The sequence below is a fragment of the Ovis aries genome, chromosome 1 (genome assembly GCF_016772045.2).
Source record: "Ovis aries strain OAR_USU_Benz2616 breed Rambouillet chromosome 1, ARS-UI_Ramb_v3.0, whole genome shotgun sequence".
Taxonomy (NCBI): Eukaryota; Metazoa; Chordata; class Mammalia; order Artiodactyla; family Bovidae; genus Ovis; species Ovis aries.
Window position 1 is genome coordinate 228,613,906 of NC_056054.1, and position 72,089 is coordinate 228,685,994.

Genomic DNA, 72,089 nt, shown 5'->3' on the forward strand with positions numbered 1-72,089 from the left:
AGCAGTGGCCTCAGGACTGGAAAATGTCAGTTTTCATTCTAGTCCCAAAGAAAGGCAATGGCAAAGAACGCTCAAACTACCACACAATTGCACTCATCTCACATGCTAGTAAAGTGATGCTCAAAATTCTCCAAGCCAGGCCTCAGCAATACATGAACCGTGAACTCCCTGATGTTCAAGCTGGTTTTAGAAAAGGCATAGGAACCAGAGATCAAATTGCCAACATCCTCTGGATCATGGAAAAAGCAAGAGAGTTCCAGAAAAACATCTATTTCTACTTTATTGACTATGCCAAAGCCTTTGACTGTGTGGATCACAATAAACTATGGAAGGGAATACCAGACCACCTGACCTGTCTCTTGAGAAACTGTATGCAGGTCAGGAAGCAACAGTTAGAACTGGACATGGAACAACAGACGGGTTTCAAAAAGGAAAAGGAGTACGTCAAGGCTGTATATTGTCACCCTGCTTATTTAACTTATATGCAGAGTACATCATGAGAAACACTGGACTGGAAGAAATACAAGCTGGAATCAAGATTGCTGGGAGAAATATCAATAACCTCAGATATGCAGATGACACCACTCTTGTGGCAGAAAGTGCAGAGGAACTAAAAAGCCTCTTGATGAAAGTGAACATGGAGAGTGAAAAAGTTGGCTTAAAGCTCAACACTCAGAAAACAAAGATCATGGCATCTGGTCCCATCACTTCATGGGAAATAGATGGGAAAACAGTGGAGACAGTCAGACTTTCTATTTTTGGGCTCCAAAATCACTGCAAATGATGATTGTAGCCATGCAATTAAAAGATGCTTACTCCTTGGAAGAAAAGTTATGACCAACCTAGATAGCATATTGAAAAGCAGAGACATTTCTTTGCCGACTAAGGTCCGTCTAGTCAAGATTATGGTTTTTCCTGTGGTCATGTATGGATGTGAGAGTTGGACTGTGAAGAAGGCTGTGCACCGAAGAACTGATGCTTTTGAAGTGTGGTGTTGGAGAAGGCTCTTGAGAGTCCCTTGGACTGCAAGGAGATCCAACCAGTCCATTCTGAAGATCAACCCTGGGATTTCTTTGGAAGGAATGATGCTAAAGCTGAAACTCCTGGCCACCTGTTGTGAAGAGTTGACTCATTGGAAAAGACTCTGATGCTGGGAGGGATTGGGGGCAGGAGGAGAAGGGGACGACAGAGGATGAGATGGCTGGATGGCATCACTGACTCGATGGACGAGAGTCTGAATGAACTCCGGGAGATGGTGATGGACAGGGAGGCCTGTTGTGCTGCGATTCATGGGGTCACAAAGAGTCGGACACGACTGAGCAATTGAACTGAACTAACCATAGTCAGGTGTAATAATATAACATTATTAACATCTAAACTAAAGAAAGGTGCAAAGTGGGGTGGATGAGTTGTGGAGAAATTCTAAAAACTTCAATAGTATAAGATTCTTTCTCTCAAGAAGTTTATGGCGGGTTAGCCTTTCCTGGTAGTTCAGCTGGTAAAGAATCTGCCTGCTGTGCAGGAGACCCGGGTTCAATCCCTGGGTCAGGAAGATCCCCTGGAGAAGGAAATGGCAAACAACTCCAGTATCCTTGCCTGGAAAATCCCATGGACAGAGGAGCCTGGTGGGTTTCATCCATGGGATCACAAAGAGTCAGACATGGCTGAGCGACTAACACTTTCACTTTCAGGAGTACATCCCATGGACAAAAAAGAGGTGCCTTCTCATGAGCAGGGCTATGCTGGCCCTTAGATGTGTGTGTGGGGGGGTATATACCCTGAAGATACACTCGCACATGCACTCACAGAGACACAAGCAGGCGGTACCTCCACAGGCTGCACACGGGAGTTAGGTGTGGTATGGTTGTCCACCAGGCTGATTGTCAACAGTGACTGCCTAATCATGGCTGACCAGCAGGGAACTGCATCTTGAGAAAATATAAAAAGCAACATAGCATGTTTGGAAAATTCTTTGAAATTATCTACTAAAGCTGAGCCCAGGTACTTACATGATCTGGCAATTCAACTGCTAGATATACTTAAAAGTTATTTTGTTCTCCACAACACATGTATAACAGCATTCATGTCAGTACTATTCATAGGAGCTCCAAACTGAAGTGAACCAAATGTCCATCAAACTTCAAAACTAGGAATCATTGTTCAATGAAATACTATAGAGCAACAAAAATGAACAAAGTACTGCCATATGGAACAACAAGAATTCATCTTAAAATTATAACGTTGGGTGAAAGAAGCAAGACATAAAAAGAGTACACATTGTACAGGGGAAAATAATCTGTGGTGATTATTTGAATTTCAGTTCAAAAGAGTGATTCCTCCTGGTGGGGGTGGGAGGGAAGTCAGGGGAATGGACCATGATGAGAGCTTCCGGCTTGCTGACAGTGCTTTGTTTCTTGACCTGAGTTTCACTTTGTGAAATTTTGTCCAGCTGTGCACTTAGGATTTATGTGCTTGTCTATTTGTGCATTATGTGTGTATTAGTTGCTCAGCCATGTCCGACTCTTTGCGTGTCTGACTCTTTGCAACTCCATGGACAGTAGCTGTCTAGGCTTCTCTGTCCAAGGAATTCTCCAGGTAAGAATATTGGAGTGGGTTACCATTTCCTTCTCCAGGGGATCTTCTCAACTCAGGGATTGAATCCGGGTCCCCCACACTGCAGGCATATTCTTCACCATCAGAGCCACCAGGAAAGCCCATTCATTATGCCTTAGTGAAGTCTTTACATCAAAAAAGCAACATATGGGCTAGTATATGTGAGTGCAGAGTACAGAAGTTTGTCAAAGTGAATATTGGAATGCGACTAATAGAGGAAGATTGGTTGGAGATGGTGAATTTTGAGATTCAGCTGCAGAATGTGGGTGGCTTAAAGGAGATAGGAATAAATGTTATCTATGAAGGAGGGGTAGAGATGCAGCAGACAGAAGGCAAAAATCCAATAGTGATCCATAAAGAGACATGTATATGATGAGATACAATGAAGAAGAAATTTAGATTTTGATATGCAATAAAGAAACACTTTTTCCTTTCACAACTTTTACATTTTTCAAAAATAAGTATATAGATAGAACATGCTATCAATATTTATTTATAAATATAATAAATATTTACATATAAATGTAGATATAATTGCATATAATCATATAGCTACATATGCTACCTACTTGTGGAGGTTGAAAAAAATAGAGAAATATAAAGAAAGAAATTAACTTATAACTCCATTCTCCTAATACAACATTTCCTAAGTTCCCATATTGAGAAATGTGGAGAGTTGATTCGAGGATTAATATCACTCATATAGAAGTTTAATATTAAAGGAATTTATGCAATAAACTGAAGACCTTTAAGCTTTGCACAGTCCCTGGTTCTAACTTGCCGCCAGAGAGCTGACATTATCTTAAGAATTGTATCTGTGTGATTCAGTATGATAGGATACAGAAAGAGGAACTCCCCAGGTCAGTAGGTGGCTAATAGGCTACTGGAGATCAGTGGAGAAACAACTCCAGAAAGAATGAAGGGATGGAGCCAAAGCAAAAACAATATCCAGTTGTGGATGTGACTGGTGATAGAAACAAGGTTCGATGCTGTAAAGAGCAATATTGCATAGGAACCTGGAATGTCAGGTCCATGAATCAAGGCAAACTGGAAATGGTCAAAGAGGAGATGGCAAGACTGAACATTGACAGTCTAGGAATCAGCACACTAAAATGGAGTGGAATGGGTGAATTTAACTTAGATGACCATTATATCTACTACTGTGGGCAGGAATCCCTCGGAAGAAATGGAGTAGCCATCATGGTCAACAAAAGAGTCTGAAATCCAGTACTTGGATGGAACCTCAAAAACGACAGAATGATCTCTGGTTTCCAAGGCAAACCATTCAATATCACAGTAATCCAAGTCTATGCCTCAACCAGTAATGCTGAAGAAGCTGAACTTGAATGGTTCTATGAAGACCTACAAGACTTTTTAGAACTAATACTCAAAAAAGATGTCCTTTTCATTATAGGGGACAGGAATGCAAAAGTAGGAAGTCAAGAAACACCTGGAGTGACAGGCAAATTTGGCCTTGGAATATGGAATGAAGCAGGGCAAAGGCTAATAGAGTTTTGCCAAGAGAACGCACTGGTCATAGCAAACACCCTCTTCCAACAACACAAGAGAAGACTCTACACATGGACACCACCAGATGGTCAACACCGAAATCAGATGGATTATATTCTTTGCAGCCAAAGTTGGAGAAGCTCTATACAGTCAACAAAAACAAGACCAGGAGCTGACTGTGGCTCAGATCATGAACTCCTTATTACCAAACTCAGACTTAAATTAAAGAAAGTAGGGAAAACCACTAGACCATTCAGGTATGACCTCAATCAAATCGCTTATGATTATACAGTGGAAGTGAGAAATAGATTTAAGGGACTAGATCTGATAGATAGAGTGCTTGATGAACTATGGAATGAGGTTCGTGACATTGTACAGGAGACAGGGATCAAGACCATCCCCATGGAAAAGAAATGCAAAAAAGCAAAATGGCTGTCTGGGGAGGCCTTACAAATAGCTGTGAAAAGAAGAGAGGCAAAAACCAAAGGAGAAAAGGAAAGATATAAGCATCTGAATGCAGAGTTCCAAAGAATAGCAAGAAGAGATAAGAAAGCTTTCCTCAGCAATCAATGCAAAGAAATGGAGGACAAGAACAGAATGGGAAAGACTAGAGATCTCTTCAAGAAAATTAGAGATACCAAGGGAACATTTCATGCAAAGATGGGCTCGATAAAGGACTGAAATGCTATGGGCCTAACAGAAGCAGAAGACATTAAGAAGAGGTGGCAAAAATACACAGAACTGTACAAAAAAGACCTTCATGACCAAGATAATCATGATGATGTGATCACTCATCTAGAGCCAGACATCCTGGAATGTGAAGTCAAGTGGGCCTTAGAAAGCATCACTACGAACAAAGTGAGTGGAGGTGATGGAATTCCAGTGGAGCTGTTTCAAATCCTGGAAGATGATGCTATGAATGTGCTGCACTCAATATGCCAGCAAATTTGGAAAACTCAGCAGTGGCCACAGGACTGGAAAAGGTCAGTTTTCATTCCAATCCCAAAGAAAGGCAATGCCAAAGAATGCTCAAACTACCACACAATTGCACTCATCTCACATGCTAGTAAAGTAATGCTCAAAATTCTCCAAGCCAGGCTTCAGTAGTACGTGAATCGTGAACTTCCAGATGTTCAAGCTGGTTTTAGAAAAGGCAGATGAACCAGAGATCAAATTGCCAACATCTGCTGGATCATGGAAAAAGCAAGAGAGTTCCAGAAAACATCTATTTCTACTTTATTGACTATGCCAACGCCTTTGACTGCATGGATCACAATAAACTGTAGAAAATTCTTCAAGAGATGGGAATACCAGACCACCTGACCTGCCTCTTGAGAAACCTGTATGCAGGTCAGGAAGCAACAGTTAGAACTGGACATGGAACAACAGACTGGTTCCAAATAGGAAAAGGAGTACATCAAGAAGAGTATATATGCAGAGTACATCATGAGAAATGCTGGGCTGGAAGAAGCACAAGCTGGAATAAAGATTGCCAGGAGAAATCTCAATAGACTCAAATAGGCAAATGACACCACTCATATGACAGAAAGTGAAGAGGAACTAAAAAGCCTCTTGATGAAAGTGAACATGGAGAGTGAAAAAGTTAGCTTAAACCTCAACATTCAGAAAACGAAGATCATGGCATCTGGTCCCATCACTACATGGCAAATAGTGGGGGAAGCAGTGTCAGACTTTATTTTTTGGGGCTCCAAAATCACTGCAGATGGTGATTGCAGCCATGAAATTAAAAGACGCTTACTCCTTGGGAGGAAAGTTATGACCAACCTAGACAGCATATTAAAAGGCAGAGACCTTACTTTGCCAACAAAGTTCCATCTAGTCAAGGCTATGATTATTCCAGTAGTCATGTATGGATGTGAGAGTTGGACTCTGAAGAAAGCTGAGCGCCGAAGTATTGATGCTTTTGAACTGTGGTGTTGAATACTCTTGCGAGTCCCTTGAGCTGCAAAGAGATCCAACTATTCCATCCTAAAGGAGATCAGTCCTGGGTGTTCTTTGGAAGGAATGATGCTAAAGCTGAAACTCTATAACTCTGGCCACCTCATGCGAAGAGTTGACTCATTGGAAAAGCCTCTGATGCTGGGAGGGATTGGGGGTAGGAGAAGGGGACGACAGAGGGTGAGATGGCTGGATGGCATCACTGACTCGATGGATGTGAGTCTGAGTGAACTCCGGGAGTTGGTGATGGACAGGGAGGCCTGGCATGCTGCGATTCATGCGGTCGCAAAGAGTCAGACACGACTGAGTGACCGAACTGCACTGAACTGATGCAGTACCTTCTCCTTTTCCTTCCAAACTACCTGAGTTATATCTTTTTATTTAAAAAAAAAAAACACACATCTAAGGTTTCTCACAGTCTGTAACCAGTTACAAACCACACTCCTCCCAATTAAAGGTATCCATGGAAAAGGTGAACAATGTGTTTTCCTATACATTTTATCAAGTCTAGAATTTCGAATTTTAGAGGTGTGGCTTGGGGAGCAAAAGATTTTGGCCATGGTCTAGCTATAATAGCAAAGGATAGGCTGAGGTCACAGAACAGGATAGGGTGAGAGACCTGCCAAGAAAAAAGGTAAAAAGTACAACATTTGTTGACCAAATTCATTAATTTTTTCTCTGTTTTGTATTATTTCCACATCTCTGCCTTTGTAATTGTGTTTGTAACGGGAGGAATTGGGAGCAAACTTGTGAAACTACTGAAAGTTGGGAATTTATAAAATCTTCATGGAAGTCATCTCTGACTGTGGACTAAGGTAGTATTTAACTCTCATGGCTTGGGAAACAATTCAATGTAGCCAACAGTATCTCCTAATAGCAGGACACTTGAGGTCTCTGTCTTGATCGATTTTCCCATAAGAATCAGCATAGCTCCAAAGGATCCCGGGAGCTGAGACACATTTACTCCTTCCTCAGCTGTTTCTATACACAATTGTGGATAATTGGGAAGTTCCTCCCTTTGCTAAGAACAGTGGCTTTAAAGTTCTTGAGGTTGGCTCCTTGGGAAGGACACTCACCTACATTGGAGATGAGATAACCCCTAACACAAAAGTTGCCTTACCCTACACTTTCCTCAGCAGTGAGCATTTCTCAGGAAGGATGGTGAATGTTTATTAGTATTTAGACAGAAAATTCTTCAATGAAAGTGAGATGTGGTATAAATTGGTGAAAACCAAAAGGGAATAAATAATCCAAAGGCATAGTGGTTGTTTGTCCACAAAATTAAAATGGGAGCAAAAGATTGAGGGAATTTAGAGTTGATTCCAAGGTCATAAATTTAAAAAGGCACAGCCTGCTTAAGGAGCATTCAGAGACTAGAGGTAACATTTTGAAGCTCGTTTCAGGAAATGCAGGGAAAGCACTTGTGTACCCTTGTATGCTTAGTTCAAGGGTATCTTATGCTCGTGTGGTTTGTTAGAAAAGAATTCCTTGTGCTTTTCACAAATATAAAACTCAAGTTTACTCTGAGGAAACAATTACTGGGAAAGGTAAAATCACCGTGGGAGAGGGGAAAGGACCTCCTGTTCTCATATCAACTCATATTAAGGATAATGGCAGAGTTCGATTGTTCCAGAGGGACTAATTTGTCCCTTTGTCTCACTGAACATTTGCTGGGGTCCCCTGGGTGGTAGAGAAAAGTGTGTCTCAGATCACCATCTACTTAAGTCCATTAAAATTGATGTGTCCTTCACTTTATGTAAACTCATACCTAAAGTTCTAAATTTACAAACAAAATATGGATTATTTGCATCATGGAAGAATTCTTTACACAAAAACAAACTACAGGGTTTCTTTAAAGAGCAAATTACCCTGGTGTGTTTTACAATATGATTTCAAGTGCAATAATTTGATCTACATACAATTTTTCTAGGAGCACACTTTCAGGGTCAAGAGCGGAATGCCTGTATATTCATGATGGCTGTGGATGTGGCTAAAAGTCTCAGCATACCACGTACTGGTATCTGATGAATTATTGTAGTAGCAACTTCCTGACCACTGCAGGGTATTTAAAAAAGATCCTAGCCTCGTAGAAAGTTTTATATTCTTATTACTGATCCCAGGGAGAAAATTCAGTGGAGAAAGAACATGGCAAATTTTGCATAAACCAAAAAAAAAATAAAAAGGTATTCTCCTGCTGAGCTTCTCTTTCAACTACAGGTAGCTGTCCTGATGCACTCCCTCACTAATACCTACACACATTTTTGACTTAAAGTGAGAACCATTGAAATAATGGCTAGGGATGCTATGAGATCAAATGGGCCAATGCACAAGATGGCATGTATTGATACAAAGAAGCATGCTTTAAAAAATGTCAGTAATCATTATGATTCCACTCCCCTAGCATTAATCACAAAAAAATATTTGATTTGGCTGTGTAAAGTGAATAACCACTGGATTTACTTCTGCTTTTTCTGTTGCTTTCTATTCCCAACAGAAAAATATTTTCTAAAATATGAAATTCCAACTTTACAAAAGGGAAATAAAAATAGGAAACATATAGATTCATTAACCAAAGAGCTGCGGGTATGTGATATGAATTGCACATCACGGTGGAGCTGCCCTGTGTGAGCATGATGAAATCCTAGTTCCATCTGCTCTGGAACACGAATGATGAGCAATGAGCCCAGTGAGCAGTCCTGTAAATGCTTCAGGCCTCTCGGTCTTTTGAGCACAGCTTATCAGCAGGAAAAAAAAAAAATCATTAAACAGCAAGAAAGAGAAAACAAAAAGCATAAGGAGTGAAGCGGGTAACTGGAGAGATAAGGAGAATGGGAGGGGTGGGGATTTACATGAAGAAGCAACAAGTTCAATGTTGGGTGTAAATCTTGCAATGATGTGAGGGAAAGCGACATGGGGGTAGGAGTGTGTGTGGAAGGACTTGGTAAAGAGAAACTAGAAAGTGATTCAATAGGATAAAGAGAAAGAAAGATAATTACTAACAGAAAAAAACCCAATAAACATCAGAGAAAACACCAGAGAAAAGAATAGGTGTAAAGATGCCACAGAGGTCAGAAACTTTCCATTTAATTTTCAAAACAATGAGCCAGAAAGCTACTTCCTATAGGCAGTTGCCATTTTAGGAGTACAATTCAGTTTCTTAAGCTCTTAGGGATCCATTACTGAGAACAGGATAACAGCAACTTCCTGCCCAGCCTGGAAGAAGAAAATGCTCCTTTCTTGGTTCTTACCTTCTATCCAGGAGGGGTGAACCCTTGGCAAGGTGTTGTTCTTGTAGTTACATTTTTTCCTACATAATATTATGTAGGGCACCAAATATTACTAAGAAGTGAGTATGAGAGACTAAACTGAAAAGAGCTCATGGGTAATATCAAAACCTGTTCTCTTTTGTCCTGTGTTCCGAGACCTGTAATCACATGGGGACCATGTTAAAAAACTGAAGACCTGCTTCCTTGACCCTTCATTATGAGACAAATGAGATCACTGATTTATCAAGCAGAGATGGTGGGTACTGTATTTTTTATCCAGGCTATTAGATATGAATGGGCAGGAGGTGAGGATGACTTAAGCAGCAGGATGATTTCCTTTCATTGTTTTACTCATTTATCTACAATAATTTGTCATTTAGAAATGTTAAGTTTCTCTTGTGTCAAAGCCAAATGTCCCTAAAGTTTAGCCACAAAGGTTCATCACTAAAACCAGATTTTGCGTGATTCTTTGGCAAGCGTGACAAATATTCTTACCTAAGAAAGATCCAAAATCACTGCAGATGGTAACTGCAGCCATGAAATTAAAAGATGCTTGCTCCTTGGAAGAAAAGCTCTGACCAATCTAGACAGAGTATTAAAAAGCAGAGACATTTCTTTGCCAACAAAGGTCTGTCCAGTCAAAGCTATGATTTTCCAAGTACTCTTGTATGGATGTGAGAGTTGGACTATAAAGAAAGCTGACTGCCGAAGAATTGGTGCTTTTGAACTGTGGTATTGGAGAACACTCTTGAGAGTCCCTTGGACTGCAAGGCGATCCAACCAGTCCATCCTAAAGGAAATCAGTCCTGAATATTCATTGGAAGGATTGATGTTGAAGCTGAAACTCCAATTCTTTGGCCACCTGATGTGAAGAATTGACTCACTGGAAAAGACCTTGATGCTGGGAAAGATTGAAGGCAGGAGGAGAAGGGGACAGCAGAGGATGAGATGGTTGGATGGCATCACTGACTCGATGGACATGAGTTTGAACAAGCTCCGGGAGTTGGTGATGGACAGGGAAGCCTGGCGTGCTGTGGTTCATGGGGTTGCAAAGAGTTGGACATGACTGAGGGACTGAACTGAACTGGAAAAAAAAAATCAAAGAGTTGATGACTGTGGGGGAGACTGGTGGGTAGGAGTTGATTGGCAAAGGCATGAGGGAACTATCTGGGATGATGGTAATGCTGGACAGAATTTAATATAATATGGAATACTATATCTTAATAGAAATTAGGATCACATACATAGAGACATTTATTAAAACTCAGCAGATTAAAAAATCAGATTTTTCTAAAATTTATACATCTTATCATGTGCAAATTTTACATTAAAATCTGTAAATAAACATTCCATTTTAGTTAATGATATACAGGCTGAAGTATTGGGGGAGGAAGTTTTGATGTTTGCATCTTGAAATGCATAAAGCAGTGGGTGTATTGATGGCTGGAAGGAAACATAGATAGACAGGTATGTGACAGAGAAAGCACAGTAAAATAATAATGGATAATCCAGATGGTGTGTAAATGAGTATTCACTTTACAATGTTTCTGTTTGAAAAATTTCATAATATTAATGTTGGGATAACAAAAGAAAAAAAGTCATCTCTTTGAAAATGACTCTGTATTGAAGACTAATTTGAAAAAATTTAAGCAGAGACTAGAGCCTTCAATGCAAATTAGAGATACAAGCAGGAATTCTCCATCTGAGCAAAAAGAAAAGTGAAAGTGTAGTTGCTCAGTTGTGTCCAACTCTTTGTGACCCCATGGACTGCAGCCCATCAGGCTCCTTTGTCCATGGAAATCTTCAGGCAAGAATATTGGAGTGGGTTGCCATTCCCTTCTCCAGGGGATCTTCCCCACCTAGGGATCAAACCAGGGTCTCCCATATTGCAGGCAGATTCTTTACCATCTGATCTACCAGGGAAGCCCCTATCTGAGTAAAGTGTGTCTCCAATTCTTGGGAAGTTACTTTCAGTGATGAGAGAGAAATTCTTTTTTAACATAATGTACCAAGCATTTGCTATTCCAAATCTTGCTCGAATTCCATTCCTTTGGGGACATTCTTTTGTCCATTACTTTTGGAAATGGTGTTGAGCTGTAAGGGTAGACGAGAAGTATCCTTTCTATATTTATGAAAAGTATGTGAGCACCACAGTTACTGAAAGCACAGAGTTGTAAAGGAAAAGAATGGGGCAGTTTCTGCTCTTAATGGGATTATAATGGGGCAGGGGAGGTAGATTAGAAAATAAAATTGAATGACCTAATAACCAAATTGCTAATAGAAAATATTTTCTCTATAGACTGTGTTGGCATTGTTGCGTTTGTGGAGTCAGGGACCACGGAAAGTGAGCTCTGAGGGGCTATTGATGAGACTCCTAAGTTCAACACCTGGGCTCTTTTCTTTGCCTTGTCTTCAGTCCGTAACTTTCTTCCTCAGCATGTGTGTGTGTCTGCATGCTAAGTTGCTTCAGCCGTGTCTGTCTCTTTGCCACCCTATGGACTGTAGCCCTCCAAGCTCTTCTGTCCATGGTATTCTCCAGGCAAGAATACTGGAGTGGGTTGCCAAGTCCTCCTCCAGGGGATCTTGCTGATCCAGGGATCAAACCCATGTCTCTTGTATCTCCTGCATTGGCAGGCAGGTTCTTTATGACTAGCACCACCTGGGAAACCCTCCCTTCTTAGCACCTTTCCTTAACTGCCAAAGTGAAAGTGAAAGATGGTCAGTCATGTCCTACTCTTTGCGACCCCATAGTCCATGGAATTCTCCAGGCCAGAATACTGGGGTGGGTAGCCTTTCCCTTCTCCAGGGGATCTTCCAACCCAGGGATCGAGTCCCAGTCTCCCGCATTACAGATGGATTCTTTACCAACTGAGCCATCAGGGAAGCCCAACTGCTGAGGATTTACCATATTTCTTTCCTCTTTTATCCTTAGAATTCTTTTACCCCCAAACTAGGATACCAAGTTAGATGCAATCTCCCCAAATTCTCTTTCCTATTGTCCTAGGAAAAAAGAAGCAGGATTTCCTTTCAAAGATTTATTATCAGAAGAACAGATTAATAGGGAACAGACCTGGAGAAATGACAATTTTAAGTCATACCACTTATCAGGGTCGAAGTTCCTGATGCATAGTTTCTATTTTTCTTTCTAGCTGGGACTGAGGAACCATAGAGAACCATCTTCAAGTTCTACTCCTGAAAGCGAGTTCCTCACACCTCCCTATGGCTTTTGATGCTTGCCTTCTTCTGACCTCTGGGATCTGGCTCTTTCTCACACAAATATCCCAGATGAAGCTGAACAGGGCACTTACAAGGCACATTCCATTTAGATTCACACTAAATGGGTGAATCCTAAATGGGTTATTACATCTTGGGGCTCCCCCTGGCCACTGACTCCTTTCTCAACAGCCTTCATGTCCTACCCAGGAACTGCCTCCTTCAATTTTAACTCGGCTGAAGAGCTTGTTTGCACAAAAGATGTAGATTGCATTTGCCTTATTTTTACTAGACTGATTTTAATCTAGTTTGAGGAAATGCTGGTTTATAACTAGGTAGGGGGGAAAGACTATATACTGTGATTTCTTCTTTTTAACTCTTGGGAGCTTATTAGTGCAGTTCAGACCAAGGAGGATATTTTATGGAATCCAACTCCAGCTTCCAGTTTCATTGCATTTGAATTTAGATTCTTAAATGCCTACTAACCCAGTGTTATGAGCAAAGAATTTTATTGTTTTCTGAATGAACCACTGACCATTCTATTCTTGCCTAATTCATCTACAGATTAAACAAGGCCAAGAAATAGAATCATTCCCTGGAGGAACAAGGAGAAGTTCCTTGTTGACTTGTTGAACACAGTGCAAGTCAAAGCAAATAGAAATTTGGATAAATAGAATACATTTGGATAAAATTTGGATAAATGTTTTATTTTGATTAATAAAATGTTTAACTTTTTGGTCGCTTTATATAAACTCTCCTCTGCACTCAACCTTATATGATAGTAATTATACTTTTAAAGTACCTTATTTCCTTAGAGTTCATAGTACCTTCTATATCCTAATTTGCCATTTGGAGTGAAAACTGGTTGTCCTAAAACCACAGAAGAGTGAGCCGTGGCTTTCTAGACTTATTTTTATTTATGAAATGTTATTCTTTTTAAAAATTATAAAATGTGCATAAAACATGATTGAATATTTATACTCATATAAATGATTATATAGGTAAGAGTTAACAACATTTTTAAAGGCAGTTCTTTACCATAACACATGTACTAGATCTTGGTTTGGGAAATACAGTCACCATAGAGATAGAAACATGGGGTCCAGATTACAACAAGTGCTTGGTTTTCTAATTTGAATCAAAATGCAAAATCAAAATAATGCTTATTTTGCATCATAATGATGGTTATGAATTTCAGGTCAATGTGTGTCCTTTAATAGAGAATGAAAGTCTAATTTAAAACACCAGACTTGACTCTCATTCTCGGCATATACATACATGTACACACACACACACACACACACACACACACACAGAAAGAACATCAAGAAAGAACAGCAAGATTGGTTATAAATTATGAGTATGATTTGAGCCAAATGACATTAAGATTTGTAGAGTGTCCAGTTCCCACATACTGTGACCATTAGAAAATCACTCAGTAGTTTTAAGAAGTAGATGTTTTCAGCTCTAAACCCTGTATAACAAAAGCCAAAAGTAAAAAGAAAATGCATCAAGTGCCAAACAGCAGTAAGCCTAATGACCACAAAGACCATTAGGAAATGGGCAAACAAAATTAACTCTCAGTGGGAATTTCAGGCTCTCCGAGCACATGTCCCCGGGCTTCATTAACCTCCTGCTACAACCAGGGCCCGTCACTATCGACGTTGGATCTTCCTTCTGTCTTGTGGTAGCCAGAGAGAGGAATTCACTTATGCATGGACTGAAGGACCTAGATGGATAAATGGCGATACTAGAACTATTCAGAATCCATCTATCTGAGCTTCTGAATTGAAAGAAAGCAGAGGTCAGGAAGGACCAGTTGTGCAGAGAAGATTAAGTGGCTATTTTTTTTTTTTCCCATTAATGTGGTGTGTGCATGTGTGTGTGTGTGTGTGTGTGTGTGTGTGTGTGTGGTGTTGGTTAAGTGTTAGTTTTACTTTTACTATCTTTTTCCTTAAAACTGGTATGTATCCATATCAAATTTGAGTCTCTTCCTTTTCCTCTCTCTCTGCTAGGTTTGCAAAGTCCTTTTGATTCAATAACGATAGTAAAGTTGGGAGCACATAGAGGGAAGCAGACTTAATATTTTTAACAGCAGCCTGGGAAATAAAAGGAGATGTCCTAGTATCAAAGGTGTTAGAGGAACTGAAAAAGCAAGCAGAGAAAGGTGAGGTGACCTAGAGGTGAGCAGCTTCAGGGTGTGGCCACTTCTCCTAGTGCTGGAGAGACAAAGCAAAGAGATGGGGTATCAAAGCCCAGAGCAAGGGCCACCCAGGAAGCTGGAATCACAGTGGATCCACCCACAGGAAGCAGGACCCAAGCAGCAGGAGCAGCTGCTGCTCCAGGAGCCACCACGGCATGGGAGAGGGGACGGCAGGCCCTGGCTTCTCGCTTTCTTTTGCATCCTGTCTCCTTCAGGTATCTCCCACTGCCTAAATCTAGCTGGAAGCCGTTTGCAAAGGAGCCTTCCTAACAATATTTCCCAGGTCAGTGCCCCTGCAACACAAGGCAAGGAAAGGTGGGAAACATATTCAAAGATGAAAAGACAAAGGGTGTGAAAACTCATCCCAAGTCCCCCTTCTCTTTCCATTGCCCTCCCTCCAAGTCCTCAGTTATTTTAAACCCCTTCCATGCAGACATATCTTAGGGGAAATGGGCACATATGAAAAGCCATGGCTCACTCTTTTCTGTGGTTTTATGACAATCAGTTTTCACTTCGAATGGCAAATTAGGATATAGAAGGTACTATGAATTCTAAGGAAGTAAGGTGCTTTAAAAGTATAACTACTATCATATAAGGTTGAGCGCAGAGGAGAGTTTATATAAAGCGACCAAAAAGTTAAACATTTTATTAATCAAAATAAAACATTTATCCAAATGTATTCTATTTATCGAAATTTCTATTTGCTTTTTCTAGGAAGAGGAACTTAATATTGACCATACTTTCAAAATATCCATAAAGGTCATATATTGGACATCTAGACAATCACTGGTTCTTGCCAAGAAGAAACAAGAGTTATCTCATTGCTGAATCTGTGCTCCAACCTTAGTATGGAAGGCTGAATTCAGAAAATCCTTGCCTCTCATCCCTTATAAAATAAAAGGGCGAATTCTCATTTTCTTCACATTTTTTTTTAACCTTCTCCATTTGAGAACTCTCTCATAAATATCAGTTTTTCTCGCATTTATCTAGTTATGCTTTCCAAATTTGGCTAAAGCACATATCCAGGTTCTGTGTGTCTAAAAAGAATTTGTAATTAGAAATGTTGGTTATGAGCAAGGAAAATTATTTTTCTTGTCTACACATAATAGGTATTGTCAGCCACGCACTCTTTCAGTTTTCTAATTTGTAATGTGATATGATGGCACTTTTTGACAGTAACTAAAATGATCTATGGCCATAAAGATATAGTCTCATGGTTATAAGAAAGATTTATGATTCTGGTTATGAAAGATATTTTACTCCTCAGCAACATTACAGGCATGGCTGAAAGCCCAACAAAATCGAAATAAATGTACAGAATGAACAAGCTTGTCAGGTAATAAAGGAAGTTCTTCAAATCAATGGTAAGGTTACATAAGGGGCTGAGACTTGATTATAGGTATAATTTTAATGCTATTTTATAATTTTATCTTAAATATTTCCAGAGTGTATCTGTTTATATTTATGAAAGTAATTTTCCTTTAAAAAATAATTGAAAGGCAAGATGGATGGATTAAGTGCTTTTCAAAATACCAATCACATAATCCTATGCTTTGCCATTCGTTTTCAGGGACATGTTGACTGTATGTAAAGAATGTTTTCAGAAATTGCCTCTATTCAGCCTGAGCTATTCTGCAGAATGGTCTTTTAAAACTGAATGGATTGCAATTAAACATGGAAGTAATGTCACATTTGGATTCAGGCTTGGAAACGAAAACTACTCCCTTTTGTTGATTTGTTCATTATCAGGAAGTGATGATTAAGAAACTCAAGGTTGGCAGAGTTATTCCACAGCCATTGTCCAAAAATGAAGGATTCTAATTAAAATGCAGTGTGGCAGCTTAAAGGAATATCTGTTCAAGTGAAATTACTACACCAGAAGCAACTACAATTAGGTAATTTCACATTTCTCCTTTCATAAGTATCATAAAATGTCTAGCCAACAGCTAATTTTGTAAATAATTTAATGCCATATTATAGTGGTATCAACTGGGGATAACTGTCCTCTAATCTGAATTTTGGTATCCATAATGTGGCTTCATGTACCAACAGAATGCAAATTAATTTGACCTCATAATTACTTTTTCACCAGTTTTACTCAAATTGGTTATTTTTTTTTTAATGGAAAAGAATTGGAAAACTACAAACAACATTTTAATAGCAGGGAGTGTAATGATAAAATCTCAATGGTGGTAAAATTTAACAGATGCCATATTTGAAGAAAACATGAACTTTAAACACTTCTATTGAGTAGACTATAGGCTTTAAAATAAAACTATTCTAGATGGCCAAAAAACACACGAAAAAATATTCAAACATCACTAATTATTAGAGAAATGCAAATCAAAACTACAATGAGGTATCACTCACATCAGTCAGAATGGCTATCAACACAACATCTACAAATAATAAATACTGGAGATGGTGTACATTGTACATTCCCACTGTTGGTGGGAAGGTTAATTGGTACAGTCACTATGGAGAATAGTATGGAGATTCTTTAAAAAGCTAAAAATAGAACTACTATGTGACCCAGAATCCCACCCAGGGAAAATCATAATTCAAAAGGACACATGTACCCCAACATTCACTGCAGTACTATGTACAATGGCCAGAGGGTGGAAATAACCTAAATGTCCATCAACAGAGGAATGCCTAAAGAAGATGTGGAACATTTATACAATGGAATATTACTCAGCCATAAAAGGGAGCAAAATTGGCTCATTTGTAGAGTCATGAGTGGATCTAGAGACTGTCATACTGAGTGAAGTAAGTCAGAAAGAGAAAAACAAAGATCATATATTAACACATATATACAGAATATCAAAATATTGGTATAGATGATCTTATTTACAAAGCAGAAATAGGGACCCAGATATAGAGAATGTATGGATACTAAAGGGCAAAGAAGGGGATGGGATGAATTGGGAGATTGATATTGATATATATATATATATGTGTACACAGTGTATATATATATATACACTGATACTGTGTATAAAACAGGTAACTATTGAGAACCTACTGTATAGCTCAGGGAATTCTATTCAGTGTTCTGTGATGACCTAAATGGGAAGGAAGCCCCCAAAAGAGGGGATATATATACATGTATAGCTGCTTTACTTTGCTGTACAATAGAAACTAACATAGCATTGTAAAGCAACTATACTCCAATAAAAATTAAAAATAAAACTATAGTTCATTATTATTTTAAAAATTAACAGTGGAGAACAATTTTTAAAAGTTGTATATTAGAACTTTTTAAAATTTATGTATAGTTGATGTACAATGTTGTGTTAGTTTCTGGTGTACAGCACCATGATTTAGTTATACATATATGTACACATTCTTTTTCATATTCTTTTCCATTTATGGTTATTATAAGATACTGAATATACTTTGTGCTACACAAAAGAACACTATTGTTTATTTATTTTATATATAGTAGCTTGTATCTGCTAATCTTGTAATTTATCTCTTCTCCATCCCCTTCCCCCTTTGGTAACAGTAAGCTTGTTTTCTATGTCTATGTGAGCCTGATTCTGTTTCATAAAATAAGTTAATTTGTGTCATATTTTAGATTTCACATGTAAGTGACACTTTATGGTATTTGTCTTTATCTTTCTCACTTAGTTCACTTATTATGATAATCTTTAGGTCTATCCATGTTACTGCAAATGGCATTATTTCATTCTGTTTTATGGCTCTTCCAGTATGTATGTATACTGCGTCTTCTTTATCCATTTATCTATCAGTAGACATTTAGGTTACTTTCATGTCTTGGCTATTGCAAATAGTGCAGCTATAAACACTGGGGTGCATGTGTTTTTTTGAATAATAGTTTCCCCAGGTATATGCCCAGGATTTCTGGATAATATGGCAACTCTGCTTTTTAAGGAACCTCCATGCTGTTTTTCATAGAAGCTGCACCAATTTACATTCCCACCAATAGTGTAGGAGGGGTTCCCTTTTCTCCACATCTTCTCCATCCTTTTTAATGATGGCCATTCTGACCAGTGTGAGGTGATATCTCATAGTCATTTTAACTTGCATTTCTCAAATATTTGGCAATGTTGAGATCTTTGCATATGCCTGTTGGTCACCTGTATGTCTTCTTTGGAGAAATGTCTATTTAGGTCTTCTGCTTATTTTTCAGTTGGGTTGTTTGGGTTTTTTAAATTGAGTTGTATGAGATGTTTGTATATTTTGGAAATTAAGCCCTAGTCATTCACATCATTTGCAAATTTTTCTCCCCGTCCATAAGTTGTTTTTTTGTTTTGTTTATGGTTTCCTTTGCTCTGAAAAAGTTTGTAAGTTTAATTAGGTCCCATTTATTTATTTTTGCTTTTATTTCTATTGCCTTGGGAGACTGGCCTAATAGTAATTGGTATGATTTATGTCAGAGAATGTTTTGCCCATGTTCTCTTCTAGGATTTTTAGGGTGTCATGTCTTATATTTAAGTCTTTAAGCCATTTTGATTTTATTTTTGTGTGCAGTGTGAGGGTGTGTTCTAACTTCATTGATTTACACATGGCTGTCCAGCTTTCCCAGCACATCTGCTGAAGAGATTGTCTCTTCTCTATTGTGTATTTTTGCTTGCTTCGTCAAAGGTTAATTGACCATAGGTGTGTGGGTTTATTTCTGAGCTCTCTATTCTGTTCCATTGATCCATATATCTGTCTTTAAGATAATAACACATGGTTTTGATTATTGTACCTTTGTATTATTGTGTGAAAACTGGGAGGATTATGTCTCCAGCTTTGTTCTTTTCCCCTCAGGATTGCTTTGGCAATTCTGGGTTGTTTATGATTCTATACAAATTTTAGGATTATTTATTCTAGTTCTGTGAAAAATCTCATGGGTAATTTGACAGAGATCACATTAAATCTGTAGATTGCTTTGGGTAGTATGACCATTTTACAATATTAATTCAGTGAAAGAACAATTTTTATAGATAACAATTCTACTGGAAGAAGTCTTAATTTTCCTTTATAATAACAGTATCCCAATCTTGATTTTTTTTTTTTCAGTAAACCAAAGTTGTTGATATAAGACAGGAAAAAAACCCAAGTTTATTAAAACAAAACAAAAACAAAAAACTGCTACAATAGCAGGCTATTTGAGGTGGCTTGATTGAAATAATAGTTCCAATGAGGTTTAGTATGGTGTATGTTATCATATTCCATGGTAAAGCTCGGTGCAATCTCTTAAATGTAAACCTTGTGAATGCAGGGTTCTGTAAAGAAATTACTTTCCCTGTTTCACTCACTGTGGGCATCTCAATTCACATGCTGATGGAATAATAGTGGTCCTTAAATTTTGGGGGATTATGGACTCTTCCAAGAAACACGTAAAATCTTTAAACCTTCTCCCTAGGAAAATACTTAATCACATATCTACACAAAATTTAATATAAGATTTTAACTTGCCATGGCTATTAAGTGAAAGTCACTCAGTTGTGTCTGACTCTTTGCAACCCGATGGACTATACAGCCCATGGAGTTCTCCAGGCCAGAATACTGGGATGGGTATTTCCCTTCTCTAGGGGATCTTCCCAACCCAGGGATTGAACATTGCAGGCAGATTCTTTACCATCTGAGACACAAGGGAACCCCATAGCTATTAAAGGGGGTCTGCAGATTTCAAGTTAACAACTGCTGGTGTGTTAGTTAATAATAATGTGTTGGAGTGGTTCTTTAACTTGAGACTTTATGAACAGAATAAAAAGATGTCATTGAGAATAAAAAATAATTTATGGAAGAAAAAAATACAAAGTTAACTCCCAACACAATAATTATTTACAACAAGTAAATATAAGTAGAATTATTTACATAAGTAAATTATTTATGACAACTGGGTCTTGTTCTGATGGGTGGTGCCCAGTAAATCTTTAATCCAATTTTCTGTTGATGGGCAGAGCTGTGTTCCCTCCCTGTTGTTTGACCTGAGGCCAAACTGTGGTGGAGGAAATGAAGATAATGGCAACCTCCTTCAAAAGGGCACTCAGTGTCCTTGACCCTGCAGCAGGCCACCATCAACCCACTACCTCTGCCGGGGACTCCTGGACAGTTACGTGCAAGTCTGGGTCAGTCTCTTGTAGGGTCACTGCTCCTTTCTCCTGAGTCCTGGTGTGCAGAAGGTTTTGTTTGTGCCCTCCAAGAGTCTGTTTCCACAGTCCTGTATAAGCCCTGGTGGCTCTATGGTAGGGTTAATGGCTACCTCCTTCATGAGGGCTTATGCCATACCCAGGTCTACTGCACCCAGAGCCTCTGCCCCTGCAGCAGGCCGCTGCTGACCCGTACCTCCACAGGAGACACTCAAGCACTCAAAGGCAGGTCTGGCTCAGTCTCTGTGGGATTTCCTGTTGTGCACAAGGTTTTGTTTGAGCCCTCTGAGTGTCTCTGGCATGTATGGGTTTTGATTCTAAATGAGATTTTGCCCCTCCTACCATCTAGCTGGGGCTTCTCCTTTGTCCTTGGACATGCAGTATCTTTTTTTGGTGGAATCCAATGTTCTGCTGTCCATGGTTGTTCTGCAGTGAGTTGTAATTTTGGAGTTCTTGCAGGAGATGAATGCATGCCCTTCTACTCTGCCACCTTCTTTAATGTTTCATAACCACAATGGTGTGATCACAACCCTAGAGCCAGATATCCTAGAATGCAAAGTCAAGTGGGCCTTAGGAACTATCACTATGAATAAAGCCAGTGGAGGTGATGGAATTCCAGATGACCTATTTGAAATTCTAAAAGATGATGCTGTGAAAGTGTTGCACTCAATATGCCAGCAAATTTGGAAAACTCAGCAGTGGCCACAGGACTGGAAAAGGTCAATTTTCATTCCAATCTCAAAGAAAGCCAATGCCAAAGAATGTTTAAACTACCACACAATTGCATTCAAAAGGCAATGGCACCCCACACCAGTACTCTTGCCTGGAAAATCCCATGGGTGGAGGAGCCTGGTAGGCTGCAGTCCATGGGGTCGCTAAGAGTCAGACATGACCGAGTGACCTCACTTTCACTTTTCACTTCCATGCATTGGAGAAGGAAATGGAAACCCACTCCAGTGTTCTTGCCTGGAGAATCCCAGGGACGGGGGAGCCTGGTGGGCTGCCATCTATGGGGTTGCACAGAGTCGGACACAACTGAAGCGACTTAGCTGCAGCAGCAGCAGTAGCACATGCTAACAAAGAAATGCATAAAATTCTTTAAGCCAGGCTTCAGCAGTATGTGAACTGTGAACTTCCAGAAGTTCAAACTGGATTTAGAAAAGGCAGAGGAACCAGAGATCAAATTGCCAACATCTGTTGGATCATAGAAAAAGCAAGAGAGTTCCAGAAAAAATCTACTTCTGCTTTATTGACTATGCCAAAGCCTTTGTGTGGATCACAACAAACTGTGGAAAATTCTTAGAGATAGGAATATCAGACCACCTGACATGCTTCCTGAGAAATCTGTATGCAGGTCAGGAAGCAACAGTTAGAACTGGACATGGTTCCAGACTGGTTCCAAATTGGGAATGGAGTGCATCAAGGCTGTATATTGTCACTCTGCTTATTTAACTTATATACAGAGTACATCATGTGAAATGCTGGACTGGATGAAGTGCAAGCTGGAATCAAGATTGCCAGGAGAAATATCAATAACCTCAGATATGCAGATGACACCACCCTTATGGCAGAAAGTGAAGAGAAACTAAAGAGCCTCTTAATGAAAGTGAAACAGGAGACTGAAAACATTGACTTAAAGCTCAACATTCAGAAAATTAAGATCATGGCATCTTGTCCCATCACTTCATGGAAAATAGATGGGGAAATAATGGAAACAGTGAGAGACTTTATTTTTTTAGGCTCCCAAATCACTGCAGATGGTGACTGTAGCCATGAAATTAAAGAACGCTTGTTCCTTGGAAGAAAAGCTATGACAAATCTAGGGAGCATATTAAAAAGTAGAGACATTACCTTGCCAACAAAGTTCTGTCTAGCATGGATGTGAGAGCTGGACTGTAAAGAAAGCTTAGAACTGAATAATTGATGCTTTTGAACTGTGGTGTTGAAGAAAACTCTTGAGAGTCCCTTGGACTGCAAGGAGATCAAACCAGTCCATCCTAAAGGAAATCAGTCCTGTATATTCACTGGAAGGACTGATGCTGAAGCTGAAACATTAATACTTTGGTCACGTGATGCAAAGAACTGACTAATTTGAAAAGATCCTGATGCTGGGAAAGACTGAAGGTGGGAGGAGAAGGGGATGACAGAGGATGAGATGGTTGGATGGCATCACCGACTCAATGGGCATGAGTTTGAGTAAGCTCTGGATGTTGGTGATGGACAGAGAAGCCTGGCATGGCATGCTGCAGTCCATGGGTCGCAAAGAGTTGGACATTAGTGAGCGACCGAACTGAACTGATTTACGCAAATATAATTGTATTGAGCTTTCCTTGTGAATATTTCACACCATAATTGTATGGTGTGAAAGTGAAAGTGTTTGTTGCTCAGTTTTGTTCAAGTCTTTGCAGCTCCATGGACTGCAGCCCCCTAGGCTCCTCTGTCCATGGACTTCTCCAGGCAAGAATACTGGAGTGGGTAATCATGCCCTCCTCCAGGGCATCTTCTTGCCCCAGGGTTCAAACCTGGGTCCCCTGCCTTGCGGGCAGATTTTTTACTGTCTGAGCCATTCTCCAGGGGATCTTCCCGACCCAGGAATTGAACCCGGGTCTCCTGCATTGCAGGCAGATGCTTTACCGTCTGAGCCACCAGGGAAGCCCTGAGCCAACAGGGAAGCCCCCAGTTGTATGGTGGGGGTGATGTTAATTTCTAATGGTTTCCTGGTCTGGCCCAGATTTCTTTAGCTGCTGTATTAAGTTTTGGCTTAACCTTTAATGTGGGGCACATACTAGTCTTTTTGCATGTTGTCTGTCAGGGCATCATTTCCTCTTGATGTAGTTCTTCTTATAATAATAAGCCTGCTTCTATGGGTTTAATTATTTAAAGTTCACCTAAGTATAGAATTAGGTTCAATTGATTTTGTTAAATTTTTCTGCTTGATAATATGGTCAACAGAATGTTCTATTTTTTTTTTTTCCATCTCTCCCCACCCCCCCTACCCCGCCCCTTCTAATCAAGTCAGAGTTTTTCACTGCAAATGGGATAATCACCTTTCTGCTTTGGGCCTGTATGTGACCCATTTAGGCACCTCCACACTATGCCTATTCTGAAAAGATGACAGGGTGATTTTACAGTTACTAGTAGTTGGTTCGAAGCTGAGACTGACTGCACAATGAAGGAAAGATGGATTCCATTATATTTCCCTCCTTGTAACAGCCATTTCTGGAGAAGGCAATGGCACCCCACTCCAGTAATCTTGCCTGGAAAATCCCATGGATGGAGGAGCCTGGTGGGCTGCAGTCCATGGGGTTGCTAAGAATCGAACACGGCTGAGTGACTTCACTTTCACTTTTCACTTCCATGCATTGGAGAAGGAAATGGCAACCCATTCCAGTGCTCTTGCGTGGAGAATCCCAGGGACGGGGGAGTCTGGTGGGCTGCTGTCTGTGGGGTCGCACAGAGTTGGGCAGGACTGAAGCGACTTAGCAGCAGCAGCAGCAGCAGCAACAGCCATTTCTCTGCTAAAACCATATGGACTTTTCAGCTCACCAGCGTTAGAAAATCTTAAGCTATGTGAGAGATGGAACCCTCTTGTGCACTACTGAAGCCACAATTCCTGGAGGAATATTTGTCACATGTTAATAACCAAAATACATCTGCTGAAGTTATTAAAAAAATAAAGGTCATTGCTTTAACTTTTTACTGGTTGTATTTACACAAATTTTGTCAAAATTCAGAGAAAGATTAGCATTTAATTCTTTAATACAAATCAAAGTATAATTTTTAGTTTTTGATTTGGTTAAGCCTGATAAAATCTTAAGGTTTAAAACACATTTTTTAATTAAACTATGTTGGAAACTTCTGGTAGACTGACTTGCAAAAGTTGAGCCCTACCAGTGTGATAAAGTAGAAAATTGAAGGAAAAATAAAGATTGAAAAATTGATTTGAAAAAAAGAATTTGAGAGGCTGTGATCCAAGAGAGAAAGAAAGATTAGAGAGATGAGTGTGATGTTTGGCAAACCATTTGGCAATTTTAATGTGCCAGCCGATAGGTGGAGAAGGCAAGCAGAATTTTGGAAGGCTAATGAGACTGAGGGCACAGAAATTTGCAGTTCAGGGCTAACCAAGAATGAGGAACCCCGCCAAACACTCCAGACATCCAGCTGGACGCTTGAAGGGGCTATCCCCCATGATTAAGGGTGAAATGGAAATTGATCAAAGGATGGAGCTCAGTTTTAAATAGGCTCAGTCCTTGTTTGAAAAGTAAATGACTCCTCTGCAAATAACTCCCAAAAGAAAAGTAAATCCTTATTGAAGGACAATAAATTATCACTAAAATTTTTCATACACAACACTCTGTAATTAATCATATACAGACATTTAGAGAGGTACTACCTAGCAGTATATAAAACATAATCTTGTCAGCATACAATATTGGGCACATTGAATATCTATATGAGAAAAATGTCTCTGTCATCTACAAATATCAATTCCAGATGGATTACTAGTTTGAATATGAAAGTAAAATGTTAAAGCTTTATATAACATATAAATATATTATCAAGCATTTATAATATAAACATATTGTCAAGCAGGATAATAACACAGGAGGATATCTTTATGATCTTGAGGAGGCAAAGATTTCTTGAAAAGGACACCAAAAACACTATATGTGAAAAAATGACCTTGTTAAAATGAATAATATTTTTTCATCAGAAACACATTTAAAAAGTAAAATAGCAACCTACATAATAAGAAAAGGTATTTGTAGTACATATAAATAAGGACACACATGTAGACTATATTTAGTATAATGAATTCCCATATGTCAGTAAGAAAAAGACAATGCAATTTTTAAAGCTGGTCAGAAAATTAAAGAGGGATTACATAAGAGAGAATATTCAAATTGCTGGTAAACACAAAAAATGATACTCAACTGCATCAATCATCAGTAGATTAAGTCAATGAGCAGTGTTACACACCTACCTATCAGAATAGCTAAAACTTAAGCAAATGGATCATACAATGATGTTGAGTAACAGGTATTCATATACTGATGGTGGAACTGTGCACTGCTGCACACATGGGAAAATGGTATAGTGTTATCTACTAAAGCTGAGCGTGTGCATATTCCGTCACTGAGCCCTTCTACTCCTAGCAATTCCAGTATATGTAAGAGTGCTCTTGAAGCATTGTTCATAGTACCTTAATACTAAGGCCAGCCCAAATATCCTTAAACATTAGAATAGATAGATTATAATATATTCATTTGATGGGAACTTTACAGCAACGAAAATAAAAGCTATTACCTGGAGGAATCTCTTGAACATAACACGGAATCAAGGAGTTCAGATACACGTACATACAAAATACAATGCATGATGGTAGTAATATAAAACTCAAAACCAAAACTAATCTATTGTGATATAAGTCAGAGTAATGGATACCTTTAGTGTTCTCTTTCTAGATCTAATTCGTGGTTTCTTGGATGTGTTCAGTTTATTCATCAATTTGTTCACTTATGCTTCTTCTGTATGTATGTGAGCTATATATATTCCTACAGAGGAATACACACACACACACACACACACACACATAATACTCAGGATTCATTTTTATTCAAGGCAATTCTTTTAGCATTCTAGTTCCTAGTGCTCAGAATAATAGTCTTTCAACTTCATTCAGACCAACAGAATTTGGAAATGATCCAAACACCTGGGTCAGTTGCTTTTATTAATTTTGTTACAGAAACAGCTATACTTGTAATCTAACTATTTGTATTCATTTCTTTATTTTCACCTCGGCACTGAAAGACTCAACAGATCACTCAGTGGGAAGCAGAGCTTCATTTTCTCAATTACAGGAATCATAGCTCAAAGGGATGGCTCTCAAATGGCAGGTTCAGAAATTCCTTTGTGGGAGGATATAACTTATCATTAAGCATGCCATCATGTCTCATGCCGAATGGTCCTGTGGGTGGCACGATTCCTGTTATCACCAACTCAATTCCTGGATTCCTTTCATAGAGGGCCCAGCATTATCTGGCACAAACTAAATAGCACTTTGAAAGGCTGGATAAACGACCTTTGGATATTGCCCAACAGAGGATTTCTGCATTTCATTGTGGAGCTCTGAGTTTCGATTCACTAATACAATGTTAAAGGAACTTTGATGCACTTTGTTTTCATTTATAGAGGAAAAGAGGAGGACAGAACTAAAGAAGAGAAGTGAAATCCCAAATATTCCACTGCCAGTACCACTTTCATGCTGTAACATCTTAGAGCTCTGAACTTTATCCATAAATTGTAGCTGGGCAAAGCTTCAGCCTTGAAATGAGTGCTTTACATATTTCAAAGCAATTTTACAGCTCCTTTTAACTTTATTATTTCTGATTTTCTTTCTCCCTGAATAAACTATGAGTTTTTCAGTTTGGGTAAAAGGGAATGCTTTCCCTCATAGAAAGCAAGCTGTATGGAATATGTCAGCATTTTAAGAGATTTCAGTTCTACTTTACTTAGAAGACATTTGCAATCCAAAATTCATTATAATTGCCTACAAAACAGGAAAGCCAATGTGTCTCAATTAATTTGGTTCAATGAAAGAACAGCACGTTTCACTTGTGCATTTATTTCCATCCACTTCCCTTCTCCACCTCCCCCCTTACCCCAGTTTTCCAGGCTGAGATTTGATATGTAGAAATATCCATGAATCTATCAACCACAGGGGAAATGTGCCAACTTTTCACAAGGTTTGCTACGGTGGATCTATGAAAGCCCACTTAAGTAACTTCTCTCTGGGAGGTAAATTAATCAGACACGAAAAGCAAAGAACTAGTTATAACTCCTCCACTTTCAATCCATTCCAAGATCCAACTGCATATCTTCCATAAAAAGATCCTTAAAAAAACCCACCACATTTTAGAACATTTATGCCCCTCTAGCCATCTGCTCCAACTTTCTTCGTAACATAGTACTTTACGATCTCCAAAACACACATTACCCGTTTTCTGAATGGGCTTGTGCATACTCATCGCTGTCAATTTCATCTAGCTCCCAAGTCCTCTCTATTTGTAATTCACAAGGGCACCCGATGTGCCCATCATTTGAAACCCCATCAGCGGTTCAATTCTTAGGCTTAACCTTCTGCTGAGTGTCTTTATTACTCAGCTCCTCAAGAATATGGCTGAGGAGTGGGTACGCTGGTTCATCTGCAGTCTGTTACACTAATGAGTTTCCAGGCAGTATTTTATCAAAGCAATGTGTCAGAGCCTTTCTGTTATTGCTTCTTGTTTTGATGGGTTAGTGTTCGTTATTAAAGGAGAACACACATTTTTTTCCCTCTCCTTGACAGGCAAGTTGAGGGCTTTCAGTAATAGGTGCCAGAAAAGGAACATCTGGTGTACATTTAACGATGCATTGTTGCATTGTTAACTTAAAGCTGTTACACGCCTTGATAAACACATAATGGGCCTCAAGAAATTAAGAGAAAATTAAAATGTAAATGTTTACCCAGACCATATTTCCCTTTTCTTTTCATCAACTCATCTACACCTGCACCTTATATGTAAGTAAAAGAAAAGGTTAACGCAAAAATTCTCTTCTAACTCTCTATGGGTCATGTTGCCAGAAACTAAAAGAATTTTATTTCCCCCCATCCAGACTGGTGGAGAAGGCAATGGCACCCCACTCCAGTACTCTTGCCTGGAAAATCCCATGGATGGAGGAGCCTGGTGGGCTGTGTAGTCCATGGGGTCGCTAAGAGTTGGACACGACTGAGCGACTTCACTTTCACTTTTCACTTTCATGCATTGGAGAAGGAAATGGCAACCCACTCCAGAGTTCTTGCCTGGAGAATCCCAGGGACGGGGGAGCCTGGTAGATTTCCGTCTATGGGGTCGCACAGAGTTGGACACGACTAAAGTGACTTAGCAGCAGCTATCCAGACTGGAGATATTGCTGAGGCCAAAATGGCATCATGGTGGTCATGCTAAGTCACTTGGGTGCTGTCTGTGTTTTCTGAAAATAAGGTAGGCCATTTAGAAAATCTGCTTCTCCTGGACCCATATGGGGTTAAGTATACTGTAAATATGTCAAAAATATTTTCATCAGGTCACCAGTCTTCAGATCCAAATTTTGCTCATTTATACAGGTGCTGGTTAAAAAGGCACTGGCATCTTTTAGGCACCTTTCTGGAAAAGTGCACTATGTAACAGCTGTTCCTACAGTGAAAATGCACAGGCCTGAGGGGAGAAAGTACATTTTGAGGCCATCATCAATGATTGGGTCTTTTTCTTAAAACATTAAGCCTGCGTACTGTTCAAAAGTGGACCTCTTCCCCTCTCTGAAGAAAGGTTGGGATGGAATCCTGCAAATGCATTGAAATAGTCAGAGATGTAAATGGTGGAAGGGATGCAAGGAAAGAGGGAGGAAGGGAGATGTAAAGAAGGAGACGAAGAAAAAGAAAAGCAAGGACAAAAAATTTTTAAATGCTACAATTCACAGCATTTTTTACAAAGAAACACTACTACCTTGTCTTAATAAAACCTATAATAAGAAGATTTGAGCAGCTTTTGAATGAAAACTATATCCTCTCTGATATGGTTACAATATGTTATATGAACTGAACTTTAACTCACAGCTATTTAATCTGATGTAAACTACCTTATATGGCTATTTTCATATTTCCAGTTTTTTAAGATATTTTGGGTCTATAAAATAGTTTGGTTTTTCCCCCTCACTTTTCAATTATCTTTTTAAAGTTTTTTTATTATCTAAGAATGCATTTTGAAGAAGCTCAGTAGTTGGACTGCCTTTTTGTGATGTTATGTCATACAGAGCAAACAGGAAAGTTTAGAAAGGATTTTAAGGTTTGGTTTTTGTTTTTTTTTTAAGTAACCAAACCAAGATAAAACAACAAAACCAGTTTGCAGACACAGACACAGCTAGAGTCACTGGCAGGGCTATGGAAAGCTTTTTTTCAGGAACTAAGAACAAATAAAATGGTTTCTCTAGTTTGAGCTTTGAGAATCTGTTCAGCTAACACCAGAAAATGGCTAAAACAGCTTAATGAGTTTCTTTATTGTGCTTCCATCTATCCTGAAAGATGCTCATACATCTTCTGGCCACTCACTATATTATAAACAAACAAAACTGGATGCTTAGGCTATTTACATCCAGGAACGCAACAAAAACCATTTTATATTCTAGGCCTTCCTCCCCTATTATTTCATTGAAAAGTAGCTCACTTTTAAAGCTCTTCTTGGTAAAGATAATACAGTGGTTTTTTTTTCCTCTTATAAAAGTTTCTGAAAATAAGACTCTGACCAGTTCCCCTGAATGTGATTTTAAAAATGGCCCAAGATTTCAGGGACTTCACTGAAATGAACTCAAGATAGCCCCCTGAAGGGGGCAAAAGGAAAGAGGGACTAAATCTGGTGACTGAGTGTGAAACCAATTTTCAAAGAATTTAAAAATCCTTCAACGTGCTCCTAGGAGAACCTAACCCTTAATTACCTTATTTCAGGTAGCAGGTAGGGAAATTCCTGTGGGTAAAAAGACTCATGCATTCCTAAGATGATGGAAAGAAAAATGGCCAAGGCAGTGACAATTCTTGGAGAGAAATGCATTATTTTGTACTCTTTTGAAAAATCCCATATTTTATAGCACAGACACCATTAAAATTCAAGAAATGGAAAAGCTAGAGGTGACATTAAGAAAGCTAGTGAATATGCTGCTGTCAAGAATTCTTTCTTTGAAATAGTATTTGATTTTTATACTTCAGAAGTCCTGATGGGGAAAGGAGAAAAAGAAAACAAAAATATATGTACATATGTATATAAACACTTATGTATTTATTTATACATAAAATATAAACTTATAGGAGAGAGTTCCTTTTGAACTTAAAGGGGAGAGAGTAGAAATCTACATGTCTTTCCTAATATTAAGAAAACGCTTATCTCTTTAGAGTGATATGAAACGGCAGGGTGCTCTAGAGAGGAACTATTTCTTCAGTGGTTTCACTGTAAGATTTACAACAAATCTTTTTTTGGTTTTCTACCTGGTGTAATGTATGTGCTGTGATAATAGTGGATTTTTTCCTTTTCAGGGGTCCCCAACCTCCAGGATCTAATGCCTGATGATCTGAGGTGAAGCTGATGTAATAATCATAGAAATAAAATACACGATAAATGTAACACACTTGAATTATCCCGAAACCATCCCCACCCCCAAGTCCATGCAAAAATTGTCTTCCATGAAACCAGTCCCTGGTGCCAAAGAGGCTGGGGATTGCTGATTCTAGTTCACATAATAATGATTAGGTAAAATGGGCAGAAACCATCCAGAGGAGAAAAGAAACAAAAGGAAACAGAAACAGCCAGAATGGAAAGTGAAATCATGTTGCATCATTACTGAATCACTCTTACATGGTCCTAGGGCACAGTATAGACATTCTGCAGATATCTAAGGACTGACTATATATCTAGCCTTGAGGATCTGCCATTGTAGAGAAGATTTATGAAGGGGGAAGGAACAGAAAAATCGAACACCAAACATACTCACCACATTCTGCACAAACACACAGTGACTCATTCACCCATTGCTTCCCTGACCCTTCTTACCTTAAAGCCATCTCAAGTCTATTCCAGATTATTAAACTCTGATGCACTAAATTGATTATGACATATGTACTATTTTCTTATTCTTGTTTTCCCCTTTATTTATTAACTTACTTGTGTGCTAGTCACTCAGTGGTGTCTGACTCTTTGAGACCCCATGGACTGTAGCCCACCAGGCTCCTCTGTCCATGGAATTCTCCAGGCAAGAACACTGGAGTGGGTTGCCATTTCCTTCTTCAGGGGATCTGCCTGACCCAGGGATCATACCCAGGTCTCCTGCATTGCAGGCAGATTCTTTACCATCTGAGCTATAGGGAAGTCTCCCAACAAGAAGTCTTAGCTTTAACTTTACCTTTGTTCTAATAGGACTTCCCTGGTGGCTCAGACGGTAAAGTGTCTGTCTACAATGCGGGAGACCCGGGTTCGAGCCCTGGTTGGGAAGATCCCCTGGAGAAGGAAATGGCAATCCACTCCAGTACTATTGCCTGGAAAATCTCATGGACAGAGGAGCCTGGTAGGCTACAGTCTGGGGTCGCAAACAGTCGGACATGACTGAGTGACTTCACTTTGTTCTAATATCATTATTGCTGTCTACACATCTTTCTATGCTTTCTAAATCCCCTTTGAAACAAAGAATGTTATAAATAAAAAACAATTACACTGTTAATTGCTGATCTTTGAAAAATTGATTAGTGCTACAGACTGTGAGAAAAAGGGAGGAAAAAAAGTTTCTTTTAGCGTGTAGATAGACTCACATAAATCTTAATATCTTAATTTTCAATGGGCACTGCCCTTTCTCATTTATTATCTTTATGGATCGATATTAAATTATATCTTGAAGCTTAAACTCAAGATTATTCTTAGTTTCAGATATTTGTAAGAATGTACACAGTTTGGAGGGAGAGGACATGCACATGTATAACCATCCATGGAAGAGGTGGAGTGTTATCAACATACCAGACTGAAGGCAGATGGGGGTCCTGTCCGTGAAGTTACTTTGGCTAAAGCACATTCTTATAGAGGCATAGATAGCATATGTGCAAGGGATTATTTTAAAATGAGGACAAAAATACTACAAAGCATGAAATATCTGTTCTTTGGATGGTGCTCCAAGTTAGGCAAAGGGAACCCAACAAGAATAAAAATAATATTGACTTTTTATTTAATAATATGCTAGACATACTGTAGGCAGCTGTACATCGTGACTGTTATCAGTGTTATGGCTCCAATCAATATTGAAAGACAGCAGCATCACTTGGCAGGTACAGACACACAAAACCAATGCTTCCTAAAAGTTAAATACTTAAGGCTACTGCAATACTCCTTTTATCTTTTTATGACTGTGCTTTCACTATGTCAAGGCTGAAGCTATGACATATTTCTTTAGCTTGTTGGCTAATGCAAGGTGTTATATACAGTAAATTATTGCTACTGTCACACAACAGGAAGTGTTAAGTGTTTAGAATCAAAAAGTGTACCTTAAAAAGTTCCCAAATCCTAGTTCTATAGAAATTCTAATATAAATAATTTGAAAGACTGCATAAAAATATCTTTTTATTTAGCTAATTTATTATTTTATAAACAGTTTATAAGTAAGGAAAATAAGAGGAATAAAAGTCAACTTTTTAGATCATACAATGGGGAAAAATAATAAAACTTTAGTACAATATTATTTTCTTATCAATAAGCTGTTAATGCAATTGCTTAATTGTTTTCTGTACTTGAATTATTTACAGCTGTTTTCCTAAAATTTTCCTCCCTTTTCTCAACTTGGGATATTTATTTAAAATAGTGACTTCTTATATTACATGATTTTCCTTGTTAGTTCAAGGGCTTCTCATTGTAACCATTATAATTACATGTGAGTGATGTGCTCCGCTTTGGTGGTTTCCTTCAGAACAAGAACATCTAATTCCTCACTCTAGCCACGTGGCTAATCTCCCTGGATCCATGACAGTGTACAGATCAGGTCACAAGAAAGAGATGATGCTTAATAATTTGTGTCAAGAGCTAAGTGAGTTTGTTCCTGTTGGCTTCTGTATTATGCATCTCTTTAATTTAATCTTTTGTGAATTGCCTTTAATACAATACATATATTCATTTCCGCTGTTTATGCTTAGACTAAGTTGTTTAAAACTTATAACAGTTAATTTCTTCTAAGCCCCTTGAAAATGTCATTCTATTTTCATAAAAATACTTTCTTCAAACTTAAATGTAACCATGAAAGTTAATCTTTTGGTAAGCTGCCATTAAAGGTTTTTTGTTTTATTTTGTTTTTGTTTTGAGGCCAACCTTCCTTTGCCTTCCATAAAAACTTTGTTTATAATTTGGTAGCTGCAATGGAAAGAGATTAGGAAAGGGCCTCAAGAGGACTATCCAAAACAGTAAAGGTTAGGGTGAGACACTCAGGCTGTCAGGACCTGAGTGCAGCAAGACAAAGTTCCCACTGGCCTAGGGATGTGCTTGGTCACTTCATTTGCGTCCAGTCCCTGCCACCCTATGTGCTGTAGCCTGCTGGCTCCTCTGTCCATGGAATTTTCCAGGCAAGAATACTGGAGTGGGTTGCCATTTCCTACTCTAGGGGATCTTCCCAACCCAGGGATGGAATCCACGTCTCCCGAGTCTTCTGCAAGGCAGGCGATTTCTTTACTGCTGAACCACCTGGAAAGATCAGGATAGAAATAGCAAGAATTTATTATCAGAAAAAAAATCTGAGATTAAACCAAGGATGAAGTAGAAGAGGAAAGCAACCATTGTAGCTGTGCCAGAAACAGGATCCACAACCTGTGCTAAGTAATGATGGGGTAGCATGTCAAGGCAAGTCAAAATGGCAAGTAATTGGCAGAGACCCTAAAAGCCAGGTGTTTGGCTGTAAGGAGGCCCAGTGATAGATCTCCTCCTTGAAAAGCACTGAAGCAGACTGGTTCAGGTGTAGGGGAAGTTCTGACTGGGGAGGAGGGGGATGCTCCTTCGGAAGTGGCCTGAATATTCGTTGGAAGGACTGATGCTGAAGTTGAAGCTCCAATACTTTGGCCACCTGATGTGAAGAATTGACTCATTGGAAAAGGCTCTGATGCTGGGAAGGATTGAAGGCAGGAGGAGAAGGGGATGACAGAAGATAAGATGGTTGGATGGCATCACCAACTCAATGGACAAGAGTTTGAGCGAGCTCTGGAAGTTGGCAATGGACAGGGAAGCCTGGCATCCATGGGGTCTCAAAGAATTGGACACAACTGAGTTACTGAACTGAACTAGTCAGAATGCAGCTTCAGGAGTAGAGGTCCATAGTTAGCAGAAACTTCATACCTCTTTGGGTCTGATTCCTTTCTCTTGCTCTTCCTTGATAGTGTCTTACATCTCTAACAGTCCACATTATTTTTTAATTTTTATTTTTTGGCTCGTGCAGGAGCATGTTGGTCTTCAGGATGTTTAACATTTGGCTTTCCAGGTTAAAAAGAAACAAACAAACAACTAATTGTATTTGCCTTCTTCTGTGGTATAAATTCCTACTATGAAAAATTTCAAACTACCAACATGACATCACTAGACACAGAATTGAGAGAAAAGGTAAAGAAACAAAGTATTATATAATATTTCTATCAAACATGCAATAGGCACAAATAACCTCAAGAACATGTGAAAGTGAAAATCGCTCAGTTTGTCCAACTCTTTGTGAGTACATGGACTATACAGTCCACGGAATTCTCCAGGTAGAATACTGGAGTGGGTAGCCTTTCCCTTCTCCAGGGGATCTTCCCAACCAGGGATTGAACCCAGATCTCCCACACTGCAGGTGGATTCTTTACCAGCTGAGCCTCAAGAGAAGTCCAAGAATACTGGAGTGGGTAGCCTATCCTTTCTCCAAGGGGTCTTCCCGACCCAGGAATCAAATCGGTGTCTCCTTCATTGCAGGTGGCTTCTTAACCAACTGAGCTATGAGGGAAAGCCCCTTGAGAGCATCAATGATAGTAAAAATGTAGCCAAATAATTAGAAAGGAATGAATTTATGCATTTATTACTTTGTTTTTAATGTAATTTTCTTAATTGTAAGTTTATGCAATTTATTTTTAAAAAGCAGCTATGTTTAACAATAGGCTTGCAAAATTCCTGACAACTCAACTGTGCTCTCTCTCATACCAGTAGGAGCTGGCTCTGGCTTCCCATAAACTGCCCTCCCTAATTTTTCTGCCTTCTCTTCCCTCTTGACCCTAGGTGATGCCTTTAGGAGGGATAATGTCTTTTATAGACTGCTCTCCCTGTTTCCATTCTTTTCTGTGATTGGAGTAAAAATAGACAGTCAGAGCTAGGATTCCTCACTGTTCATCTATTTGCTATGGGGTGATCCAGGGCATCTTGGTGTTTGCCCTTTAGGTTGATGGTAAAGTTGGGAAGAGCATGGATAGCATCAAGAAATACAAAACTCTGAATGAGAAGGGAGGTTTCAAAGGTTGACTGGCTAATTTCTATGAAAATTCCAGATCATTACAAAACAAAGAACTTGTAGTGAAAGTCGAGTTTTCCAGCTTGCTGGTTCACTTCTCCGAATTAAAGCCCCTACTGCTTATGAGGGAATCATGTAGAGTCTACTTTGTAGACTACTATGATGATGGGGATGGGATAACTAGGGGGGAAATGGAACAGATGTGTGGAGGGAATTCATCTAAAGAAAACACTCTAAATAAATTACTAGTTTGCACCAGGCTCTAGACCAGTGCTGGCCCACTTGAGTTCTCTGTGATGATGGAAGTGCTCTATGTCTTTGTTATCCAATATGGTAGCCAAAGAATGAAGATGACCAAACTATTTTCAGTCATAGAGAGCATCAGGGTTGGCTTCTGGGCATGAAGCTTAGTTTGAACTATCCTAGGTTTACTGCTATTGTTAATTGCAGGGTTTTGTTTCAAGGTATTCCAATCTATTTTCTCTGGTCAGTTCTCTTTTTTTCAGCTTTATTGGGGGTATAATTAACAAATGAGATATTTAAAATACATATTTGATGCACATCATGGTGATTTGATATGTATATATCACTGGTCAATCCTTGACTTATACAAGGTCCTAAACACTAAAATTACCTCCTAGAAAACTCCAGAATTAGGGATACATTTTAATTGGCCTTGACAGCCCTGTGTGTTCTTTGGAAGGACTGATGCTAAAGCTGAAACTCCAGTACTTTGGCCACTTGATGTGAAGAGTTGACTCATTGGAAAAGACTCTGATGCTGGGAGGGATTGGGGGCAGGAGGAGAAGGGGATGACCGAGGATGAGATGGCTGGATGGCATCACCGACTCGATGGATGTGAGTTTGAGTGAACTCTGGGAGATGGTGATGGACAGGGAGGCCTGGCGTGCTGTGATTCATGGGGTCGCAAAGAGTCAGACACGACTGAGCGGCTGAACTGAACTGAGCTGAACTGATGCCCACTGTACCCTTCATGGATCACAGGCTTGTTGTGGCAAAGGGGCTTGCATAACTCAATATCAGGAAACTCAGACATGCAGATGATACCAGTCTAATGACAGAAAGTGAAGAGAAACTAAAGAGTCTCTTGATGAGGGTGAAAGAGGAGAGTGAAAATGCTGGCTTAAAACTCAACATTCAAAACCAAAGATCATGGCATCTAGTCTCATTACTTCATGGCAAATAGATGGGGAAACAATGGAAGCAGTGACAGATTTTGGTTTCTTGGGCTCCAAAGTCACTGTGGATGGTGACTGCAGCCATGAAATTAAAAAAGTTTGCTCCTTGGAAGGAAAGTTATGACCAACCTAGACAGCATATTAAAAAGCAGAGAATTTACTTTGCCAACAGAGGTCCATCTAGTCAAGGCTATGGTTTCTCCAGTAGTCATGTATGGATACAAGAGTTAGACCATAAAGAAGGCTTAGTATTGAAGAATTGATGCTTTTGAACTGTGGTGTTGGATAAGACTTTTGAGAATCCCTTGGACTGCAAGGAGATCAAGCCAGTCAATCCTAAAGGAAATCACTGGAAGGACTGATGCTGAAGCTGAAGCTCCAATACTTTGACCACCTGATGTGAAGAGTCAACTCTTTGGAAAAGTCTGTGATGCTAGGAAAGACTGAAGGCAAAAGGAGAAGAGGGTGGCAGTGGATGAGATGGTTAGATAACATCACTGACTTAATTGACATGAATCTGAGCCAACTCGGGGAGATAGTGAAGGACAGGGAAGCCTGGTGTGCTGCAGTCCATGGGGTCAGAAAGATTGGAGATGACTTAGTGACTAAACAACAACAACAATGCCCACTGAAAACCATAAAATTAAAACTGCAGCATTAACAGTCTATCACTGATCTGAGGGATACTCTTTAATATTTCCTTGGAGCCATGATCAAATAGTTCCACAGACTACTTCAGTATTCAGGGCCAGAGTACAAATGTGGGCCAACAGATCAATAAAAAGGCTCTGGAGTCAGGCTGGCTATGGCATGAATTATTCCTCTGCCACTTATTACTTGTGAACCTTGGGCAGGTTACACACTCTGTTTCCTCAATACTCATATTGGAAAAATGTCTGCCTCATTGGTTGCTGTGAGAAGAAAACAAAATGATGTATCCAAGTGCCCAATGTAATGCCCAATCTTTAGTGAGTCAATATTTAATCATTTAAATATTTAAGTGCCTGAGATTTAATTACTTAAATATTAATAATCTTTATGAAAAGTAAGGTAATAAAATATATGGTTATTATGGAGCAAATTATATGAATTCTACAAAGTTGATTTTACAATTGATTTATGAAATCTTCCCCGTTAAAAATCAAGGGTAAAACCCAGGAACAGGGTCAACCCTACAAGGCTTGGGATGGTCTTCTCCTACCCCTCACCTTCACCTCTGCCCAGAGCCTGTCCCAGCTGCCTTCAATGCACAGCGTTTGCACTCACTGGCGAGATTTTATACATGCTGTTCCTCCCTGTCCTTTTCTTTATCCCTTACCTTGGCCCTTCTCTCTCTCACTCTCCAGGGGTGACTCAAACTCCTCTGACCCTCCAGTCCTGGTCAGCTCCTTTGACCACAGGCTCTCACTGATCTCTGCTCTTCCTCTTTTGCATCAGTTTCTCAGTGTGTGTTTTATGCATTTATTTGTGTCATTATTTAGATATGTCCATTTTGCTCACCAGGTTATGAATCCATGAGACAGACACAGAAGCATTTTAGTTACTATACTAACTAATGAAGCAATTCATTTGTGGCTTATTTTTTTCATGGTGTAACACTGCCTTTTTTTTTTTTTTTTGGTCAAATGAACTTCATAACTGTTGGCCATAAAATAAATGATTATAAGTACATTTTGTGATCTGGAGTTTGTTTTGGGACTTAGAACTCACTCAATACACAAGCCTGCTTCATCTTCGCTTGAAACGTAACCATGTGGCAGCTGCTTAGAAGACCACTAAGCAATAGTTTCAGCAACGTGACAGAGTCCAGTGGCCACCCCAAACCACAGGAGGCATTTCCTGCAGGCAGTGTAGACTGAAGTAATTACCCTAGCTGGAATTCGGTCATGACATTGAAATAACACATCTCACCCTAAGAAAGTCCAGAGAATTATTTTTCCAGTGCAGCCATTGGCTTGATTTTTAGATACCTTTTCTTTATGAAACCCCATTATATTTGCTTTGCTTCGATATTTGTTCCTACGGCTGAACAAAGAAAAATTAAGGGCAGCAATAAAAGCAAATTCTCAAATACTAAATATGTTTATAGCATAGAAAATCATGACAAAGCTCAGATAATTCACTGCTTTGCATTTGCAATGTGCACATGAGTGAGCCAAATGATGTTTAGATTTTTCTTGGTTCTTTCTCAATAATGGGTCAGATAAATCACTGTCTGATTGCCTATTACATTCTTGAGATTGCATTGGGAATGACTGGCAGTAAAAGCCCTCAGTTCAGACTCACTTGTGTGCAAATAATAAACATTGCTTACCATTTTTATATTTATGCCAATGATTATAAAATAGTCAATGGCTAAAAGGTACTTAGAAAAAAGCAGCATCTTTCCTACAGAAAGAAATATTTGACCAAAAATTTTCTCTGTTACCACTTGATTATGCTACTCCACAGCAAGGCAATAATGGGAGATATGTAACAATCCCCAGGCCACTTACAGCTTTGTTATCAATTATAAAATAAAGCTAGGGAATATAGACATGCTGAATATTAAAGAAAAACAATATCTCTGTTTGGTTCAAATACTATATTTCTAACGGCATATTTCAGAATCTTTAGATTGACCCAGTTTGCTGCACAGATTTTTTTTTCTGTGCTTAATTTCCTCCTTCTTTATTTATATAATATTGGTGATTACCCACATTTACATCACTTATGAAGCCTTTACTCATTCATTCTCTCATTTGATTTAGTACTGTGCTTTTAAAAAAAAATATGAGAAAAACTATTTCCAAGACATGTAAAATCATTTGTCTAATGTTTGGTTAAATGTCCAAACATAGCCTGAACTCAAACCTCATTACTCCAAATCCGAATCTATACTTTTAGCAAGGATAACAATATTTGGCAAACTGGAGCCTCAGGGTATGAGTTTCTGGATCAGATTTCCAAATTTATGTATTTATGCATTGACTGATTAATTTATGAATTGACTTTCTTGGTCATTTACCCATTGGCCCATCAGGTTTTGTAGGTATGGTATCCCGTATTCTGTGGGATATTTGGTCTTTTGTATACATGTTGTTTTACTAAGTTCCACAAAGAAAAAGGAGATAGTATTAACCCCAGAAGAACTTAAACAATTATGAAGCAACTATTACGCAGGTATGTGGGACTGAAAAGAGAAGGCTTCTAGTAAATAATAAAACTTCAGTTGGTACTTGAGGGGAATGATGGCTTCATTATCAGGGAGAAAGCAGAAGGGCATCCCAGGTGGTGGAGACCACATGAAGCATCTCTAGGAAACATTTTAATGGCTGTAGTGAGTAATTAATGTGGTTATTTCCTAGTATGTCGGCACACTTTGCATTTTAAATGATAATTTATCATCATAAATAGAGTCTGATTCTCATGAGTGTTAGTTAAAAATTATTCCATAGAGGTTTCATTAATTAAAAATTATCAACCTTTAGTATAATATGATCTTAAAATCTTTTAGGGTCTCTTGGGGGTAAATCTAAATACTACAAACCACACACCATTGTGTGAAGTCACTCAGTCGTGTCTGACTCTTTGTGACCCCGTGGACAGTAGCCCACCAGGCTCCTCCGTCCATGGGATTCTCCAGGCAAGAATACTGGAGTGAGTTGCTGTTTCCTTCTCCACCACCATTATGTAGGTTCAATTTTGGTGAGGCTCTGTATGAGGGCAGTGAACTGTCAGAAGAGGGTTTTACTTCTGGGGATTTCCAGAAGCAGAAATGTGGCTGTGGTTACCCTGCTGCTGCTACTGCTGCTAAGTCGCTTCAGTCGTGTCCGACTCTATGCAACCCCATAGACGGCTGCCTGCCAGGCTCCCCCGTCCCTAGGATTCTCCAGGCAAGAACGCGGGAGTGGGTTGCCATTTCCTTCTCCAATGCATGAAAGTGAAAAGTGAAAGTGAAGTTGCTCAGTCATGTCTGACTCTTAGTGACCCCATGGACTGCAGCCTACCTGGCCCCTCCATCCATGGGATTTTCCAGGCAAGAGTACTGGAGTGGGGAGCCATTGCCTTCTCTGGTTACCCTGCTAAAAATCATCATTTCCTGGGTGACACAGAAGGATACTCATGGCCGTTTGCATGTGGGTTTCAACCTCATGGTTTCTTATGAGCAGATCTGATATTATTCTGGGCAAGTCAATGCCCATATGAGGCAGGGACAGAAACAGTAGGGGCCCCTGTGTCAGGCTGGACACATGGAGGGGCAATGTGAGGTTCTGTCTCCTATTTGGGCTAGATGTGTTTGAGGAAGCAGGGAATGGGTTCCTGTTAATGCCTGCTGCCAACTCATTGCTTGTACGTCCATGGTGGGTGTTCATGGCAGCCCTCCAAGGACCCAGAGCATAGTGACGTTCAAAGTGAAACCCAAAGGTGAATCTTCTCAGGGTACTCCATGGGGAAGTGGCAGCCTAAGTGGGGAGAGATGAATATTCCTAGGAAGTAGGATGACTGGTGGTGAGTGAGACTGTAGAAGTAGGGAAAAGGCAAGTCACTTTCTAGGGTTTGGGGAAGGGAGAAGACAGCCTGACACCCCAACTTTGAATGAGGGTGGGGTGGGAAAATGGTGATGTGCCAGGCCCCAGATGGCTGTCCAGCCAATGTGAGCTCCTTCAGCAGCTCTCTTTCAGGCCTGGATTTGAGGCTCCAGTGTTGTGGAGGGAGAGTCCAAGGTAACATAAGGTTGCTGTGACCTCAGATGACTTGGGAGTGGCCACTAGCCTGAAAGACCAAGAGAGTAGTTGAAAGTGTTAGTTGCTCACTCATGTCTCTTTGTGACCCCATGGACTGTAGCCCGCCAGGCTCCTCTGTCCATGGAATTCTCCAGGCAAGAATACCAGAGTGGGTTGCCATTTCCTTCTCCAGGAGAGGATCTTCCTAACTCAGGGATTGAACCTGGGTCTCCTGCATTGCAGGCAGATTTTTTACCATCTGAACCCCTGGGGAAATCCCAGAGAGTAGGTGGATGTCAGCAAAGGAAGGTATCTTTTTTTCAGTCTCATCACATCCTTACTTCTAGCCTAGTTTCTGATTACACCTTGGGCTACCACCCTGGCCAGTGATTTGGTCGTCCTTCAGTCTAAAATTTATTCAGCATTTGTTCAAACTTTATTTAGTTAAGGAGGGGAGGAAGTGATTTTTTTATTAATAAAAGTAGTATATGCAGGTAACAAGGAACTGATGGGCCCTTAGTTGCCCCTATTTTCACTCACTTGAATTTCCCTTTTCTTCTACAGTTTTTCCATCATACACACATGGGTAGTGTTTGGCATCCACATCTTGTAACAACAGCAGAAATATTCATGGATTTGGGTACTAAGACTCATTACTAGTAAACAGCAATATTTAGTTTCTGCATTTTAACTGACTCTGACAGCTGACATCAGAGGCTGTCGGGTAGTCAGTGCTGAGTTGGTGATCTGCTCCAAATGTAGACATTGTCGTGTGTGCATAGGAAAATTATTTAACAGAAGTTGGAATGTTCTGGTGAGGATTTTTATTTAGGTTTCCACTTTTTACCCATGGATTCTCTCTGCTTCTCTAGCAGCAGGACCAAATTATATCGTGGGTTAAGAAGCCTTGTGTGAGGACATGTCAGATTTACTCCTGTGGTGATCCATCTCTTTTCCATTGTGGGTAATGGAATGCTATCCAGTGCTATCCAGGCAGCTTCTCAGCCACCCTCTCCTTGATTCAGGTCTGTGGATGGGAGCCTTCTGTGACTGGTGTGGCCCATGAAACCAACTGTTCCCAGAGACATGGAAAGAGAACATTGGGAGGAGATTTTGACAGAGAAAGGTGTGTGTGTGTGTGGAAGAGCTAGAAGTGGATGAAAGGAGGGTGACAGAGAAAGAACAGGGTAACAATCACGTCCCCACTGTCAGCAGTCCTTTTCTTCCTGCCATCGCTAACAGGGAGGTTAGTACCTGAGCCTCCTTATTTCCACGGGGGGAACAGGATCAGTAGGAGTATCTTGATGTCTTATCAGTCTCCTCTTTCCCTGCATTGAAGGCTCCTGGTTTGCTATAGCATCACTGATCTAGGTTTCTACATCCTCGGCAAGATTATTTTACTGCTGCTGATCTGCCTAAGAATGTAAATGAGTAAATTTAAATATCATGTTCTCAACAATTTTATGTTTTGTTCTAAGCTCAAAATAAAGCTACCCAGGTGTTCTTTTATAAATAGGACTGCATGAATTTAAACAAACCTTTGCATTATTCATTGCAACAAAGGAATCAGAATTCCTTCTTTACATATAACTAACTTTAACACTTTTTAAAAGTAATAAACTACTGAAAGTAATTAGCACATCACTAAACATTTTCTTGAACAGATGTATCAAATTTGACTTGGAAACCATTTTGTTGGTTCAGAACAATTATCTGAAACCCACTGAAAGTTATCTATCATCGGTTTGGGGCCATGATGACTTTATATTACCATAAATTATTTTTAATTCAAGCCTTCGGCAAACAATTTAAATGAGATTTGCAATGTAACGGTGCTAATCTCATGGCTGAAATATTAAAACTTCACGCATGAGAGATTTATCCTTTTAATAAGATCGATCATACTGGACATCACTCCCCCTCTCCAATTAAAACCCACTTAATTCACAAACAATTTATTAAAAAATCTGCTTACTCCAAATGTGCATTAATATAATAGGTTTTCTGCTCCATTTAAGGTGGACAACAACTGGCCATACCTAAACTCAAGCTCTTCTTGTCTTGTCAACAATTCTTTATTATAGAAGTCAACACTTTAGGTCTAAAATGAGGTTTCTATCAGTTTCATAAAATGAGTTTACTAAAGAGCATGCAGTAATGAACAGTTTAACTCAGTGGGAATTTCCAGCATTACATGCGCATATACACATAGCTGAGAGAGTCTGTTTGGTCATTTAGCCATTGTTTTTGTTTTTTTATTGTTGTTGCTGTTATTTATTTATTTACTTACTTATTTATGCCATGCAGCAGGTAGGATCTTAGTTCCCCATCCAGGGACTGAACACTTTGTATTGGAAGTGTGGAATCTTAATCACTTAATGCCAGGGACACTCCGCTCATTTGTTTATTAACACTACCTTGGGGCAGAGGTCTCTGTTGGAGAAACACCTTTAAGTAACTCCTCTTGGATCAGACGTGTAAGGCAAGTGGTACTGTTCTGGGGAAGACGGCAACTGGAAATCTGTTGGCCTGACGGAGGCCCTGTGTGCCCATCCTTGTTGGTTGTGGAAATCAAATGCTCAGGAGGTGGGGACAGGGGACATTGCAAGGGAGCCAAGGAATCTCCTTGGAGGAGAGGGATTGCAATTCTGATGCCTTCTGTTCTGAGGCTCAGTGTTTCTCTGGCAGGAAGAGGCCCTGACAGAGATCAACGACCAAGAGAAAATCCCAGAAAGTTGTGAAAGGAAATTTACCCTAAGGATGAGAGCATCTGAACAAAGGCTTGGTACTTGACACACTTTCTAGTGAGAGGTGGAGATCTCAGTCAGTCAGTCAGTTCAGTCGCTCAGTCGTGTCCGACTATTTGTGACCCCATGGACTGCAACACGCCAAGCTTCCCTGTCCATCACCAACTTCCGGAATTAATTCAAACTCATATCCATTCAGTCAGTGATACCATCCAATCATCTCATCCTCTGAGGTCCCCGTCACCTCCTGCCTTCAAACATTCCCAGCATCAGGGACAAATGAATCAGTTGTTCTCATCCGGTCGCCAAAGTATTGGAGTTTCAGCTTCAGCATCAGTCCTTCCAATGAATATTCAGGACTGATCTCTTTTAAGTTGGATCTCCTTGCAGTCCAAGGGACTCTCAAGAGTCTCCAACGCCACGGTTCAAAAGTATTAATTCTTCGGCACTCAGCTTTTTTTATACTCCAACTCTCACATCCATACATGACTACTAGAAAAACCATAGCCTTAACTAGATGGACCTTTGTTGACAAAGTAGTGTTGACAAAGTAGTGTTGACAAAGTAATGTCTGTGCTTTTTAATTTGCTGTCTAGGTTGGTCATAACTTTCCTTCCAAGAAGTAAGCCTCTTTTAATTTCATGACTGCAATCAACACCTGCAGTGATTTTGGAGCCCCCCAAAATAAAGTCAGCCACTGTTTCCACTGTTTCCCCATCTATTTCCCATGAAGTGATGGGACCGGATGCCGTGATCTTAGTTTTCTGAACGTTGAGCTTTAAGCCAACTGTTTCACTCTCCACTTTCACTTTCATCAAGAGGCTCTTTAGTTCTTCACTTTGTGCCATAAGGGTGGTGTCATCTGCATATCTGAGGTTATTGATATTTCTCCCGGCAATCTTGATTCCAGCTTGTGCTTTATCCAGCCCAGCATTTCTCATGATGTACTTTGCATAAAAGTTAAATAAGCAAGGTGACAATATACAGCCTTGAAGTACTCCTTTTCCTCTTTGGAACCAGTCTGTTGTTCCATGTCCTGTTCTAATTGTTGCTTCCTGACCTGCATACAGGTTTCTCAAGAGGCAGGTCATTCAGTTCAGTTCAGTTCAGTCGCTCAGTCATGTCCAACTCTTTGCGACCCCATGAATCGCAGCACGCCAGGCCTCCCTGTCCATCACCATCTCCCGGAGTTCACTCAGACTCACGTCCATCGAGTCAGTGATGCCATCCAGCCATCTCATCCTCTGTCGTCCCTGTCTCCTCCTGCCCCCAATCCCTCCCAGCATCAGAGTCTTTTCCAATGAGTCAACTCTTTGCATGAGGGGGCCAAAGTACTGGAGTTTCAGCTTTAGCATCATTCTTTCCAAAGAAATCCCAGGGCTGATGTCCTTTAGAATGGACTGGTTGGATCTTCTTGCAGTCCAAGGGACTCTCAAGAGGCAGGTCAGGTGGTCTGTTATTCCAATCTCCTTCAGAATTTTCCACAGTTTATTGTGATCCACATAGTCAGAGGCTTTGGAATAGTCAATAAAGCAGAAATAGATGTTTTTTTCTGAAACTTGCTTTTTCGATGATCCAGCAGATGTTGGCAATTTGATCTCTGGTTCCTCTGCCTTTTCTAAAACCAGCTTGAACATCTGGAAGTTCACGGTTCACGTATTGCTGAAGCCTGGTTTGGAGAATTTTAAACATTATTTTGCTAGTGTGTGAGATGAGTGCAATTGTGCAGTAGTTTGAGCATTCTTTGACATTGCCTTTCTTAGGGATTAGAATGAAAACTGACTTTTCCAGTCCTGTGCCCACTGTTGAGTTTTCCAAATTGCTGACATATTGAGTGCAGCACTTTCACAGCATCATCCTTTAGGATTTGAAATAGCTCAAATGGATTCTAGCACCTCCTCTAGCTTTGCTTGTAGTGATGGTTCCTAAGGCCCACTTGACTTCACATTCCAGGATGTCTGGCTCTAGGTGAGTGATCATACCATCGTGACTATCTGGGTCATGAAAATCTTTTTTGTACAGTTCTTCCGTGTATTCTTGCCACCTATTCTCAATATCTTCTGCTTCTGTTAGGTTCATACCGTTTCTGTCCTTTATTGTGCCCATCTTTGCATGAAATGTTCCCTTGGTATCTCTAATTTTCTTGAAGAAATCTCTAGTCTTTCCCATTCTATTGTTTTCCTCTGTTTCTTTGCATTGATCACTGAGGAAGGCTTTCTTATCTCTTCTTGCTATTCTTTGGAACTCTGTATTCAAATGGGTATATCTTTCCTTTTCTCCTTTGCCTTTCACTTCTCTTCTTTTCACAGCTATTTGTAAGATAACATAACCACAGAAACCATCCAGCCTGACCACATGGACCACAGCCTTGTCTAACTCAATGAAACTATGAGCCATGCTGTGTAGGGCCACCTAAAATGGACAGGTCATGGTGGAGAGTTCTGACAAAATGCAGTCCACTTTAGAAGGGAATGGCAAACCACTTCAGTAGTCTTGACTTGAGGACCCCATGAACAGTATGAAAGGCAAAAAATAGGACACTGAAAGATGAACTCCCCAGGTTGGTAGGTGCCCAATATGCTACTGGAGATCAGTGGAGAAATAACTCCAGAAAGAATGAAGAGATGGAGCCAAAGATAAACAATGCCCAGTTGTAGACATGGCTGGTGATGGAAGTAAGTCCGACGCTGTAAAGAGCAATATTGCACAGGGACCTAGAATGTTAGGTCCATGAATCAAGGCAAATGGAATTGGTCAAACAGGAGACAGCAAGAGTGAATGTCGACATTTTAGGAAGCGGTGAACTAAAATGGACTGGAATGGGAGAATTGAACCCAGATGACCATTATATCTACTACTGTGGGCAAGAATCCCTGAGAAGAAATGGAGTAGCCATCATGGTCAACAAAAGAGTCTGAAATGCAGTACTTGGATACAATCTCAAAAACGACAGAATGATCTCTGTTTGTTTCCAAGACAAACCATTCAATATCACAGTAATCCAAGTCTATGCTCTGACCAGTAATGCTGAAGATGCTGAAGTTGAATGGTTCTATGAAGACCTACAGAACCTTCCAGAACAAACACCCAAAAAGGATGCCTTTTTCATAATAAGGGATTGGAATGCAAAAGTAAGAATTCAAGAAATACTTGGAGTAACAGGCAAATTGGCCTTGGAGTATGAATGAAGCAGGGCAAAGGCTAATAGAGTTTTGCCAAGAGAATGCACTGGTCATAGCAGACACTCTCCTCCAACAGCACAAGAGAAGCCTCTTCATGGACATCAGCAGATGGTCAATACCGAAATCAGATTGATTATATTCTTTGCAGCCAAAGATGGAGAAGCTCTATACAGTCAGCAAAGACAAGCCACACAAAGACTGTGGCTCAGATCATGAACTCCTTATTGCCAAATTTAGACTTAAATTGAAGAAAGTAGGAAAACTACTAGACCATTCAGGTATGACCTAAATCAAACCCCTTATGATTATACAATGGAAGTGATGAATAGATTGAAGGGACTAGATATGATAGACAGAGTGCCTGAAGAACTATGGATGGAGGTTCCTGACATTGCACAGGAGGCAGCGATGAAGACCATCCAAGAAAAAGAAATGCAAAAAATGCAAAATGGCTGTCTGAGGAGGCCTTACAAATAGCTGTGAAAAAGAGAAGCGAAAGACAGAGGAGAAAAGGAAAGACATACCCATTTGAATGCAGTGTTGGAAACCTAGTGCTCGGAAAATATAGCTCTGTGTTCTTGTGTGTCTCTGTGTATGTGTGAGTGAGAGATGGTGGTAAATAGGGGTAGGGCTGTGCTTTAACTAAGAAATCACAAACTTGGTCCTAGGAGCATGATGACATAAGGTGACTGAGGCAAACTGTAATATTGGTAAAGAGATCTTCTTTTGCTGCATCTTCTACCCTGAAAACTACAGTCCTGGACTGCCAGTCTACACTGCGCAGCAGTGTACACATCAGCATTCTGGGACTGTTCAGAATGCCCAGTTTTCTCCATAATATTTTTGGACATTGTTGCTAAGTCATTCATAACTCTCTGTGACCCCCATGAATTGTAGCACACAAGGTTCCTCTGTCTTCCAATATCTATGGGAGTTCGCTCAAATTGAGTTGGTGGTATTATTTAACCATCACATCCTCTGCCTCCCCCTTCTCCTTTTGCCTTCAATCTATCCCGGAAACAGGACTGGCTAACCCAGTTTCCACAGGCCACACCTTACAGAACTGGTGGTTCAGTACCAGTTGCATAACTGTTGTCTTCAAAAACAAAAGACACATCTTCTCCATATAACCAAGTCTGCTATGGATGTTCGGGTCACAGAACAGCATCCATTGTCCCACACGCTACCAGTAGACAGTGGTCTATTCAGCAATTGCAGATAGCTGAAAAGGAAACTGGATAAAGCATGGACTGGTGCTTTCCTCAGGAACAAATCATTTCATTCATCAACTTTAAATCCTTCAATACATTTCTTAAGAAGTTGCCTGGCTTGAAAAAAAATGTATAAAAGTCAAAGAGAGAAAAGTAAAAAATATTTTGCCAACATGAAGCTCAAAAGAAAAGAAAATTTACATATATTTTGAGCATCCTCACACAAGTGTAGTTTATTTTCAGTGAGTTTGATGACTAATGCAATCAAGTTATGAGTGGTAGAAAAACTGTGATGTGAAGAATTTTAAATATGTTAAAATATGGTGGTATAGCAAGAATGAAATAAATACCTTACACTGAATTTGAACAAAACAGTCTGCAATTTTTATTAATAGAAAATATTTTTTCCAACAAGCCCATTAAGTGAATATTGAACAAATATGTGAATAATAACTGTTTAAGGGGGTGCATCAAGTCACTAGCCCATTCAGGCTGCCCTGTGTCCTGATCCACCCTGGGAATATCCAGAAGGAAATCTGGGCTGTCTTGCCAAGTGATGCTGCTCTGAAGTCCTAGCACTACTTCAGTCCAAAGACGGCACAATGTTTAAAAGAAAGCAAACTGCAGATGACACATAACCACGCCTCCCTCCTCTCCAGCATTTTCATTATCCCGTGTCTGAGCATCCTTCTCACAACTAAGAACTTTAGCTAATCACTGTCTCAATTTACCAAGCACCTCCCCACATGCCTAACATTCTAAATACAGTTTAAAATCATGAAAGTGAAAAGTGAAAGTGAAAGCCACTCATTCGTGTCCAACTCTTTGTGACCCCATGGGCTATAGTCCATGGAATTCTCCAGGCAAGAACACTGGAGTGGGCAGCCTATCCCTTCTCCAGCAGATCTCCCTGACCCAGGAATTGAACTGGGGTCTTCTGCATTACAGGTAGATTCTACTGAATAGCTCATTCCAGCTGGGCTACCAGGGAAGCCTGTTCATAATTATACTAGAAAAATATTTGCTATCATCATTAAAGTATCACTGTGTGTCAAGGGCAAGAGGTATGCCTAACTTGGTGTCATACAGAGTTTTCCCTAATTCTTTGGGAGAGGGAGTTCTTGATTAACTGATTGGATGATTCATTCATTCATTCAATATTTACCAAAGACCTACTCTGTGGCAGGTACTGTTTTAGGAAATGTGAATATAGCAGTGAACAGAAAGACAAAATTCTCATCCTCATAGAGCTTACTTTCTGATGAGGAGACTGGAGACAGACAATAAACAAATAAAAAACGAAATTGTTGTGCACTCGAAAGTGAAGAAAAAGTAGCTAGAGGAGTTGCGTAGGGAGCACTGGATTGTGTGTGAGTGTCTGTGTATGTACCTGTTATAATTTTAAGAACAGGGGGTTGGGGAAAGCTTCCTTAACAAAGCAAGATTTAAACAAGCACCTGGAAGAGGTGGAGAGTGAGCACCAGAGACGCTGAGGGGAAGAATTTCCAGGTAGCAGGAACTGTAAATACAAAGGTCCAGAAGTGGGAATGGGCCAGGGTGCCCCGTATGAAAGCAGGGAGAACAGTTGGGAGGCCAGAACATTGATCTAGATGGGAGATGCCAGTGGTTGGGGTGGGGTGGACAGCAGGGGTGAGAGGAATGGTCAGGTTCTGGAAATACTCTGAAGATGGAGCCTGGAGGATTTACGATTAATTGGATTGGATTCAGAAGAGAAGAGGAAGAAGGGCTCTGCGCAGGGCAGCTAATCCGAGCTGTCTGGGATCCTAGCCCATTGAGCTTCCCTGGCCTCTGTCCCCCACCTGCTCCATACTATCTATGTATGCTCTTTCCTCATTGAATCACCTGAGACCTAGCCTTTCTCTTGGGCTTAACTTTCTCTTATTTACACAATTCCCAGAGTCACATATTTTAGAGGCTTACTCCAGACTCCCACTGTTACAGACAAAGAATAGCTTGGATAGTGATGAGGTAGGATCCTTAAGAAAGGCAGTGACTCATAAGACTCCTGGAGGAGTATGCCGTAGGTCTTTGGGTCTACTGCTCCTGCTGCTAAGTCACTTCAGTTGTATCTGACTCTGTGCAACCCCATAGATGGCAGCCCACCAGGCTCCCCCATCCCTGGGATTCTCCAGGCAAGAACACTGGAGTGGGTTGCCATTTCCTTCTCCAATGCATGAAAGTGAAAAGTGAAAGTGAAGTTGCTCAGTTGTGTCCGACTCTTAGCGACCCCATGGACTGCAGCCTACAAGGCTCCTCCATCCATGGGATTTTCCAGGCAAGAGTACTGGAGTGGGTTGCCATTGCCCTCTCCATGGGTCCACTGAGATAGATTTAAATGTTTAAGCAGAACCTCCATGAAGATTCCCTGGACAGGAGCGATACAAAAATCGGTCTCCCCAGGTTTGCGAGGAGACCTGGCTACAAGGCTTTGCTGACCTGACAAGGATGCCTCAAAATCTTCTGGGGTCTATTGAAAAGGACGTATGACATTCTTAGATAGACTAGGGAGAGAGAGGATGCCTTTCATTTTTTTTTAGTGAAGAAGTCAACACTGTAAAACTAAACTTTGTTCTAAAAAAATGGAGGAGTACTGAGGGCATGGGTAGGTCACATATGCCCTCCCCAGATGCATGCCTGGCCACACTCCTTGTGTGCAAGGGCTGGACATCTCTACATGGGACACAGTGAGCCCTATCTCCATGGATTCTAGACAGACAACTGAGCTAACTGAGGAAGGTAATGTTGTATGCAGGGGCATGCTGGGACTGAAACCAGTGCCTTTTGAGGAATAGAAGTTGAGAAATCTGTACGCAGGTTAGGAAGCAACAGTTAGAACTGGACATGGAATAACAGACTGGCTCCAAATAGGAAAAGAAGTACATCAAGGCTGTATGTTGTAACCCTGCTTATTTAACTTATATGCAAAGTACATCATGAGAAACGAAATGCTGGACTGGAAGAAACACAAGCTGGAATCAAGATCACTGGGAGAAATATCAATAACCTCAGATATGCAGATGACACCACCCTTATGGCACAAAGTGAAGAGGAGCTAAAAAGCCTCTTGATGAAAGTGAAAGAGGAAAGCGAAAAAGTTGGCTTAAAGCTCAACATTCAGAAAACGAAGATCATGGCATCTGGTCCCATCACTTCATGGGAAATAGATGGAGAAACAGTGGAAACAGTGGCTGACTTTATTTTTTTGGGCTCCAAAGTCACTGCAGATGGTGACTGCAGCCATGAAATTAAAAGACACTTACTCCTTGGAAGGAAAGTTATGACCAACCTAGATAGCATATTCAAAAGCAGAGACATTACTTTGCCAACAAAGGTCTGTCTAGTCAGGGCTCTGGTTTTTCCTGTGGTCATGTATGGATGTGAGAGTTGGACTGTGAAGAAGGTTGAGCACCGAAGAATTGATGCTTTTGAACTGTGGTGTTGGAGAAGACTCTTGAGAATCCCTTGGACTGCAAGGAGATCCAACCAATCCATTCTAAAGGAGATAAGCCCTGGGATTTCTTTGGAAGGAATGATGCTAAAGCTGAAACTTTGGCCACCTCATGTGAAGAGTTGACTCATTAGAAAAGACTCTGAAAAGAAAAGAAAAGATGCTGGGAGGGATTGGGAGCAGGAGGAGAAGAGGACGACAGAGGATGAGATGGCTGGATGGCATCACTGACTCGATGGACGTGAATCTGAGTGAACTCCGGGAGTTGGTGATGGACAGGGAGGCCTGGCGTGCTGCAATTCATGGGGTCACAAAGAGTCGGACACGACTGAGCGACTGAACTGAACCGAACTGAATAAGAGGATGTCACTGTTCCTGCCTCAGGAAATGCTGAGCTGGAAATAACAGCCCAGGCACAGAATGTTCATGCTGAGCCAGACTTTGGGGGTATCCAAGCACAGAGATCAAGCACAGATTCAGGAATAGAGCATGAGGAGGTAGTTCTTTCTTTCCTGTGTAACTGGAAACTATATTAGTTTATAGTTCTGACTTTTAAATGAGCAGACTACTTGAGGGCAGGGAGCAGTGTCGGATTCTGAAGGAGTGCTGGCACTTGGAGTGCTTCGAGAGTGCTATTGGGAGGATGGACGGAGGACTGAATGAGTGGACGGAAGAGTAAGTAAATGAATGCACGCAAGAGTGAATGGTCACATTGTAAACAAAGGTTCCTAAAAAGGACATTGGATTACACACCGATACATACACATTTACACACATATCCTACCACAGACTGATTCCCTTTTCCCATTTTCATCAGATACTCATTTTTTATGAAACAAAAACCAAGCATTAATTTTATTTCTTACAGTTTTTTATTTTAAAACCTAATTTGTTTTATGAAATAAATTTCAAGAAAAAAAGAAATGGAGGAGAGTCCTTTCAACATAAAGCCACGTAAGAGACAAAGCAATAACTACAATGTAACTACCTTATTTGCAACCTGATTTTACAATAAGCAATAAAAATTATGACATTTATGAGACATTGGAAGTTTGAACACTGATAACATATATGATAATACATGATTTCTTTTTTCAGGTGCGATAATGGTAGTATGGTTATGTTTAAGAAAAAAAGGGTCCTTACCTTTTAGAGATACATACTGAAACATTTATGGATGAAATATTATGATATCTGGGACTTGACTCAAATTAATACAGAAGGGGCAAGGTGGTTGGGGGTGCAGATATGGCAAGATTGGTTACATTTTGATGGTCATCAAGGCTGGGTAATGGGTACATGGAGATTCCTTGGGCTACTCTATTCTTGTATATGTTTGAAATTACCCTTGATAAATAATAATAAAAAAACTAAAGTGGATATTAAGATCTGGAAAACTGGTAAAGCAGACACCATGGTGTTTTCAGTTAACCATATTAGGCATAGTTCTAAATTCTTCATTCATCTAATCTATTGCTACTGTGTATGCATATTCACAGGCAATAGATGCCTTGGTGAAGAAGGCATTTGTTTTTATCTTAAAACTCACTGAAATAAAACAAACCATTCAAACATTCTCTTTCTTGCTTGTCAAATAAATCACTTTATATAGGACATCTTAAGACCCATGCCTTGTGCTTTAAGAGAACTCTATATTACTTGCTAACCTTAGCATAAATCCTCTTGATATGTTTAACTAAGATTTACTAAAACAAAACTTGAGGTGTATTTCTTCTGACAAAGGTATGTGCTTATAGCCCTATCATTTGCTCAGATTTCTCCTGAGGGTTTTGCCACCTTTACTCTGCTTGTTTGTATTTACATTGCAACTGAAAAGACTTCAGGACACTTATTTCACAGGCATTCATTCCTGCATGGTCTGGCATAACTAACTGCCTGCAGAATTCTGACACCATGTGCAGATATATGTCTAATTACACTTTTGAACTAAATGAAATGAATATAATCCTGTCCTCAGATCACAGGCTAGATATTTTAAATTTTTAATTGGCTATTATTTTTCCAAGTAAGCTTACTGCAGTTTGAGTTTGAATTAAATTGGAAAGTATGTGTGAACAAAATTCTTGTATTTCTTGTTTGAAGTCTATTGCTGCATGAATTTCTAATAATAGACTAGCAATTATATTTGTAGCTATTCATATTTCCTACACAAATTATCTATATATTTATGTAAACATATTGTGGTAAAATCCTTTTACAGTGTAGAACTGAACAGGATGCACAAATTCAGAAGCCCTACTGCTGTTGATTTATTTCAGAGGTCATGGCTTGATTTTCAGTGTATATAAATCTCTGTTATAATTCTCTTCCAGCAGAATTCTAGTATTATTTCTGTGAAGAAATAGTATTCATGGTGGGATTTCAAATTCAAATGCTGACAGGGATCAGGTAGGTAACATAAATAAGTGAAGCCAGGTAGGTGGAATATATAGGTGGCTACCTGGAGAAGGACATGGCAACCTACTTTAGTACTCTTGCCTGGAGAATCCCATGGACAGAGGAGCCTGGTGGGCTACAGTCCATCGGGTTGCAAAAGAGTTAGACACAACTCAGAAGAGTGTCCAGTGTTGCTCTTTGAGTGACTGAACAAGAATAACCTGGGAGTACCTGCTCTGTCTGAAGAGGGCAGCACACTTAGCTCTAGTTGGCTGCACCTTTGGGCGTAATGTTTCTAGATATCCCAGTTTTTCCCCAAGAGAGGGCATGTGTGTGCTGTGCTTAGCCGTGTCCGACTCCTTGTGACCCTGTGGACTGTGGCCAGCCACAGAGGCCAGGCTCCTCTGTCCAAGGAGTTCTCCAGGCAAGAATACTGGAGTGGGTTGCCATGCCCTCCTCCAAGAGATCTTCCCAACCCAAGGATTGAACCCAGGTCTCCCACATCTCAAGGCAGATTCTTTACCATCTGAGCCATCAAGGAAGACTGAGAGAGGGCAGGAGCCTAGAGTTTTATTAAATTTCTTGATTTTAAAATGTGGGTCAAAGAAATCATGCCTACTCTTTGCATGGAGCAAACACTGACCTAGGATAAACAACACTGGAAGGGGTTTGCCCCTGATTGCTTGTGACTGTAGAATTTCCACAACTTAATTTCTCAACTGTAGTTGTTTAGTTGCCAAGTCATGTCTGACTCTTTGTGACCCCATCGACTGCAGTACACCAGGCCTCCTTGTCCCTAACCATCTCCTGGGATTTGTCCAAGTTATGTCCATTGAGTCGATGATGCCATCAAACTATCTCATCCTCTGCTGCCCTCTTCTCCTTTTGCCTTCAAATTTTCCCAGCATCAGGGTCTGATGAACAATTTCTCAGTGTATGAGTGTATTTCTTTTCACCTGGATAAGAATATCGGTCCTCTGTTCATCTCATAGGATCTTCTGTATGCTGACTGTATCTGCCCAAGAGAGAGATAGGGCCACTTTGTAGCTTCAGCCTAGCATTGTGGATTAAAAATAACTAGCAAAGTAAAGGAAAGGCCCTTTCTGTATATAAGGGTGAGAGGGTAAATTGAAACAACTTTCATAGAGAGTGTTTTGGCAGTATATTAATTTTTTTAATATACACATTACTCACTCAACAATTATAGTTTTATAAATTTATTCTCAAGAGAAAAATCACAGATGTTAAATGACATAGGTTTAAAATCACAGAGGTTCATTTAAGGTTGTTCATTTCATATTATTTATGGTAGTAAATAATGTGAAGGGACCTCCCTGGTGACTCAGACTATAAGGAATCTGACTGCAATGCAGGAGACCTGGGTTCAGTCCCTGGGTTGGGAAGATCCCCTAGAGGAGGGCATGGCAACCCACTTCAGTATTCATGCCTGAAGAGTCCCATGAACAGAGGAGCCTTGCAGTCTACAGTCCATGGGGCTGCATAGAGTTGGATACTTCTAAGCAACTGACACTTTCAATAATGTGAAGACACAAAAATGTCTAATGATAGCAAACTGGTTAAGTAAATTATGATGCACTACGTCACTTCTGTAATTAGTTAAACACAAATTATTATTATTTTAAATGAAATAAAATGATTTGTATTCTGATGACATGTTCTAAAACATCATAAGGAAGCTTCGGGTCTAAATCACGGGATGGAGAGTTAAAGTTGTCAATGATACATGATACAAGGACGTAAGAGTAAACCAAGAAAGAAAGAGTAATGAGTAGGACTAATAAGTCTAATGGAAGGCACGCCAGAAGCCCACAGTGGTCTGAGCAGAGCATCAAGCTCTAGGCTAACCTATATAGGGCACCTATGGGACAGGACTACACTGACGTCAGCTGTCTCAAAGCTGATGATATGTCTCTGGCTACTGCACTAGACCATGCCACAAAAGCCAGATCTGGCCTTTTGAACTGGCAGATCTTTATTGCCTGATGCTTCAAGCTATAGAGTCTCAGAGCACCAGACTGTTTGTAATTTCAGGGACACATTAGTCTTGTCTCTGTGCTTTAGCGTTTCTGCCCATCAGCATGGAGAGCTCCTGTCCTACCTTTCCTCCGCCAACTGCTGCTCATACTTCAGGTTCCTGTAGGTACAGTCTCTCCACGGCCCTCAGCTCCGTGCCTGTGTTTGCACTCTCACATCATCTTGTGAGGATCAGTTTGTGTTGTTGAGCTGCCTTCTCCGCGGGGGTAGGCTCTTTTTCTTGATGAGGGAGATGATGGGCTTGCCATGTGCGTACCGGTGCAATAGTGCACTCTCCAAGACCCTATATAAGCACAGAGCTCACAGGCCATGGCCTAAGTGAACTGCAGCATGGATATCACACTGTGCCCAGAACGCACAATGTACGCAGTGGCCCTGGGCCCCAGTGGTGTTTAACTTCATGTATATATTTGTCTTTTTTACATGACTGAGACTGCCTTGAGGGCCTGCTTTCTGTCTTTACAGAGAGTAAATACCCATTACCCTCCTCCTCACCCCTGAAATTCAGTGCCCCAAATATTATTTTTGCAACCTCAAGGCTTGTAGCTATTTTATGACCATATATTTTTTATCATATAAACTTGAATTTCTTTAAATCTGGGGCACTAAAGGCCTTCATATTTTACTTTAGAAGAAAAGAAAGAGAAAAGGGGCCACGATGAGAAATAAGCTGTTAATTATTTCCAACAAAAAAATGTTTTTACCAAAAATTTTTTTCTTAGTATTTTATCTATGGAAAGTGAGGCTTCTGTGATCTTTTCCTTTTTCTAAATAACTTTGAGATGAGTAAGTACAGTAACTCAGAAGATGACAGTGAATTTCGGGATTTATTCTGGAAATTTTGGACATTTAGGGCAAATCGGAGTTTTAAAAAATCAAGTTACTGCTTATGTTACAGTGAAGTCACATTTTTCTGGTATTGATTCTCAAAATAATATAAGTGAAGAAAGTGAGGCTAAGCAAAGTTATAATGATTTGTCCAGGTCATGCATATAATAATTGGATACTTCTGACCACAAATTCTCTCCTCTTCATACCATACCCAAAAGCTTTCTTTAATTGCTTCTCTTCTTTTATTTTAAAGGGACAAGCATGGCTTTTTTATAGGTTTTAAATCCATTTTTTAAAAACATTGACTTAATCTTAAGGTTAAAACTTAAACTACAAGCCTTAAAATGAAGTGTCTCTGCTAACTTGGTAATGTTTTGTTTTATTAGATATTGCTTTTTGAGTTCTAAGACATAGGTGAACAATGTTAGCATTACAGAGTTTGGTTTCTTAAATGGAAGTCATCTATTAAATAAATTAAAAACAAATGCTTCTTCAAGTTAAACAAACAGAAATGTTTCATTATCTTGGCTTAAGGATGTAGATTTTCTACCAACGTTTTACTTGGGTCTTTGGAAAATCTAATCTGAAATCAACCTGGACATGATTTAATGAGAATGGATTGCTTTATCATTACTAATGCATTTTTGTTTGATTTTCTTATGGATCTGGAAGATGTGGTACTAGATATTATTGGAGAGATATAGAAAAATGCTTAAAGTCCAAAAGAGAAAATACTGACCAGCTCCCACCCGCAGCTCTACGTTTCTCTCTGCTTTTTAATCCTGAAAGGTTATATCCCTGTAGGTTGTTTAGCCTTCTGGCATTTTATATTTAATACTCTGAGGGAGTTTCCTCAGTGGTTAGGAAAACATGATCACCCACACTTTCAGAGAGCCACCGCAGTTTCATGCCAGCTTTCTAAAATTAATGGAGCATCTCAGAATGTTTTTGCCATGGATATAAGTCCACAAATTTGTCATTGCTGCAATTTCCTCAAAGGGGTTTTAAAAGAAAACCATCTTCAACAGCAGAAAACATTTTTCATTATGAAATATTTCAGATGTACATGAAAGCAGAGAGAACAATAAAAGGAAAGCCTATGTATTCACCACACAGGGTGAGTGATCCAGCATGAAAATAACCACAGAAGTCTTGACAATTCCCTCCCGGATCCCATTCCATCTCCTCTCCACCTGAAGCAACTGTTATCTAAATTTGTTGTGTTTCAGTCCATGCGTATGTTTTTACTTTTATTACATATTATACCTCAAACAACCAACCCAACATTTGATATTATTTTATAGGTTCTCAAATGACATATATATGGTCTCAACACTTATATACCATTCTGCAATTTGCTTCTTGTTTTTGCTAAAAAAACAAAAATACTATATGATGGTATCTAGCTCTAGTTCCCTCATTTTTGCAACTGTATAGAATTACATTGTATGTATAGACCACAGTTTATTTGTCCTTTTCCATACTGATGTACATTTAGGTTCATTCATCTTTTTGCAATTGCCAACAAAGAAGCATTGAACATTTGCTCAAAAATGTGTGGTTCCAAATGGAAAAATGCATTGAGACTGCACTTACTCTTTTTATCATCCTTCCCATCAGTTGTGTTGAAGTTTTGTATTTTGTTTTTTAAAAAAATTGGCTACCTTCCCTGAACATATACTTCCATATACTTTCTGAACATTGATCAGAAAATTATTTTTTGCAACTATATAGGTCTTGTGGGATACACACACACACACACATGCACAGACACAATTATTTATTTATGTAAATGGGTAAAAAAACCCCACTGAAATTGTATATCTGGAAAATTTTAAGTAGATTAGAAAATTGATTTTGCAATTCTTTAAAGTTTGCAGCTGAGGCATTTTAATACGTGATACATGTCATATAAGCAGTAACATTTTACAAATGAAAACATCTCTACACTTCTATTCTTAAAATGCCTTCTCATAGCAAAATTTATTTGGGCAAGCAATTACTTTTTCATTCATGATTCACACCTTTTTTGAAGGCATGTGTCTATTTCTTCATTTTAAAATATCTGCAGGGGAGCAGGGTCTCAACGACCATTTTCCCTCACAAAAAAGGCCACAGATTTTAGAACAATTATCTTTTTTGAAAGAAAAAATGCCAACTTAGCTTTAAACTTGCCAAGTCTTTTCCCTGAACTTTCGTATAATAAAAAGATTTTATGATCATTGCTCATCTCAGTATCAACTATAATAAAATTCTTTCTCTCAGAATATAATCCATAAAATGACTTAATCAGACACATTTAGACTAAAATTTCCTACAGTATGCTGGAGCCAGGAAAGAGTGAGAATACCCCAACACTTGTTTGGGGGCACTGTCCTCTTGCCCTCAGAATACCTCTTAGTCTGATACACCACCTGGATGAAGCTGTCAGCATCTGTTTTACATCATTTGTAAATCTCAGATAAAAAAAAAAATTAGCAGAAATGAGACTTCCCTGGTGGTGCAATGGATAGGAATCCGCCTGCCAATGCACGGGCCATGGTTTCAATCCATGGTCCAGGAGGATCCCACATGTCGAAGAACAACTGAGCCGGTGTATCACAACTACTGAAGCCTGAGCTCTGCGGCAAGAGAAGCCCCCACAACGAGAAGCCCACAGACTACAATGAAGAGTAGCCCCTGCTCCCTGCAACTAGAGAAAGACCATGCAAAGTCACACACACCCAGCAAAGCCAAAATAAACACATTTTTTAAAATAAGGAGAAATGGAATTTTCGAATTCTGCCCGCAAATGGAAAATCTTGTACATCCCACACAGTGCACACACATCACTTTGGGGACCACTGACTAATGTGACAAGTGGGGTTTGGATGGATGGATGGAAGGGAGAAGTGAGGCTTTTCTGCTGATGGCCACATGAACAGAAGCTTGGTTAGAATGGGCAGTGCAGTGGGAAAGATAGCAAAAAGATGAATCTGAGCAGTAGGGAGGAATGTCCAGAGGGAGATGAGGATGGAAAGGAAGACTGGGGTCAGACTGTGGAGCAGGTTTATGGCCAAAACTAAAGATCTTATTAAAGGCAACATGAGAACATCTTGGGACAAAGAGGGATGCGATCAAAATCCCATTTTAAGAAATTTATCTAGCAGCAGAGTGGAAGGTCTTTTGAGGAGATGGAGACACAGAATGGTTTTTATTTTTTTTTATATAATTTTTTTTTAATTTTAGTTTTTTACTTTTTAAATTTTAAAATCTTTAATTCTTACATGCATTCCCAAACATGAACCCCCCTCCCACCTCCCTCTCCATAACATCTCTGTGGGTCATCCCCATGTACCAGCCCCAAGCATGCTGTATCCTGCGTCAGACATAGACTGACGATTCAATTCACATGATAGTATACATGTTAGAATGTCATTCTCCCAAATCATCCCACCCTCTCCCTCTCCCTCTGAGTCCAAAAGTCCGTTATACACATCTGTGTCTCTTTCCCTGTCTTGCATACAGGGTCGTCATTGCCATCTTCCTAAATTCCATATATATGTGTTAGTATACTGTATTGGTGTTTTTCTTTCTGGCATACTTCACTCTGTATAATCGGCTCCAGTTTCATCCATCTCATCAGAACTGATTCAAATGAATTCTTTTTAACGGCTGAGTAATACTCCATTGTGTATATGTACCACAGCTTGCTTATCCATTCATCTGCTGATGGACATCTAGGTTGTTTCCATGTCCTGGCTATTATAAACAGTGCTGCGATGAACATTGGGGTACATGTGTCTCTTTCAATTCTGGTTTCCTCGGTGTGTATGCCCAGAAGTGGGATTGCTGGGTCATAAGGTAGTTCTATTTGCAATTTTTTAAGGAATCTCCACACTGTTCTCCATAGTGGCTGTACTAGTTTGCATTCCCACCAACAGTGTAGGAGGGTTCCCTTTTCTCCACACCCTCTCCAGCATTTATTGCTTGCAGATTTTTGGATCGCAGCCATTCTGACTGGTGTGAAGTGGTACCTCATTGTGGTTTTGATTTGCATTTCTCTAATAATGAGTGATGTTGAGCATCTTTTCATGTGTTTGTTAGCCATCCGTATGTCTTCTTTGGAGAAATGTCTATTTAGTTCTTTGGCCCATTTTTTGATTGGGTCGTTTATTTTTCTGGAATTGAGCTGCATAAGTTGCTTGTATATTTTTGAGATTAGTTGTTTGTCAGTTGCTTCATTTGCTATTATTTTCTCCCATTCAGAAGGCTGTCTTTTCACCTTGCTTATAGAAGGCAATGTTGAGAGAGGTAATGTTGAGTGAGGGGACATGAAGGTGATGGAAAGGAAGAGAAAGATTTGAGAGATGTTATGCAGTAGGTCTGACAGGCTGTGCACCTGATTCTTGAAAGCTAGTGAAGCAGAGGCAGGAGGTGAAGTTCACTGAAGTGTCAAGAGCTGGAGATAGTGTCGGGGGAGGTCTGGGCAAAGTGAGCCGAGAGACGAGTTCATTCTGGACACATGGACTTTGAGCATACACACAGAGGAGTCCAGAGTGCAGGCAGTGAAGTCTGCTCTGACCAGTGAAGATTTGGAATCCACTCACTGGGAGGAGATAAATGAAGCTGTCAAAGGGTGTCCTGAAATCATCCACAGAGATCTCAGGGGACTGGAGAAGAGGCTGCAGGCAGAATCCTGGGCGCTGCTGATGTTTAAAATCTCAAAAGAGGGAGAGGAGCCTCCAGGGGCATCCAGGAATGGTCTGAGATACAAGATGTGGTCATTCCTGACTCTCACATCCAAGATTTCACCCCAGCTTGTCATATCCTCCTTGCCTGCTTTCTAGTTTTCACTTGGCACTTACCTCTAAATACTATATATTTTTCTCATTCATCTTAGTTATTTTGTTGCTTTGTACTAACATTTAGCTTTGTGAGAACACAAAGTTTTATTTGTTTTCTTTACTACCATATTTGTTGTGCTAAGAACAGTGCCTGGCACAAAGTGCTCAGTAAATGCTTGCCAAATGAATGAATAAATGAATTAGCAAAGTTTACTATATAAAAGATACCAAGAGGCTTTTATGAGAGGTGAAATGTTCAACAGTATTTGCTGTTGCTGTTTAAAGTTTGTGAAATAGTCTTTGCTCCATAGAGGCTTCAAAATCATACTAGCATAAACAAACATCTCAATTAAAGATGAAGAAATGATAATAAAACAGCTCCCTTGTATTGATCACAAAATATATACAGAAGACAGTTTATATAATTTCTGTTATTTTGCAATCACTGTATTATCTCCATTTTAGATAAGAAAATGAAGAAATTAAGTAATTGGGTAAAAAGCTATTAAGCCTTTGAACTGGATTTTAAACTTAAATCCAGGGACAGGGAACACTTTAAAGTTGGACTTCCCTGGTGGCTCAGACAGTAAAGAAATCTGCCTGCAGTGATGGAGACCCAGGTTTGATCCCTGGGTCAGGAAGATCCCCTAGGTCCCCCTGGTGTCTCCTCTCCCTCACAGGCCTCTGCTCAAGGACTGTGCTGACCTTGACACTCAGAAGCTGAGCCCATGATTCATTCATTCATGGATCTAGTCAAACAGGCCAGTGACAGGAAGAATGGAAATAGATGAGACAGGCTGGTAATGGGGGCCTGATCTGGCTTGTGTGCTGAATGAGATGGAAAACTATTAAAGGGTTTTGAGCAGAGGAATTCCATGATCTGTCTCAGTCGTTTAAAGAGACACTTTTACTGCTATGTTGAGAAAAAAGCTAAAAGGGAGCCAAGATAGAGGGGTGGATGCAGGTTTTGAGACTATTAAAATAATCCATGCAAGATGGGTTGGTGTTCCCTGATGACTCAGACAGTAGAGAATCTGTCTGCAATACAGGGGACTCTGGTTCGGTCCTGGAGTCAGGAAGATCTCCTGGAGAAGAAATGGTAACCCATTCCAGTATTATTGCCTGGAAAATTCCATGGACAGAGGAGCCTGGTGGACTGCAGTCCATGGAGTCGCAGAGTCAGACACAACTGTTTGACTCACACTTTTCACTTTAAATGGATTATAATATAGAAGGTGCTGAGATATGGTCAAATTCTTGATATGTTTTGGAGATAGATAATAAGAGGATTTATTCAAATATTGGATACATAGATGTAATCTGAAGGAAAGAAACAAGTTGAGGAGGCTAAGCTCTGAGGTTTCTGGCCTGAGCAATGAGAAGGATCGAGTTGTCAGTAGTCAAGATGGGGAAGGCTGCTAAATTAGAAGCAGTCTGGGGTAGATGTGAGAAGATCTGTTTTGGACATGGTAAGACTGAGGTGTCAGTTACACATCCTAAAGGAGATGCTGAGTGGACAGTTGGACACATATATCTGAAGTTCAGGGGGAAAGTATTAATGCAACATGTTCGTTGTCTCTGAAGCCATGTGGTGGGTTGAAATTCCAGTTGTATTTAGAAGTAATGAATGAACTTGCTGCAATTGTTTAGTCTCTAAGTCCTGTCTGATTCTTCTGGGACCCCGCGAACTATAGCCTGCCAGCCTCTTCTGTCCATGGCGCTTCCTAGGCAAGGATACTGGAGTGGGTTACCATTTCCTTCTCCAGAGGATCTTCTTGACTCAGGTATTGAACCTGTGTCTCCTGTTTGGTAGGTGGATGCTTTACCACTGAGTCACCTGGGAAGCGCCTGTGAATGATCTTCAATAAAAATAAAGTTTAATGAAAAATATTCTTGTGATCCTCATCCTTTATATAATAGAAGTTTAGAAACTACAGAAACTCAGAAAAATCATGTGAGAAAAGAGAACCACAGCTTCATTGCACTTCTTCCCCATCAATGAAGCACTGGCTAATCTAATCCATTCACTCAAAATAGTACAACTGGCAGGTGTAGCCAATGCTGACTCTGCTCAGTGAAGGACGATCTCAGTTTGCTAATGAACCATGTATGCACTGAACTGAAGCCTTGTTAATAATTCATTATACATTACTTTATGAAAAAATATGTAATTCCTTTCCAGAGTTCATTTGCGCTAACTGAATGCATTATAGTGACTAATTCCATAAGCCTAGTAGTTATGAAAATATGTCAGCAAATAAGAATTTCAGTGTAACATCAGGTGATACAGTTTTTTGCATTTCTCTTTGCTAAACAAAAATGGGAAAGCCTTTCTGATGCACATTTGTAGTTCTCCATGATGGTAGTGGTTTTCTGATCCCTTATATTGCGGGCCTGCCTGAAGGGGAAGCCAGTTAGTCTGTAAAAAGGGCTTGGGCTTAGGAAAGGGGCAGCTTTCCAGATGCCCATAAGTTAATTCCACTTTGAGACTATTACTGTGTCCTTCTGCCTAATGTTGAGTTCATTTCACATCTTGCACGTGAATGACTGCCGAGTTCATTTAATCTGTTTTTACGGAATGCTGTTGTGAAACAGGCAGTGTTCTACACCTAAAGAGACCAACATTTAATCATGCCCTGAGTGGGGACTGAAACACTGCAATGTTAGTGACAAGGACTATTAGGATTTGAAATGTGAGAAGAGGGAGGGCGGTCAGCTCCCCGCACCTCATCAGGGCATTTCTGCAGTCACTCGGGTGGGCAGTACACAGTCTCACCCCAGTGCCCATCAGCATCTGCTCTAGACACATGCTATCCGCTCTGCTCTGTCCATAGAGTGCCATTTGGAGCAATTTGGAGTCCCCCTTCTCCCTTCAATCAGGCCATTGCAGACCGTCTCCATGGCACCGATTCTCTCCCTGACACTGAGTGGCAGCTAGGCCGGTGGAAGCCACGGTGAGGGTGAAACAGCTGCTTCCAGTCCTGGTTCTGTCACTCCATAAGTTGCCTCAGGAAAGTCACTTAATTCAAGTCTCACTTTGTCCTCCATCTTCAATCAAGCTATTAGGAAGGTAAAATGAAATAAGAAGTGCGAAAATCCTTCTTGTGTGAAAAGTGAATAATATGTCTAAGCAACTTGTGATTCAAACAGAAGAATACCTGAATCAAACTTCTCAGGTTTAAAAATTAATACAATACTCCAGACACATAAAAAGATATTATGAATGATATAGCAAACATCTGCATACCACTTATCACCCAGCTTGAAAATAAAATGATAAGCATACAGTCTGCACACTCCCCGCAGGTCAAATTCCCCTCTTCTTCTTTGCATGACAGGAACTATAACTGTGAATCAATAGTTTATCCAGTCATTACATATTTAAATATACATATATAATCACATAGATGTATGTGCTCTAAGTTGCTCAGTTGTGTCCTCCTACTTGTTGTGACCCCATGGACTGTAGCCCTCCAGGCTACTTTCTCCGTGGGATTATCCAGGCAAGAATACTGGAGTGGGTTGCCATGCCCTCTTCCAGAGGATCTTCCCAACCCAGGGGGCAAACCCATGTCTCATGTCTCCTTCAATGGCAGGCAGGTTCTTTACCACTAGCACCACCTGGGAGGCCCAATTACATATATAGGTGCCTCTAGAGTGTCAGCAAAAACAAGACCGGGAGCTGACTGTGGCTCACATCATGAACTCCTTACTGCCAAATTCAGAGTTAAATTGAAGAAAGTAGGCAGTCACTAGACCATTCAGGTATGAGCTAAAATCAAATCCCTTACAATTATACAGTGGATGTAAAAAATAGATTCAAGGGATTAGATCTTATAGACAGAGTTCCTGAAGAACTATGGATGGAGGTTCGTGACAATGTATAGGAGACAGGGAGCAAGGCCATTCTCAAGAAAAAGAAATGCAAAAAGGCATATGGGTGTCTGAGGAGGCCTTATAAATAGCTGTGAAAAGAAGAGAAGTGAAAGGCAAAGGAGAAAAGGAAAGATATACCCATTTGAATGCAGAGTTTCAAAGAATAGCAAGGAGAGATAAGAAAGCCTTCCTCAGTGATCAATGGAAAGAAATAGAGAAAAACAATAAAATGGGAAAGACTAGTATCTCTTCAAGAAAATTAGAGATACCAAGGGAACATTTCATGCAAAGATGGGCATAATAAAGGACTGAAATGGTACAGACCTAACAGAAGCAGAAGATATTAAGAAGAGGTGTCAAGAATACACAGAAGAGCTATATAAAAAAGATCTTCACAACCCATATAATCATGATGGTGTGATCACTCACCTAGAGCCAGACATCCTAGAATGTGAAGTCAAGTGGGCCTTAGGAAGCATCACTATGAACAAAGCTAGTGGAGGGGGTGAAATTCCAGTTGAGCTGTTTCAAATCCTAAAAGATGATGCTGTGAAAGTGCTGCACTCAGTATGCCAGCAAATTTGGAAAACTCAGCAGTGGCCACAGAACTGGAAAAGGTCAGTTTTCATTCCAATCCCAAAGAAAGGCAATGCCAAAAAATGCTGAAGCTACCGCACAACTGCGCTCATCTCACATGCTAGTAAAGTAATGCTCAAAATTCTCCAAGCCAGGCTTCAGCAGTATGTGAACTGTGAACTTCCAGATGTTCAATCCAGATTTAGAAAAGGCATAGGAACCAGAGATCAAATTGCCAACATCCGTTGGATCATCAAAAAGGCAAGAGAACTCCATAAAACATCTACTCTTGCTTTATTGACTATGTCAAAGTCTTTAACTGTGTGGATCAGAACAAACTTTGGAAAATTCTGAGAGACATGGGGATACCAGACCATCTGACCTGCCTCCTGAGAAATCTGACTCTTAGGGACCCCATGGACTGCAGCCTACCAGGCTCCTCTGTCCATGGGATTTTCCAGGCAAGAGTGCCACTGCCTTCTCTGGAAGGACTGATGTTGAAGCTGAAACTCCAATACTTTGGCCACCTGATGTGAAGAACTGACTCATTGGAAAAGACCCTGATGCTGGGAAAGATTGAAGGGGGGAGGAGAAGGGGATGACAGAAGATGAGATGGTTGGATGGCATCACTGACTCAATGGACATGAGTTTGGGTAGACTCCAGCATTTGGTGATGGATTGGGAGGCCTGGCATTCTGTGGTTCATGGGATCACAAAGAGTCAGACATGACTGAAGGACTGAACTGAACAGATACCATAATCAAGTGGGATTTATTCCAGGGATGAAAGGAAGTTTCCAGATTTGCAAATCAAACAATATGATATACAACTTTAACAAAATGAAAAATAAAGATATTATAATCATCTCAATAGATGCAGAAAATCCACTTGAAAAAATTAGACATTCATTTGTAAGAACTCCCAACAAAGTAGATATGAAGTAAACATACCTCAATATAATAAAGGCCACATATGACAAACACACAGCTAACATCATATTTTTTGTCAAAAAGAAAAAGCAAAAAGTGTTGACAAGATAACAACTGGAGGAAAGGTAACCTTTGTAATGCTGCTGGTGAGAATGTAAATTGGTACAGTACAACAACTATGAAAACCAGTATGCTGCTGCTGCTGCTAAGTCGCTCCAGTCGTGTCCGACTCTGTGCGACCCCATAGACGGCTGCCCACCAGGCTCCCCCGTCCCTGGGATTCTCCAGGCAAGAACACTGGAGTGGGTTGCCATTTCCTTCTCCAATGTGTGAAAGTGAAAAGTGAAAGTCTCTCAGTTGTGTCTGACTCTTAGCGACCCCATGGACTGCAGCCCACCCGGCTTCTCCGTCCGTGGGATTTTCCAGGCAAGAGTACTGGAGTGGGGTGCCATTGCCTTCTCTGGAAAAAAAGTATGGGGGTTCTTTCAAAAGTTAAAAATAAAACATGATCAAACAATTCTACTTCTGAGCATCTCTCCTTAGAAAGTGAAAACATTACTTGAAAAGACACATGCATCACTATGTTCATAATGGGGCTTCCCTCATGGCTCAGTGGTAAAGAATCTGCCTGCTAGTGTAGGAGACATGGGTTTGATCCCTGGGTTGGGAGATCCCCTGGGGAAGGAAATGGCAACCCACTCTAATATTCTTGCCTGGGAAATCTCATGGACAGAGGAGCCTGAATGGCTACAGTCCATGGGGTTGCAAAAGCGTCAGACATGACCTAGTGACTAAACAATACCATTCAATACAGTGTTATTTACAATAGCCACAATATAGAAACCACCTAATTATCCACAAACAGATGAAGGGATAAAGAAGATGTGGTATATAGAAAGGAGATGTGGTATATACATACACACCATGGAATACTACTCAGCCATAAAAGAATGAAATTTTGCCATTTGTGACAGCATGGATGAACCTTACATGCATTATGCTAAGTGAAATAAATAAGACTGAGAAAGAAAACCATAGGATTTCATTTATATGTGGAGTTCAAAAAAAAAAAGCAAAACACAGACTCAGAGATACGGAGAAGAGATTAGTGGTTGCCAGAGGGCAAGGGGATGGAGTGGCAAAATGGCTGAAAGAGATCTAGGGGCGTAAACTTCCAGTCATAATATAAATAGGTCATGGGGATGTAATGTACAGCATGAGAAGTATAGTCAATAATATTGTATTTAAATTTGTATGATGACAGATGTTAACCAGACTTACTGTGGTGATCATTGTGCAATGCATATAACTGTCAAATCACAATGCTGTAGACATGAAACAAATATAATGCTGTGTGTCAGTCATACTTCAATACAAAGATAAGCATATAAAATGCTAGAGACTTAGGCTGGCTTCCCAGATTCATTAGAATCAGTTTTCTATGGAATGTATATAGTCTTATTATAATTTTTGGTGTTTTTATCTTATAAATATACTTTAAAATTCTATTGATATTTTCAGCAATTCACCATGAACTGTGAAAATGAGAGAAACCTTTAATTCCATGGCAGGTGGGACTTGGTTCTAGTTTTAGATGTGAGATATGCTATAGGAGAAGAATTTTGGCAAAATAATTTCTGGGTAGCCCCCAAGTTAAAGACTCTTCATGTTATTTCTTCTTGACACTTCTAATCTTTAGTATAGAACTTTGTAATTTCTAATCATGATTTTAAAACTACGAAAGTGGCAATTTCATCTTTTAATTGCCTGAGTTTGAGCCCCTATCATCTTTCTCCCCAATTACTGGTATGCTGCTCCTTTCTCTCAGCCCCGTCTGTTGTGCTTTGTGACCCTAAACAGTCCCAAAACACTAATCTAAACAGTCTCTCCTTTCCTTAATAGCCCATGATGAATTGCTAGTGGCTAAAGGGCCAAGTACAAACTTTCAGTGAAGCACAGAAGGTCTTGCATTTCTTTCAGTTAAGCATAGAAGGTCTTGCATATCAACCTATCTTTTGTTCTCATCTTCCACTTTGTAACCAAATTATTCACTTTTACAATCTTCTCCCTATCTACACCATGAATTCCTCAACAATCTCAACAATCCTGTTATGCCTCTTTTTAATCTATGGTGCCTGGTACCTACTTGTTATTCAGCAAATGTTCAGCCAATTACTTTTATATAGCTAGGGAGGCTGCTATAAATTCTGAATAATTTTTTGAGACATCAAATTGAGAATGTTGTATTAACTGAGTGTTGAAGGGGTATAATTGGTGTTACTTGTCAGAAGAAAGTTCACTTAGTAAAATTCTCCATGATCAATTTTTTTTTCCCCTGGAGAGTCATGCCATGAATGGCCACACTTGTGGCTAACACTCTGAATATCATATGAAAGGGTTGGGGTGAGGCTGGTCCTGTCAGACCGACTCCAAGAGGTCAGGAAGATCTCATGGCTTTCAGTCAGATTTCAGATATGCTGTAGTGGTGCCTGAAACGTTATGACATTGCTAGAGAAATATATGCATGCATTGGGAAAATAATATCTATAAATATCAGAATTTAAAATCTGTATTGTTGTGTTACTAAGTCTTCACTATTATTCACTGTGTATAGTGAATAAGACTAACGAAAGGAAAACAAGCTCTATCCCACAGATTCAAGTTAGGAGGGTCCATAGTTTCATACCACCTCATCAATTTTGGACTTCTCCCAAAAGAAAGGAACAAGCAAATAAAAAGTCTATGAGCTGTTAAAAAAAAAAAAAAAAGACATGTCACCATCCTCCCAAATAATGGGAGGCATCTGCAAATAGCACTCAGCCTACGGAAGTCACCTGTGCATAAGCGATACTATTCCTCTGCCCCCAAACCTTGATTTATATCAGGGAGAAACTCTTCATCTCCAAGACTCCTCCATGTTTCCAAGGGGCAAAGGAATAATATACTCCTGAGAAGGAAAATTACAAGAGGCACTTCCAGTGTCTCCCCAGGGAAGAAGGCACCACCAGTGTACCAGTGTGATTGGTGAGCTTAGAGGAGGAACTGACCATGCTCCGTTTAGCCCCTTTCAGAGTGCCTTTTTTAGAGTCAGCCTGTCTGCTTGTGTTTTCCGCCCTTCCTCCAAGAGTAAGTCTACAGGGGCTGCTCTGCCACTGTGCAGGGAGCCTGTATCTGGGCAAGTCAATCTGCATAATTAAGAGGTAAATGATAGAAAGGCCACTGGGACCACATATTTAAGGCATGTGCACGTACCCAGACCTTGTCAGCTGTAAAGCTGTATGTCTGCATGTCTGTATCACTGTATGTCTGCCCTCTATGACTCCTTTGGTTAGACATTTGGGAAGAAAATAAAACGTCACTTCACCCTACTTCTTTCCCAACACTATAATCACCTGTTAGGCCCATTCATATGTAAACAACACAACAGATATCCATTCTGTACCCTGCCCACGTGTGTGCACACACACACATACTCACACAAACACACACAGTACATTACAGATTCACTGAAGTCTGTCTCAGCTGTTTTCCCTCTCCCTAGAAGTAACCAGTATCACAGGTTGGTATGTCTTATCCCGTGCAAACTTGAGATGGGGTCAGTAGTTGACTAGGAGACTTCTTTTTCCTTTCTGTACTTACATGTTAACTCCACTATTAAATTTAATTTCACTCAAACTTACTTTGTGATCCACACAGTCAAAGGCCTTGGCATAGTCAATAAAGCAGAAATAGATGTTTCTCTGGAACTCTCTTGCTTTTTCCATGATCCAGCAGATGTTGGCAATTTGATCTCTGGTTCCTCTGCCTTTCTTAAAACCAGCTTGAACATCTGGAAGTTCACAGTTCACATACTGCTGAAGCCTGGCTTGGAGAATTTTGAACATTACCAGCGTGTAAGATGAGTGCAATTGTGTGGTAGTTTGAGCATTCTTTGGCATTGCCTTTCTTTGGGATTGGAATGAAAACTGACCTTTTCCAGTTCTGTGGCCACTGCTGAGTTTTCCAAATTTGCTGGCATATTGAGTGCAGCACTTTCACAGCATCATCTTTTAGGATTTGAAACAGCTCAACTGGAATTCCATCACATCCACCAGCTTTGTTCATAGTGATACTTCCTAAGGCCCACTTGACTTCACATTCCAGGATGTCTAGCTCTAGGT